Below are 72,089 nucleotides of genomic sequence, written 5' to 3'. Positions count from 1 at the left end.
CACAAATAAGGCTGCAGGATCAGCAAACTAGTCCATCTCTAACATAATTATGTTGTTTTGTTTTGTTTTTCCAAGTGGTAGCTCTCCTTTGTAGCTGTCCTGCAGGCTCTGAATATCACACCTTTCTTATTTTGATGTTTTGCTCCTACTCATTCTGTAAAAACTGGGGCTATATTCCATGCTGAAAAGTAGTTCTAAGTAGCCCTATTGTGTAAATCAACCAGTGACTCTGTAGTAACTGCATTCAACAAGGTACAGGCCAGTACAGGATTTATTCTGATATTTGTCACTGAAATAACTTGCCTAATTTCATTCTGAGTATGCAAAGCTGAAGCAAATAAGGCTAATCGTCTTGGCATGCTAAGGCATCTGGCAGAGAAGCGGCTGCACTAGTTCCATTTTTTCCTAGAAATGAGTGAGAATGAGCAACTGCAAAGGAAAACACCCCCACTCTGCACATACAGAGACACACTGCCGTGTGTGAAGTGTCCACAGTCATTAAAGGGCTATGCAGCAACACTCCTGTGGAAACTGAACAACGGCTCAACAGCAGTTGGGGTTTCCAGACTAAGAGATGCATCTTGTTAGCAGCAGACAAACTTCTCCAAAGTGACAAGCAAAACACTGCTTGAGCAGCCAAACGTTTCCTCCTGCTGCACATCTACCTCTTCCAACCACAGTTCCAGTGAAAACTCAGGCTAGGCAATTTCCACTAGGCAAGGCAAACAGCTTCAGCCTGGTGATCCACGCAGGAACCTCTCTGGGGGAAGGCACATATTATTTACAAGGAATTGCCGGAGAGGTCAGTTTACAGAGCAGTTATTTTATACATCAAAGAGAAAAGAAGGGAAATGTGCCAGCAATCAGCAAACTGATTCATACCACTGAGTTATGTGGTATTCTAATAAGCGGGTCAAAGAACAATTGTGAGAATAGGTCCTCAGCTCACTGCAATGGTTATCCGAACATAATTAAAAAAAACAAACAAAACCCCAACAAAATTAATCAAACCAAAACAACAACAGAACAACAATAAACAAAGTTTTCCAATACAAGAGTATAAGCCAAGCAAGTGGAAATAAGATCTGGTTCAAAATTCAGGAGAAGAGATATTCAAGGGAAAGTAAGAAACCTTGACTGTTAGAATAAACATCAGGTCAGCCGTAGCACAATTAAATAATATCATATACCATCAGGAACGTGTCAGATATGAAAAGTAATTATTTAATTTTTGGAAAAGGAAGTCAGTTAAAAAGTCACAGTGAAACACACCAAGAGAAGAAAGCTGTGATGCTAATGCTTGGAGGAATGATTTAAGTCTATGATTATTTTTTATGAAGAAATACTTATTGAAGCAAGAGAGATAAAATTATGAGACAAGCATTGGCAGATACACAGAATCAGAACCAAGCAGGGTAAACTTACACAAATATTAGTAATTACTCTCATTAGAATAAACCCAAAACTTTATAGGCAATGATGTTACAAAACTTATGCTTTGAAATACTAGCATGGGCTTTCTGTGCATGCTTGTTTTGAAAAAAGTCAGTCCTCAGAGGTAATAAAATGGGCATTAAAACTAATCTAAAACAAGGGAAGAACACAAGAAGCCCCAAAATCGAGGAGAAGCTGGTAAAAGAGTTTTCTTTGTTACCTAGCTGACTCTACAGGATTATAAAATGCTACTCCTCGTTAAGCCAAAGGGAGACTGTATCCACTGGCTCCAGTTGGCTATTATAACAAAAGCTGCCTCAGGTTATGCAATGATTTCAATCAAACACTGTGCAGGCACAAAGGTCTGCTCACAGGGATCTAGCTGTGAGATGGGGCTTGACAAGTAGGGCCTCTGATAGTGGCTGGCAGCATCCCCAGTTAGCCGTTCACCACTTTGCTGGTAAGGTATTACACTCCTGAGCTCTCAGCAAGGATCACTTTCCAGTCTCTAATCTGGGACCCCTCAGACCCCAGGTGTCTGTACATCCTCCCCAGGCTACCATTTCGGTTTTTACAAAATCTCTTACTGAGATTTGGATTCCGAAGTTCAGCTGCCTGCCCACTGTGTTTAGTTCTGTCCAAGCTACTCCAGTCCCTGCCGCTGGTGGAAACAAGCTGTTTTGAAGAATCCCAGAAAACTGAAACCTTCAGGTTCACATGGAAACCCTTGGGCCGACAACGGCAAACCAGCTGATGGTCAGCTTGGTTAGTGTTTCTAGAAACATCATTACTTTCACTTCCAGAAGGAAAGACAAAACCATTAGAAAAAACCCAGAAGTCTTTCAGGGCAGCTTATTTCCTTCCAGCTCACTGGAACCTGAATTCCTTTCTTCTAAGGAGCAGAATTCCCTTCTTTCCACCTAGCCAGAGATGCTAAAAATTGTCAAAGAAAGCAAGTAGTTTGGCTCCTTTTTTTTTTATAACCCTACATTTTACTTCTCTAGAGGTGATTGATACAGGGTCCTTGCAGACCCCTTCCACAATTTTCTGCAAGTAAACAAATTTTCTTCAGAAGCAGTTACCTTTTTTATTTACGGCTTGAATTTAGTGGTAGAGAGCAGGAGTCAGCAGGTCTTTATTGCTAGTCTCATGTCAACAACTATGTGGAGTTCTACTGTAAAATCACAGTGAAAAGGAAAAGCTGTTGAAATGGGATTGGCAATCTGACAGCTACTTCTGTAGTCCCCCACAGGACTCCATATGTTCTACAGAAAGACTCTCAGATCCACCTTAGTCCTCCTCCCAAAATACTGACCTGTACATGGACAGGAAGCTGCCCTTAAACAAATACACAGAGTGTGAACCTGTACCCAATCTCTGCTTTATTTTTACAGCTGCAGTTTACTGTAAAGTAACTGCAGTTACTTTACAGCTGCAAAGTAACTGGTAATTTGCAACATATGCTGTAGTTCTCTTTGTGAAAGCAATGCAGGTCTCTACTGATGCAGGTAAAAGCAAGCATCCTCTCCTGCTTGCAAGCAAGACATGCCAGTGATAATCCTTTTGTTAGTTAGCTAGGTTTTTTTGCCAGTATAGCTACATTTAACTGAGCTGTGTTCAGCAATGGTGGTAATCCATCTTTCCAGGCTTCTTCTCAATCTACATCATTCGTGTCAGCAAAACTTTTTCAGTAATGATCACACATACGTGACATGCAGTCTCATTATGGGGCTGTTTCTATTTCAACTACATTTCTATGTTGAAGCAGTGGCAAGCACTGTGTGTGGTATTCAGTTCGTGGATCCTACATACTTCAACAGTGAAAAAAGATAAGAGCAATAGCTAGCCCACAGTCCTCATAGTACCGTATCCCAAAAAAAGTTGATAGAGGGAGAACATATCGATTGTAACAGTACATCTAAATGCAGATGGCTAGAAAAATTATTAAGCCAAGTGTCCAAGTCTAATCTCTTGTTTGTTTGATATGTTGCTGTTGCAGATCTTACAGGTTTTGTTTATAAGAAAGCCAACAAGCCCACAGCAAACCAAAACAAAAAGCTGTAATGAAGTTATTGCCTTCTTCAAAGTGAGGCTTTTTAATAAGTCTGTAATAAATTACCAGTGAGTACAACTACCATGAAAGCTAAGATGATAAAAAAAGCAAAATCTCACTACATAACATATTAACTAAGGTGCAGCCTCCCCTTAATCATTCATATACACAGGCATACAAAGAACTGAAGGGCCAATATAATAATGAAGATTAATTAAAAGAGACCCCTTCTGCTACATTTTCCCTTCATTTGATAGACTGAGGATAGCTCCAGACAGGGACAGAACACCTGTGCCAAGCACAAAACTTGCTGTTTCAGTTTCCCAATGCCTTTAAAAATGAGACACTCCTACCGAAAATTATTCTTTACAACTTTGGATCATGCAGGCTCTTAATTACTTTGACTTATTTGAAGGTAGTAGAAACCAAGATATTACAGGTGGCTGTATAAGCAGAACAAATGACACTTCCTTTAAACACCTAGAGATGAATCCTAGTGTTCCTCTACTTGTCATTTTCTTCAGATAGCTCCATTTAGCTGATGTTCTTGTAAATATGGATAGTGACAAGAAAATGAGCAAGGAAGGAGAAAGAAGAAACAGAGTGAAAAACAGCAAAGAAAAAGGGGCCAGATTTTGGTATTTGTCATGCTGTCAAATGTGGGGAAAAGTAGGGTCATGATATAACCATGCATTTCTTGGTTAAGGATATTTCAGAAATGCCATTTCAAAGCAATTACAAATGAGTAACTCCATTTCAGCGAGACTGAGCAAAGTTGGAATGTAAGGCAGCCTGTGAGGTGGAGAGGACACTGTCAGGTGTCAGTTCCAGCTCAGTTGTGTGACCTTGGACAATAACTTCTATGCACTTTTCTTCTACCCTATTCTATCTATCTATCTATCTATCTATCTATCTATCTATCTATCTATCTATCTATCTATCTATCTATCTATCTATTTAATCTATCTATCTAGTGATCTCTTCAGGAGAGGCATGTTTCCACACTGGTTTTAGGAAAGGTATCTGTGAAAATGAGACATATTTCTAGCAAAAGGTAGGAAGATTCTAAAGCAATAATGATCATCTATCACACCAGTTTTAATATGTCCAGGGGAAGGACCTAAATCTTGGAACAGAGTGAATCTTCAACATTAAAGGTTAAAAAATAGTGTCTCTTTGGAAAAAGGAAGCTTAAACAAAAAATAAAGGTACCATATATTTCAAACCCAAGTTTTCCAAGGCTTTTAAATATGTTTGCAGTGTCAAATAACATGTACAACCAAGGAAACATACTTAATAATTAATAGTAAACAGCAGGGCTGTCACTGATGTCTCGTGCCTGGTGCTCCATACAACTGATTACAAAAATAAGCCACAGCAGGGTATACATTAAGCAGTTATTGGTGCCTGCGTTCACTGCACTGTTAGGGAGCATGCCAGAGATTGAACATGCATCTAGCCACCTGAGAAAGACTTCCAGAACCCAGAAGTGTGCACCCCCCTGTGTTTTGTTGTAACCAAGGCTTCTGGACTTCACAAGTTACTTTCTGTAACTTTTACCTTGCAATTCTGACATCTGTGAAGGAGGGAGTGTCATGCAGTGTATCTGGCCATGGTTTACTGTTTTGCAGGGCTTTAAAGATGAAGTACTTTTTACTTGAGAAGGTGAAATACACTACAAACCCTTACAAAATTATTATTTCATGTGCTTAGGTTGTATTTTTACATATAGAGCTTTAGTAAGGTTTCCCCCCTCAGATGCAGTGACAGCCCTCACCAGCTTCTGCCCCCAAAGGTTACTATGGTTAAATCTTGTGCTGTGAAACCCAGCTTAGGTGTTGAACTTAGAGGTCTGCCATCCAAATAAAACCTTGTTTTCTCTCTCATTACCTCTTTGTTCAAGGGATATAGACATTCACCTTTGATTGAAAGGAAAAGAGGAGACAGCTGAAAGGCAGCTCAGAAGTCCAGGCTCGTCTATCCTTGAACCAATGTGACTTTTACAGGGATAAGAATGTCTGACTGTGCCTTCAGTGTCATGCAAAAAGCAGCTGCAAATTTTATGTCCTACTACTTTTCACACAGATAACTGAGTTCCAAGAGTTAAATTCACAGCTTCCTTACAGCCTCTGTGAAAGACCTCCACAACTCTACCAGTGTTGGAAACACCCTGAATAACTTCTTTGTGTACACTTCTTGCAGACACCCCTGTCTAGGGTGCTCTGCCTCAAGACTCTGTTGGGACTGGTCCAGCTCCCTTTTGGGAACTTAACAAGAGTTAGACAAAACAATACAAGTAACAATTTGTGATGGCTCTTTCCTTTCCCACTCAAGGCTATGTTTGTGGGAATTAACATGGATGTTTGCTACACAGAAGGTCTGACTTTCCTGAGAAGTCTTCTCAGGGGAGGTGAAGCACAGGCTATTGTGGCATCTTCTCAAAATGAGTCAATTTTCATAGGTACAGAAACAGGCCAGCTACATGTTCAGTCCTGTTCATGTGACATGCTGCAGGTCCCACCGAGTTTAGTAACACTGCTTTAATATATGGAAAGCTGGCTCTGACCCCAAGAGTGTATGGCTTGAAAACATTAACTTTTTAAAACAGATTTTTTGGTGAACATATGTTCACATCACTCTTCAGGAGTTTTAAATGAGTGGGTGGGTAGCAAGAAGTAACTGACTTTAAATGAACAACGAATCCACTCTAGGCTTGTCAGATTTGCCCTGACCTTATCTGTAACTATTCTTTCAAAGCTCCTTCTGAATATATGGGCTCACTGCATTTAAATTTTAGAACACTCACAAGCATGAGCTGAGTGAATGACAGCTGCAAGGAATCTCTTTCTCTCAAAAAGAAAAAAAGAATTAGTATTGAATATGCTTCAAAGTAGTAATTCTGTTAGAAAAGCTTTCAGTAATTTCTTTTATCTTAAGACCTTTGGCTGGGGTTTTTCAAGAGGCATTTTCTCTTACATTATTCCCTTGAAATGTGGCATTTTTGTGTAGATTCAGAATGAATACAGCAGTTACTTGTTAGCCTTTTTTTTTTTTGCCTTTTTTTTTCCTCTACAGTATAGTTAAATTTAGACAAATAGTATTATCCTGTGCTGCAACTCAAACTGTGGAATTTGAAGATATGTTTCCATGCAATTTGTGAAAGCACTTTTGCAGGGTGCGTTTGATGGACCTTGCACAGTGAGTAAAATGGACAGAATGCTTAAAAAAATGACTAGTAGTAGCATCTGTAGCTTAATAGCTTTCCATTTATGTTTTCAACATATACTTTTCATTTTTATTTAACACCAGTAAGCAAGTTTAACAAATCACAGAGGCAGTGGTCTTCTTGACAGCAAAGAACCAAAGACATAACCAGGTGTTCCCTCCTGAACATGAGAAATTAAGGGTAGACCATTTGTCCCTGTGTCTCTTAGCTTACAGCTCTAGGCTACCGTTGCTTTAATCTTCTTTTCCCCATCCCCCAAGTATTTCTTCTCCACTTTACAACAATATAAGCAGAATTTACAGTTAATTAACTTGGTTCTGACACAATGCCCCTTAAAGCCTTCTCAAAAATAGGGAAATTCATCACTACTACAATTGTCCATATCTTACAGAATCATAGAATAGTTAGGGTTGGAAAGGACCTTAAGATCATCCGGTTCCAACTCCCCTGCCATGGGCAGGGATGCTTCACACTGACCCATGTCACCCAAGCCTCTGTCCAACCTGGCCTTAAACACTGCCAGGGATGGAGCATTCACGACTTCCTTGGGCAACCGATTCCAGTGTCTCACCACCCTTAAAGTAAAGAACTTCTTCCTTATATCCAATCTAAACTTCCCCTGTTTAAGTTTGAGTCCTGTTACCCCTTGTCCTGTCCCTACAGTCGCTAATGAATAGTCCTCCCCAGCATCCTTATAGGCCCCCTTCAGATACTGGAAGGCTGCTATGAGGTCCCCACGCAGCCTTCTCTTCTCCAGGCTCAACAGCCCCAACTTCCTCAGCCTGTCTTCATACGGGAGGTGCTCCAGTCCCCTGATCATCCTCGTGGCCTCCTCTGGACTTGTTCCAACAGTTCCATGTCCTTTTCATGTTGAGGGCACCAGAACTGCACACAATGCTCCAGGTGAGGTCTCACAAGAGCAGAGCAGAGGGGCAGGATCACCTCCTTCGACCTGCTGGTCACGCTCCTTTTGATGCAGCCCAGGATACGGTTGGCTTTCTGGGCTGCGAGCGCACACTGAAGCTGGCTCATGTCCATTTTCTCATCGACCAGCACCCCCAAGTCCTTCTCTGCAGGGCTGCTCTGAATCTCTTCTTTGCCCAGTCTGTAGATGTGCCTGGGATTGCTCCAACCCAGGTGCAGAACCTTGCACTTGGCATGGTTGAACTTCATAAGGTTGGCATCAGCCCACCTCACAAGTGTGTCAAGGTCCCTCTGGATGGCATCCCTTCCCTCCAGCGTATCAACTGGACCACACAGCTTGGTGTCATCAGCAAACTTGCTGAGGGCGCACTCAATCCCACTGTCCATGTCAGCGATTAAGATATTGAACAGGATCAGTCCCAACACTGATCCCTGAGGGACACCACTCATTACTGGTCTCCAGCTGGACATTGAGCCATTGACCACAACTCTTTGCATGCAGCCATCCAGGCAGTTCCTTATCCACCGAGTGGTCCATCCATCAAATTGATGTCTCTCCAATTTAGAGACAAGGATGTCACGCAGGACAGTGTCGAATGCTTTGCATAAGTCCAGGTAGATGACATCAGCTGCTCTATGCCTGTCCATCAGTTCTGTAGCCCCATCATAGAAGGCCACCAAATTGGTCAGGCAGGATTTCCCCTTAGTGAAGCCATGCTGGCTGTCACCAAGCACCTTGTTGTTTTTCATGTGCCTTAGCATGCCTTCCAGGAGAATGTGCTCCAAGATTTTGCCAGGCACTGAAGTGAGACTGGTCTGTAATTCCCTGGGTCATCCATTTTCCCCTTCTTGAAAATGGGGGTTATATTTCCCTTTTTCCAGTCGTCGGGAACTTCACCTGACTGCCATGATTTTTCAAATATGATGGCCAGTGGCTTAGCAACTTCATTCGCCAGCTCCTTCAGGACCCGCGGATGGATTCCGTCAGCTCCCACGGACTTGTGCACGTTCAGATTTTTAAGATGGTCTCAAACCAGATCCTCTCCTACAGTGGGCCCAAGGTCTTCATTCTCACAGTCCCTGCGTCTACCTTCTAAGAGCTGGGTGGTGCAGTCAGAGCCTTTGCCAGTGAAGACCAAGGCAAAGAAGTCATTCAGAACCTCAGCCTTCTCCAAATCCTGTGTAGCCAGTTCTCCTGATAGCTTCCGGTGAGGGCCCGTGTTCTCCCTAGTCTGTCTTTTATTTGCAATGTACCTACAGAATCCCTTGCTGTTATCTTGAACATCCCTAGCCAAGTCTAATTCTAACTGGCCCTTAGCTTTTCTAACCTGTTCCCTAGCTTCCTGAACAACATCCCTGTATTCATACCAGGCTGCCTGTCCTTGCTTCCACCTTTTGTAAGCCTCTTTTTTCCTTTGAAGTTTCCTCAGCAGCTCCTTATCCATCCAAGGTCTCCTGGCCCTCCTGCTGCACTTCCTTCTAGTTGGGATGCAGCACTCCTGAGCTTGTAGTTGGTGATCCTGGCATATCAACCAGCATTCTTGGGCCCCCCTGCCCTCTAGGGCTTTATCCCATGGAACCTTACTAAGCAGGTTCCTGAAGAGGCCAAAGTCTGCTCTCTTGAAGTCCAGGGCATGAGCTTGCTGCAAGCTCTTCTCATTGTCCTGGGGATCTTGAATTCGACCACTTCATGATCGCTGCAACCAAGGCTGCCCTGGAGTGTCACATTTCCAACCAGCCCTTCCCTGTTGGTGAGCATGAGGTCGAGCATCGCATCTCTCCTTGTTGGCAGAAGGAAGTTGTCTTCCACACAATCGAGGAACCTCCTGGATTGCTTGTGCTGGGCCGTACTGTCCCTCCAACAGATACCAGGATGGTTGAAGTCCCCTATGAGAACAAAGGGCTGCGAACGTGAGGCTGTTGCTATCTGCCTGTAGAGTGCTTCATCCAGAGTCCTCTTGATCAGGCGGTCTGTAGCAGATCCCCACAATAATGTCTCCCATCGCTGTTCTCCTTTTAACCCTGACCCACAAACTCTCTGTAAACTGCTCACCTGCCCCCAGACAGAGTTCCATACTCTCCAGCCTATCCCTAACATAAAGGGCAACTTCCCTCCCCTGCCTGCCAGGCCTGTCTTTTCTAAACGAGCCTGTAACCTTCCATTCCAACACTCCAGTCATAGGAGCCACCCCACCATGTTTCTGTGATGCCTATTATATCATACCCCAGTAGACATGCACATACCTCTAACTCCTCATGTTTGTTCCCCATGCTATGGGCATTTGTGTAGAGGCATCTGAGCTGAGCTTCCAATGAAGCCGACTCATTGGCTGGAGCAGCTGGAATATCTCTACATTGCTCCAAGCATTTATTATAGGTGCTGGCAACGGACTGGGTATTATTGTCTTGTATTAGACAAGTTCTGAAAACTGTGTTTGAAACTGAGGCAGGTGCATAAATACATTTGAGGATCTAGGCCAGTGTCACTTAAAGACAATTAACTAATTAAAAATGTACGAAAGAAACAAGTCACAAACGTGATGCTAGGCAAGATTAATCCATGTCTGTATGGGAACATGATGGATATAGAAGAATCTTGTACCAAGAAAATTGAAATTGGCAGCTACCTAGCAGAAAAAGTAGGTATGTTTTGAATATTCGGAAAGAAAAGAAGGAACGTGGGTAAGTACACTACAGCTGTAAAATAAAGATGTGTTTCAATATACTAAAGAAATATACTGATGGGGAATTTAGTCCACTAATGAAACTTACTACCAGAAACTCACCTGTAACACTGGAAGAATGTCAAGGAAATTTTTTATGGAGGAAAAAAAGGTGTTGTGTGAGAATAAGACTCCACTATAACAGTTATCAGCTAATTGGCCATCTTGGAAGTTCTATTGTTTCCCTGGCATTTCCAAAACACTCAAATAAATAAACAAATAAAGTTTACCACTGGAGGGTCTTATTATTTCAAGCTGTCACAGAAAGACACCTGGGAGGTGCTAACAGATCTATTATACACTTATGATGTCAAGCTCAACAGGAAGGCATCCAGAGGAGGTAACAAATCTATTACATCCATATGGTGCTGTTGCCATACTGAAACACAGAGGCTTGTCTATGGAAAAGATGTGATCATTTATCCATTATTAGGCACAACAGTGGCCTCAGGTGAAGAAAAAATAGAAACACTTTGATTTATATCTTTGAGAAAAAGAGTACTCGAAAGAAGGAACACAAATCTTAATACAATTTGCAACTTTACTGAACTGAACAGATGCTGCACCAGAAATGTGGATCAGAGAATGCTGAGACGTAAGTACAAGAAATAAGACTCTGTCCTGAAAAGAGGGTGCTTAAAATAGACAATACAGTAAAAAAAAAACAAAACAAAACAAAAAAACCCCCATGTTTCTCTTCAGTCAACAACCATGTCAACTAAGAAACCAAACTATCTCCAACATTCAGAGATTTATTACTATTACCAGAATTATTACATCAGGATATTATCCTTAGTTACCTCCTGACATCAAGTACTGCTCCAGTACAAAGTAAATCACATAGTCAAACCACTTCCATCTGGGGAAAAAATGGGCTACAGGAGTCAGAGGGTTTTGATGTTACTCCGAGGGCTTGGGGGGGTGAGGGGGGGGGCGGGGGGAGAGGGGCTATTTTTAAATAAAAGATGCTCACACCACTCTGTATCCCACTAGGGAATAAATAAATTAAAAAAAAAGGCAGGAATATTTCTTCACCCAAAAGCAGTGTCTGCTTTTCCAACAGACATTCTGCTCAAGAGAAACGCTGACCACCAGCTTCCTTCTAAACAGCGGTTCATCACTTCTTCCTGGCTGTCTTGATATCTCACCTTCTTTCTGCCTCTCACCTACACAGGGTCAGTGGGAAAGCCCACAGCCAAATCACTGTCAGGAACCTATGTGACAAATAGGCCTTGGTTGCACTGACAAGCCTCTCCTAGAGCCTCCACCTACACCCTCTGACTGAGATCTCCATTTTAACCTCATGCCTGGGCCTCATGCCAGTCGCTGCCTGAACTACATCATAGGTGTGCTTGCTGCTAACTCTGTACCTGCATAGTTGTTTGGATTTCCTGGATTCACCTTGGACCAGGAATGTTACCTCCTCTTTCCCTGATGCTCACCAGTGTCGATAGGACCTGCTGCAGTCACCACTCTGCTCTGCTCACCTGCCACTGGTGCCATGGGACTGCAGCCTGCCACCAAGGCCACCACCTGACCTGCCCTATGGCTGCTTGCCTCTCCCCTTCCTTTGGGGAGCAGCCTCCTCTTGCTGCTACCTGAACATCCCATAGAAGAATGTGACTGGGCTTCCTAAGAGAGTCCCACTTGTCCTTACAGCTTCAGCAATAGCTTCTGCCTCTGGAAGACCTCCTTAATAAAAGTGCTTGAATGTTTCTCCCCTCTGTCACATCTGGTAACTTTAAATGGTGGCAGTGAATAACTCACTTCAGTATGATAAACATGCAATGAGAAGCAATGGATAATATTCACTGGACATTTCCAGGCATGTATTATGAATTAGGTTGAGAACATGCCACATACCCCCAAAACAGCCACTAGATTAGTGATGTATTAGTGATGTGTACATACACCCCCAAGAATTCATACCGATTGGATCCCAGGAGAAGGGCAAAAAAAGGGATGAATTAAGATCTTTGTTGCCATACTTACTGGATAGATCATAATGAATTATGTTTTGTTTTTCTCACAGAACAGTCTCAGAACGGTCAGATGCAACAGGAAGTGTTTAGTACTGTCTTAACAGCAATAAAAAATTATTCTCTATGTAGGTGAAAAAACAAGTCCTGCTCTTATCCTGTGCCTGTCTTTTCATGCCTGACCCTCAGCCCTGTGATTCAAATGGCTAACTCTGAGCTTAAACCTGGATTTTTGTTAACATTCTTAGTTTCCTCTGAGCTGCCCAATGGCCAATATTAGCTTTTAAACCAGAATTTATTTACCCCACTTGGGGGGAGGGGGTATGTTCACAACTTTACACATTCTGGCATTTCTATCTAAATGCACAAATACTGATTTTGGAGCATGTGTTTACATCACAAGTTTGCTAGATTTTGCTTCAAAGTTAACTTTAAGCTCTGGTAACAAATAAAACTCTGGTATCAACAGGCACAAAAAAGTGTATTTCAATTTCTGCCATTCCTGAGTATCACACACTACCCCTAACACTCTTTACATCCAAACTGACAAAGCCTTTTAATGTCATCACATGGGTTTTTGCCACACGACGTGACTTGGAAGTCTGCAAAGAATTCCTAGATCTTGGCAGCCCTAGACTAAATTAGTGCAATGCACTCACAGAATCACAGAATCACAGAATCCCAAGGGTTGGAAGGGACCTAAAAAGATCATCTAGTCCAACCCCCCTGCAAGAGCAGGGTAACCTACAGTACATCACACAGGAACTTGTCCAGGCGGGCCTTGAATATCTCCAGTGTAGGCTACAGTTAACAGGTTACGTATGCCATTTCCATCACTGATCATTAGTTCATTCTCTTAGCAATTCCCTGAGGCAGACAAATATTAATTTGCTGCCATTTGTTAACAAATACTGTTTAGGTCTACTGTGGTCTTAGAATGATTCTGCAGTGAAATCAGGAGACAAACCATAACCTTGAATGGTAGCCAAGTCCTAACTACAAGAACATTTTCCTTTTGTGAGAATATTTCTGACTTTAGAGTGAAGCAGCTATAACTAAATTCAATGGTAGTAACCTATTATTGTTTTGACACATTCTCTCACTTATCAGCTGAATGGAAATTTGTCAAGTTTACTTCTCAGGAAAACAAAAAAACATGTAACTGCTCTTGAACCGTGGCCACACAGTGGTATCAGTCTGAATTAAATTTAGCATTCTGGAATGCACAGCTTTCAGTAGCCTAGCAAAACAACTTCTCCCTTTTCTTCACTGTCAGTAAAATTCTGCTAAGATTCTGCACCATTTCTGCAACGCATCAGGCCACTTTGTGAACGACAGGGAATGGTAAATTATGGTATCTACTTGTCACTTCGAGTGATTCACTCAAGGGAATTGGTTTGCTCCGAGAAAATGCCTTGTTCAGTTTCTCTCCAGAAGCAACCAGTAGAACCAAAGCTGCAACTTGCAGCACTGAGCCATAGTGCAGTGGGCAGTCTAGTGCAGAGGCCATACCCGAAATGGAGCTGGCAGCTGTATCTTTGCATGGTAAGTCAGAGAAGGAAGTCCACAGCTGCTCTCTCCAGATGTATGCTCTGCTCCACTGCTGGAGTTCACTACCCCCACTTTGGACAACCGGATTGATCCCCACAAAAAGGTGGAGTTAGAGAAGGTTACTTTTCCTAATCCAGTTTATGAAATGACCTTACAAGTAGTTGGGCCAGAAGGGCTGAAGAGCTGGAAAGTTGCAGTGAATTGACAGGTTTAATCAGGACTGTTACTTCTTGAGCTACAGTTGCTAGTGAAAGCCTTGTGTTACCACCTCAGAGCAAAACCGAATGTCCTAGTCAGCGACTACCTTGTAAGAAAGCTCTATTTCTTTTTCCAGGAAACTAAAAAAACCAAACCCAAAACAAACCACTAAAAAAAAAAATCATACTAGAAGTTATATTGTATTGTATTACCAGAAGCACACCACATCTGACTGTGTACACATAACATGTTACAAAGAACTGAGACATTCTAACAGGAGATTTTACATGGAAGACAATAGCATATCAAATTTCTGAGTAACTAGGAGCTAAATAAAATGGAGAAGAGAATATTTCTCCATAAAATAAAAAGCAATTCAGAAGATGTTTTAGATGCCAATTACTTACTAATGTAAAACAAACAAACAAACAAAACAAAAAAAAAAACCCAACTTAAAACAATATGCTAATGAGCTTGTTCCAATGAGTTAGCACTCATATAGCAATTACTTGATATATCTGGGTGGCAAAAATAAAAAGCAAATGCAACAAAGATGACTAAACTATTGATTTACTATGATAACCATACAATTTGGAAGATAGCCATGAAAACCGACAATTTGAAGTAATTACATGTATTGTTTAGAACGACTTAAACAGTAGATGCTGGAAAAAAGAAAGCTGTATTTTGTTTACTTGTTAACCTGATAAGAAAAAAGCAAAGGTGGTGCTAAATAGCCCACTGAAAAGGTTGAACATCTTTTTTCTCAGACAAATTAATTTCCCTGAGTTTCGTAGTAAGTACAATTTCTGTCTTATGGATGTGTAAACTAAAGCACATAACGGTAGGTAGTCATGCCACATCAGATCCAGTGAAGAAACAGAGAAGTCTGTAACTGAGGGTTCTGCATCTACTTTCACTACTGAAGCAGCATACACAGAATGTTGCATTCCTTGTTACAGCCCATGGGAAATACGTGACTTGAAGGTTACATACTGATTTTATGCAAGCATTAAAAACTGAGTGGGTAAAAAAAGATAAAGCATTTTCAGTGTTGAGAATCTATAAAAAGTTTTACTTTGTTATAAATGGATCAGCAAAATCCCATAAATGGCTTTGTGCGATAAATCTGGTAGAACAAAATTACAAAACAGAAAAACGGGACAGTTTGGGGGTTTTGAGGTTTGGTTTTGGGTTTTGGTTTTTTTCTTTCTTTCTTTTTTTTTTTTTTTTTTAGTGTATGAAAGTATTAGTAACAAGGAAAATAAGAATATTGGTAGGGTATGAATGAGAAAAATCTGGTAGCTGTTAGTTATACCTAGAATAACCTCAAAGAAAACTCATTCCTAATAAAATGCTGTACTGTTGAAGACAGATAAACACACTTGCTTAGAACAGAGCACATGGACTGATTGTGTCGGTTTAATCATATCTGTACGCCGAGTAGGCTAATTATTGTGCAACCAGGCCCTGATCCTATAATTGGATCTGTACATACAGACCTCCGCTCATGCTTGAAGTTCTGTTTAATTAAAAGACACCATATACCTCTTTAAAGCAAACACCACCATCATTCAGCGTATATGCCTTATAAAAGAGGCAGCTGAAATGTAGCGCATCCATTCAACAGAATCAGTCACACACAGTTTATGGACAGCACAATTCCACCAACTTCCCTAAAGTTGCAAGAAACACAAATTTGACATGGATCAGGAAGAACGCAATTTGAAGAAACTGAAACAGGAGAAAAGGGAACAGATAAACCAACCAGGGAAGTAAGCAGAAAATAAAAGAACGAGTAAGACAAGTGGACCAATAAAACCAAAACCAAAACAATCACCCCCATAACAAAACTAACAAAAACACAACCCCCTCCCCACCCCCCTAAGCCAAAGAAAAAAAAAACAGGGCCCAACACTAAAGGCACCACAGGGAAACTAGGAATTGAACTCCGAAACCCCAAGTTTGGCTCCCAGAAGTATTTTCCCTTACATTATCTTTATCTCTTTATCTCTTTCACTCTGCTTTGTTCCTGCCGTCCCAGGAGGGAATGTTTAAATGTTTCTTCCTTTCTGTTGCTCCCTGCATGTGTGAACAACTGGCTCACAGGCTGTATCACAAAGGATTTATTTCCTTTTTCTATTACAACAATCTATCAAATTTTCAATTGGCTTTGTGAACTGCAGTTGGAAATTAAATTAAAAGCATTCTTCAATGCCAGCACAATCTAGATTATGGAGAAACACACTTGTTTCTATTTTTACAGTATACAGACCAATTACAGGAGAACCCTCATAGTGTTTTTAAATTACATTGTATACTTAACTTGTAACAAGAAACATGTGTACCAAGGGATGAAATTGTAAGGTATTTTTAACAATTTGACCTTTAAAGAAACAACTTTTCAAAGGATTCAGAAATTCTTGCCTTTTAAATTTTTTAATTTTTGTAAAAATTTAATTAATATATGATATATTCTAATATACTGGAAATATTCATTATATCCTTGAATGTGTGTATGTACATTCTAATATCATATTAACACATATATTAGAATATATATAAAGCATATAATCATATATATATTCTCTCCTACTTTTCTCATCATAACTTATTGAAATATCATCTATCTTATTATGACTAAAATTTGTTTTTTCAAATGAATCTTGCCCCAGCTTTCAATGTGCTGGATGGGTGTTTTTGATCATGGTGATCTGTCTTGCTCCTGTATTTCATGGGGGAACAGAAAGGCAAATTTTTAAACACTCCTATATTATTAACAAAGTCTACAGTTTTCAGTAACTTGCTTTTGGAAATTGGCTAATTAAATCACACAATACACTCGTAACTTCGTTTCTTTTGCAAGCAATGATAACCATAAACCCGAAACCTGACTTAAGGTGGAAACCGCAGGAAAATACAACTTTCTCACAATTTTCACTTAAGACTGCAACTTTTCCCAGATAAAAGAATTCAGGCTGAGTTTGAATGACATATGAAGTTGTGCTATAAAACCACTAAAACTTGGAGGTACACTAGGGAAATGAAAGTTCCCCCTTTCTACAAGATGCTTTATACAAGATGCTTTTCTTGCTTCCTGCCCTAACAGTCCCCAACTAGAAATACAACATAGAGACACACTTTTTGACCTGGACTAGAGGTCCAACCTGGTTTAAAAACTACCCTGTTCGTTAGAAAAGAAAAAAAAGGAAAAAAAAAAGTATTTTTTTAAGGTCAGGTTAGTTCCCAATACAGGATAGGGGCTAGCCACACTGGCAGCTATAATAGCAGAGATGGGCTGGTATGCTACCATGTTTGGGGGGAAAAAAAGGGGGAGAAAAAGGATGATAGACAGCAGTGTCTTGCAACTATAGAATTCACCACCTTCAGCTGAAAACATGTCATTCTACTTTTAGGTAACAGGACTCTCAACTTACAGCCTCTGATCAAGCCCAGCCACCCGTTTTGATATGTATATTCCATGAACTCTAAAGTGCCCATTTCTGTATGTGCTCCTTGATGAAGGCAAGGATTGGGCCAAGTACTTGGCAAACATGGGACTTTGGAACCAGGTCATCTTTCAGGTCTCTTCAAACCCAAACCTCTGTATGATTCTACGATTCTAAACTGCTACCTAACAGCTTCTTCCCCAGTCACTCCACTCATTTCCTACAGCAGGACTCAAAACTTGTCCCGTCACAATCAAAGCAAACACCTTCCAGCAGGTCATAGGACACAGGTGATGGGAATCATCTGTCAGGAACTGCTTGCAGCTCACTTGCTAAACATATTACATGAAGAGGGGAGAGAGGATTGGGAACTGTAATCATAAAAGGGGGGGGGGGGGGAGGAGAGGGGCGGGGAGGGGGCGGTGGCCGCTCGCTGTCATCCGCGCATCGTGCCTGCCGCGCCGCGCCGCCCCAACCCGGCCCCTGGCTGGCCCCGGTCCCGCTAACCGGGCCATGGCTGGGTCAGTACCTGCCTCTTCCCCCCGCCGCCGGAGCAGCGGCCGCACCGAGCGGCGGGCAGGGGTCCGCGAGCCCCTGGAAGGCTTCACCTGGTGTCTCCTGGGGCGGGGCGAGGCCTCTGGGGGGGGCGGCCCGGACCCGTTCCTTCCTCCCCGGAGCAGCGGGGTGGCCGCGCCGGGGGGGCGGAGAAGGGGGCCGAGGGAAGTTATCCCCCACCCCCGGTGGAGGTAACGCAGCGAGGGGAAAGGTGGGCGTCGGAGGGGGGCCGGGTTTCGGAGGGGCGGGGCTCAGGGTGGGGATATTACCGCGGGCCGTTGCACCTGGTGCTTGTGAACGGAGAGAGTGTGGCTGGAGGATGCCGAGGGACCGGGAGCCTTCGCCGGGAGTTGCGGTATCTGGCGCGTTTGGGTTCCTTTCTTTCCACTTTCTTCTCTCTTTTTCCCCCTGTTTTCTATCCCCTCGTTCTCTTTTTCTTTCTTTCCCAGCGGAGTTGGGGGCGCGTTTCCTCCGTGCCGCTGCTCGCGGCTGGCTTCTCTCCGGTAGCGAGGCCGGCGTCCGGTGCCGCGCTGGAAGCGGAGCGCAGCTGCGGCTCGGGATGCTGCGGGCGCTGCGCCGCGGGGCTCGGTCCGCCGGCTCGCCCATGCCGCCGCGGGGCTACCGGCCGAGGTGGTGCCCTCCGTTCGGGTGCTGCGGCTTGCTGTCGGGCTTTTAGCCTTGTTGTAGGGTTACCTCTCTTAGCGTATTGAAAAGCTCACTGGCGCGCTGCTCTCGTAACGGTGAGCGGGCGTCGCGATGTGCTTTTAGAGATTGCAGTTCCATGTGGTAACTTTAAAGTTTTATGCCTCAAGTACCTCAATGTAGCAGAAGAAAACGCGGAGGTGCTGCTGTCTGCAGCTGGTACCTAATAGAGGTGCATATGTGGAAGTGAACTGATTGACATCCATTCTTCAATGTTAATCAATAATCAGACTGGTTATTCGTATAGTCCTAAATGCATTTTTATAGACCGTGCTGAAGGCCTTAAGTACACGTAAATTGTTACAGTGATAAAAATTCATGTAGTATGTCGTCCTCGGAAGCTAAGAGTATTTCTGGCAAGTCTGAGTCCCGTTGCTGCGGTAGTGTGATGCGCACTGACTTCTGTCGTATGTCTCCGTAAATTTTCTTAACTTGAAAGTAAATAAAAAAGTTCAGTATGTGTACTGCTAACTTCCTTCACTAGTTTTTAAGGGCAAACATGATTTCTGGTATATTTTTCCTTTGCCTGTTGATTTTTCAAAATCCAAAGCCTGGGAAGTTTGACCGCAGTGGGAAGTTCGGCGGACCCAGGAAACTAACTATGCCTAATGTCAGTAAAGTGTATTACTGTTTCTTTCATTTTTTCATCATAACAGTACACATACATGAAAATGGAAATGATCACTGAAGACAGTACTTGTAATTTAATGTAAATATGTAGGTATAAAGTTGGAGTGCATCCTGGTCCTCAGCGACCTATAAAATCTTAAGTGCTCTTGAAATCGCGGACTTCAGAAACAGAAGTTAGGACAACTTTTTATTATCTTTTTTTTTTTTTTTTCCTTCTGACAGATCAGAACAGTACTGCTCAAACTTTTCTAGCATATTTTCACATTGCTGCAGTGGAAACCTTGACAGGGAAGCAGGTTGACAAAGCCAATTTTGTGTAAATGCTGGTTAACGAGAAAAAGCCAATAGTCATAGGAAATATCTTTTCAGAGAACTTTATTAAAAAATGTATCAGCATTTTTTTTTCACATTTGCTGTGAAACTACTTTTTGGAAAAAATCAAAATAAAATTAAGAAGGTTCTTACTGGAGTGAGAATCTGTTTTAATCTGGTAGCTGTGTTTATGAGTTACTTGTAATTTCATTTTAATCTCTCTGAGAATAATTTCTTTTTTTCCTCTTAGGTTGTGGAACACTGCCTAAACTGAGTGTATGGTTCCTGTGGTTTTCCTATTATCTTTCAACTAGTATGACGAGTTTCTTGTGAAAACTTCTTGAAGTTTACAAAGGATTTGTTATTTCATTTGAGAAAGAATGGAAGAAGAGGTATGTATTAGGCAGTGTACTGCCTTGAGATGCTAATACTAAAGATAAGTTGAAGTTGATATTACTTATGTTTCGAGTAGAAATAGTATGAGCAAATGTATGTAGTTCTTTAAATGTACAAATCATGGCAAAATAGTACCTTCCTAATAAACTTGCTTGCCAGAGAGTTAGGCAAAGACAAAGGGCACAGTAAAGGTGAATCAACTGAGTGGAGTTTTTTAAGAAATTTTCTGAAGCAGAGCTTTTTAGGTGTTTCAGTTATAATACAGGTGTCTGATGATAACTGCAGTTTGAGTAAGCTCAGAATTGTTATATGTTGACTGTGACAGTTCAGGAAGCCGTGGTTTTTGGTGATTTGAGGTGTTTTTTTGTTAAAAGATGCTAAGTACTTTCTGAGATTTCAGACTGTTAGCTGAAAATGCCGGCCGTTAAAACTGTGATTGCCCTACCTAAAACTTTTCCTAAACCAGCTTGTGGCTTTTTTTTTTTTTTCCTGAGTGAAAGAAGTAAACTTGCACTTCATTCACTTCATTTACATTAATACAGAAATTAAATACAGGCCTTAATTTATTTCTGTGGGATATTGAGGCTGATTTAAATCCAAACCTTATGTGTAGAAAGGATAACAATACATAGACACAGAGAAACAGTTTTTATTTGGATCAGGAAGATTTTCTAGAAAGCTGTAAAAAGATCCACTGCTTTGTGGCAAAGAATTTGGCTCCTTATTTAAGATTATTGCACTTGGTGGAAAATGTGGTTCAAGTTCATATAATTAAATTCGAAGAAGTGACAATTGGTATGAACTACACTATTTTGTTGACTATTGAAGTCAGCCCATATATATATATATATATATATATTTTTTTTTTTTTAACTGAGGTTAGTAGCTTCCTTGTTGGCTAGTAAGGGGAAAAAACCAAGAATAACAATAAACACAGCAGCAGAATTTGTATCTGCAGGTTAAATTCAGTACCAGATTAAATCTTCCAGTTTAACAGTGTTTCTGAATTTTGGAAGATGATATTCAAGCTCTTAGATACGTCAAACACCTGCACATTGTTATCCTTAGGTTTCTGGCTTGCAAGCCTTTTTTGGACTTATATTCTACATAGAATAAAAGTATCCTGTAGTTGCTTCAGCCCTGTTTTCTAACACACCTGGAGTTAAGTGCTTCTGAAAAATATCTAATATAGACCTAGTATGAATTGAATTGTTTCTCCTTATGAGTTTGCGGTTCACTGAACAAACTTGTTTACTGTTATTATCTGATATAATCTGAAACGGGAATCACCTGTCACAATCGGACACATGAGAATAGCAAAATATGAATCAATCTTGTACTTTCCTTACCACTTGTCAAGCTACTGTTTATTTGATTTGCTATATAGTCAAGAAAATTGATTTGCTTAAGGTACCTGGTGGGGGAGATAAGCAATTAAGTATGCTGGGTTCTACCAGGAAGTATTTATTAAGTTTTATGCTGAACTAATCCTGTGCTAATTGAAGCATTCTGGAGGTATTAGGTGGTACGCACAAGTGTGTTTAGGTTGACTTTGTTTTAAAGGATATCCTGATTAAACATAATATTGTGTTAAAACATGAGGATGGGAGTTAGTTATGTAATAAAAGCGTGCCTACAGCCACTGTTTCAAAGTACAATTATTAATTCTTTTCTTTTGCACTCGTTAACAGTTGCATGGAATTACACTCTTGCTTTTTATCTTTCTCTTCTTTTTCCTTCTTCCCCCCCCCCCCCCCCCCCCTTTCAGCATGTTGATAACACAGCGTATCTTTTCAGGTCCATAAATGTGGCTTATGCTCGAGTAAGAGGCAGCGTTCTGAACCCGATGTTGAAGAGCGGGTAGATGAAGAGGTAAAAGTATTTTGACTGTTGCTGTTGGTATCACTCTTCCCTGCTCGTGCTGTTTCCCTCTTAGCTGAAGTTTTTCAGACTCGGGACTGTGGCTGGAATCCAGACTGTGGCTGGAATCAGACTCGGGACTGTGGTGTGGCAGCACCAACCTCAGCAGTGCATTTGTGCACCCCCTTGTGGTGTAGCAATTGTCGTGTGTGGACTGCGTAGTAAATCATTCTGCTACCATGCTGCCTTGCAGTTCTAAGTCACTGCAGGGAAAGCTGTGAACATACAAAGGTGGGCAATGGCATGATTGCCTCTGCTCACTCCAACTGACTGCGAAACCACACCCAATATTTCCTGAAAGTCGGTGGTATGAATGCTTATATGATTCAATAATCTAACCATTACTTTGCAATGAACTTTCTTAATCGCACTGTACTACAAGTAGTTTAAATTGCTACTATTCTTATTCATTAAATGATATGGGGTATTATAATAGCATTCAAAGTCCAGGAGAAGACTGATCATTCTGTCTCAATATCAAATACCAGAAGCAAAGGAATAGAAACAATGTTTCTGTATGCACACTCTGTGCAAGTATGCATGCGATTATGCATGCTACACATGCCAAGTGTATGGTGGGGTCAGTACGCCCTAGTAGGATCTTACCATTTAAACAAAACTTTACAATCTCTTGGGAGTATGGTTGCATTAATCATGGGAATAAGAATGATCCAAAACCTGTTTGGGAATAGGCAGGATTAGAATCTCTGTCTCCTGGTTTGGGATGAGACCCAATGACACTGAGGACTGGTAACCCTTTTCCTGTCTTTAGGTGGCGTGGTAGCTACATGTTCAGTGGCACATGAGAAGGATGTGAAGTAACTCCCAGGTGTTCGAAAGGCAGGTCACTGCAGATCTGCTCCACTGCACTTTGCAGTGATTTGGTTAAGGGTACCGCTCCAACTTGTGGTTCTTGCTTACTAGGAAATTTCTAGTCTGCAATGCTTGGAAAAGACCTTAGATACTTTTGAACAGAGGATTCAAGCACATTTTTGCGCTTGTCCTGAGTGACAACATAACTTCAGGGGCTGCATTTGAATGTGCAAACTGGGCACAACCATTAGAGGCAGAGATTTCTCTGTCTTAAAGGTCTTTATCAGCCTGAATGATGCCATTATTCTATATGCCTTCACCTTTTAACTGTAAAGTTTTCTAGGCTGGAAACAGTTATAATTCTGTTTGGCAGTCAGCATGAAATAAATGCATATTGCTAAAGTGACCCCAAAGATCCCTGCAAATTAAAGAAGTATAGTATCTGTAACATCTGAGTATTTTACTGACTTATGTTTCTCGGTGTCTTAGTTTAATCCATAAATTACAAGTAATCCTTGGTTTTGTTAGGCCTTCTTTTCCTATCTAGCTGCGCATGGCTTGATCAGGGTCTTTTTTCTGGTTCCATTTCTGTGGTTTTTTTTGTTGTTCATTTTCTCACTTTACTACCCTCTACAGTGCATTCATCTTCATACTCTTTTTTTTATTTGTCAGTTCACCTGTTCTGTTTTCTAGTCTCTAATTCCTCCTTCTTGCTCCATGTTATAGAGACGAGCTACTTGTTCTGATCTTCTGTTACCAGAAAAATTACTCTAGCTTCATGTCTGTTCCTTACCCCTTATTTGGTTACCTGTCCTTTCCTAAAGCAACCAGTTTGAAATCTGTAATGAACTTCTGTAAAGTTATTCTGTGAACATTAAGAGACCTTTGTGGTGGAAGATGTAGTGCAAAACTTAGTTTCTGTGGAGGAAACTTGAACTCAAAAGTAGGTGATCTGTTTTTCATTTGGTTTCTGTCAGTGCTAGCAAACTTGTTTCTATGTAATAACTCTTTGTAGAGGTATAGAAAAGCTTGCTCTCCTTATAAAGCTTGTCAGTTTCTGAAGATGAGTACAAATTGTAGACATCCACAGTCTCTTGCTGTTTGAGAGTTTTAATTTATAATACCTACCCTGCTCTCCTTGCTATTTCTCCACCAGACAACCAAGTATTTATATGTGTTGGGTGCCAAAGTGTGACTGAAAGTACAGGTGGCAAAACTACTTATATTTTCCAGTCTTCTAGGCCAATTTAATGCATGAGCTAAAGTAGTGTTTAAAGGAAAGGTCAATGAGTATCAACATCACTTCCTGATAAAATAATCTGGTATCTATAATTGTATGCATTTCTAGATTATTTTTTTCCCTCAAAAATGAAAAGCAGTGATCTGTTGCTTCAGAAACTGAATTGTCTTAACTTAAATGGCTTGAAAGGCTTACCTGACTCTGTCACTGAAGATGACTTTGTTTATATATAATTCTTTTATTCTGTGAACTACTATTCTGTCCACTACTGTATGCCTTTCAATTTGTTGAAGTAGAGCTTGTGCAAGTACAATGGCTCTTTTAAAAAAAAGAAAAAAGCAGTATTGAATTAAAATGGAGTGCTTTAAAAATGTAACAGTAGCTTGAAAGTAACTTTTCATTGCTAGGTCTTCTCTGTAGCATCCCATAACATAGTTTCTGTAGGGAAATTGGTGTGCTAACGACGCTACTAATGGCAATTTTTGTCTTACCATCAGGTAAGGTAAGTCTCAAGTGTATGTGTGTATATTTGTATGTATATACACTAATGGCACATGATTGTTAACGTAAAGATCGTTCAGTCTGTGCTGTGTTCCCTTACTGCCTCTGCTTTCTGTTGCTTGTTTTTGCTGTGTAATGATTGGCCTTGGTAGGGCTGAGGACTGTACAATAATAACATAAATACTGTTTGTGATGAAGAATCATTGAAGAACAGATGCTGATTCTTTAGGCATTTTTTATTTTTGTGAACCATAGAGTTCACCTCTTCTGTGTGCAAAATCAACATTTTATTGCATGCATGTGGCAAGCATGGCCTAGCGTGTTCTGAGCAATGCTCTCTTGGAAGAGCTGTTTATAGGATATATATATGGTACTAATTGCTGCTTCAGTATGTACCTTGAAAGATAGGAAGAGGGACTTGTAACACATGGCCAGTAAAAAGACAGGTCTCAGCAGGATCCAGAATTCTCAAAAATATGCACTCCAAAGACTAGATTAAAACTCTGTTGTAGACTAGTAAGTATTAATAACTTGATCTTTAGCCAAAGCAGTCTCATTTAAAACTGTAGACTGCCCAAATATGGTAACTGTTATAGTTACCAATACTTCATAAAATACAGAGAATATTAACAGGATGCATGGATTTAAGTATTAATAAAATTCAGGAGCTGTATTTGCTGCATAGGATTTCTTTTCAGAATCATTTTTCTCCTGTAGATGGTTGTATCTTTATTAGCAAAAGGGTATGGTTAAAACTAAAGAAGTCATGCTTAACAGTAAAATGATTTTACTATTACTGTTAAATCAGCTCACAGTATACTTTGACTGGCGAAAATGATAATTTTTGCAGATAACTTGTGCATTCTAGTGAGAATTGGAAGAAACGGAGACTGCTAGACAGTGTATTATTCTGAAGGAAAGCTGAAGGGAAAAGTTCATTTTGTGTGACTGGTGATACTTGGGAGAGGGAATAACAGAGAAGAGCTTGTCCATATATATTGAAAAAAATGGAGCATTCATTTATAGAATCATAGAACAGTTAGGGTTGGAAAGGACCTTAAGATCATCCAGTTCCAACCCCCCTGCCATGGGCAGGGACACCTCACACTAAACCATGTCACCCAAGGCTTTGTCCAACCTGGCTTTGCATACTGTCAGGGATGGAGCATTCACAACTTCCTTGGGCAACCCATTCCAGTGCCTCACCACCCTTACAGTAAAGAACTCCCTCCTTATATCCAATCTAAACTTCCCCTGTTTAAGTTTTAACCCGTTACCCCTTGTTCTGTCACTACAGTCCCTAATGAAGAGTCCATCCCCAGCATCCTTATAGCCCCCCTTCAGCTACTGGAAGGCTGCTATGAGGTCCCCACGCAGCCTTCTCTTCTCCAGGCTGAACAGCCCCAACTTTCTCAGCCTCTTTTCACACGGGAGGTGCTCCAGTCCCCTGATCATCCTCATGGCCCTCCTCTGGACTTGTTCCAACAGTTCCATGTCCTTTTTATGTTGAGGACACCAGAACTGCACACAATACTCCAGGTGAGGTCTCACAAGAGCAGAGTGGAGGGGCAGGATCACCTCCTTCGATCTGCTGGTCACGCTCCTTTTGATGCAGCCCAGGATATGGTTGGCTCTCTGGGCTGCGAGCGCACACTGCCAGCTCATGTAAGTTTCTCATCAACCAACACCCCTAAATCCTTCTCTGCAGGGCTGCTCTGAATCTCTTCTCTGCCCAACCTGTAGCTGTGCCTGGGCTTGCTTCGACCCAGGTGCAGGACCTCGCACTTGGCAAAACACTTTAAATGAAAGGTGTAGGCTTTCTGGATATGCAGGAGTATGGGAAAAAAAAAAACAGGGTTATATTAATGCTATGCAGTCTCGCGAGTCTCCAGACAGTCTGAGATTATGGCTTTGAACTCATTTATATAATTAGTGTATTAATACTGAAGATTTAATCTAAAAGATGATTCTTACAGCAGTAGTTTGTTATTAAATGTTGCAATAGATGAAGCAGAATTGGGCTGAGGAGCAGAGACTGTTGCATGAAAGAGTGTCATGCAGTGAGAAACCAATAAGAAACATTGCTAAGGAAGTGGGGAGGTAGGACAAGAACTGTGTGCCGTAGGTGTGACCATATTTTTCCTGCATACATTTCTACTGTCCTAGAAAACATTGAGTAGTAAATGAAAATTGAGCTTGTGAATAGAAGTATTATACACTGTTGTTGATCTTGATGCGTATCTGTTTCATCTGTTAGGACAAAAGCTTATTCAAATCTTCCTTAATATATGTGATGCATGTGATCATGCAGACTTCCATTACTTTCTAGGCACTTGACATCAAGTGTGCAATTCTTAGAGCTGTTAGTCCTAGAGTTACATAATTGTTTGAAAACATGAATCTTCCTTTTAAACAGTAAGAAATTTCTAGCTTCTGTCGCTCTGAAAAAGGCGTTAAATGTGAAGCTGTAAATTAAATACTCAAAAGACAAGCAAGACAAAACGTGTCTTTAGAGTGTCATGGTTAATTTAAGAATACAAATTTTTTTTTTTTTGGCAATTTTTAAGGCTCTGAAAATTTGTAAGTTAGAAGACGTATTTTCATGCTTTTAAAATGAATGATCAGTTCAGAGTTAAATCTCTTTGCTAGCTCCCTGTGAATTCGTGGTGGCTTTTAGATGCATGGAATGCAAGAATTTTTCTCCCCAGATATTACTTGCTTAAACTAAGTTATGTATATTTAATTCTGCAGAACAACAGAAATCAAAGTTACAAAAGTTATGAAAGTAGGTATCTTTCATAATCCAAGTTAGAGCGGCTGATTGACACCAGAAACATGTTTATGCATCTTTATGTTTTCAGAAGGAACTACGGTTAAAGTTAACAGTAAAACTATGCTTCAAATAGAAATTTTGCAGAAATTTTTGTTGATTGCTGTTGTGATCCTGCCAGTTGTTTTCTTTTTTAAATGTATTGTGCATTGTCAAGCTATTTCATTTTCAAGAGAACAGAAAAAAATCCATAGCTCATCACACTTTTACTTTCGTAGCGATGTTTTTCTTTCTTTAACCTATTTACCTTTGTGATAATTTTCTAGCATCTTCCATTTTCTTTTCATTTTTTATACTTTGTTTTACAGATCTCTTAGCAGTGAGTTTAAAGATAGCAATCTCTTTGTAGCTTTTCACATACACTCATTGCTACTTTTATTATAGCCTTTACTGTTTTGGATTTTTTTGTTGTTGCTTTTCTGAATCTGTATTGATAGTCATAAGCCTCATGGTTTTGTTCTGTTTATCTTAGCTATATTTCTCATTTTTTAACTTAATAATAAAAAATTATAAACCAGATTGTCCAGTTATGAGACTTTTGTACTTTATAAGTACTTTGTACTTGTACTTTATAAGACTACATTAATTTTCTTTTGGCCAAATGCAAAACAGACGGTTTACTGGATGTTTATGTCATGTAAGCATCTTCTGTGCATTATAAAGCATAAAATGGTGCAAAACTATATACAACATGACATCATATAGATACATTTGTGGCTTCGAGCAAAAAAAGTTAAGTTTAATTCAATTGCTTATTAAGAATTAGGTTGAAATTTTTAGGAAAGCTTATTTTGAGAGTCCTATTGTTTTTGGGTTTTTTTATTTTTAATATATTTGAAAGGAATATACTGAAGTAACTTTCTCATGTATTTAAGGGTTTAACTAGGAAATGTTAATCTTTATTGCTGGTAAAGTCTATATTTAAATGATCAGTAAAAAAAAAAAAAACAACAAAAAAAACCCCAAACCAAAATACTATTGGAAAGTTATTGCCCTGTATCAAGCATAAATACAAAGTATATGATGTTATAGTATTCTGACCTGCAGAGTCTAATCATGATGTCTCTTTTGGGCTTTCTGCATCAAACTGCAGATGTGATACACTAGGTAACGGTGTCTTTTATTTTAAATACTCCAGTAGTCAGTCCCAAGTGTGACAGCTAGAATTATAAGGATTTCTGCACATCTGAATGCAGACTTAGCATTACTGATTTTGTTTTTTCTTTAGTAATGAAAGAAATGTAATGATGAAAGTCTGTGAAGTATCGTGTTATTGTTCAGTTTAAGTGAACAACAAACTGTTAGACTGGTACTTCCAATGCAGTTCTATACCATGTCCTCATTAGAATGTAAATGTCTTTGATGCAGAAATGGAGTATTTTGTAATTTTCACTTCTGCTCTCTCATGTTTGTGCACTTAGTGAAGCAGTAGCTGGACTTTATATTCAACTACGCTTATTCAGAGACCCCAATATGTTTAGGAAGAGACGAACGTCTTTGGTATTGGTGATGCTTGTTTAGCAGTTCAGCTAGTGTACAAGCCAGAAACCTTTTTGTTTTGCTGCAAAAACAAAGGTGTTACTATCTCTAAATGGGAATACCCCTCAATAAATTTGAGAAATTAACTTTGAAACTAGTGTTATTTTAGTTGCTATTTTGAAAATGGTGTATTAGTACACTGGGAAAGGAAACAACAGGGACATGCAACACATACATTATTATTCTGACTTTCAGATTAATTACTTTCCAGTTAATCTATTCTGTTTAACTGAAAGCCAAATTAGTGTTCAAAGTGTTACATAAGTAAGTGAGGACAAGGGGTTTTTTTTAATACGCCTGTCCCTCCTGTAGTCTTGTGTGTATTACTTCATTTTCTGAAGTAATATTTGCTAATAAATTATTCTTAAAGGGGAAATGCTGAAATGCATGGAATGCACTTATTTTATTGTATAAATGCAGCTGCTCAGAGAGAGGAGAACAACTTGTATTAAAAACTGATCTGCAGATCACTTGAACAATGTTACTTCAACATGGCTAATTTTGAGTTTCCTTTGATTTGGCTTTAGGTTGCCTGGTTCCCCATATGTTGTCTTATATCCCAAATATATTATCTGATAGTGATGCAAAAGGATCGTAAGTCAGTTCCTAAGACTGTGTGATGCTGTTCTATGACAAGTGCAGATAACAGTTTCTCTTTGCTTGTCCTTCAGACCACCAATAGCTGGAGAACATTGCTGAATTCTACCTACTGCACTAGGAGCAAATTGAGAGTTAAACTGTCCTTAGTTGAATTTATATTTCACACCATTAAGACAATCTTCATATATGAACAGTAGTTTGAATAGCTGTGGGAAATGTCAAAGTGTGTTGTTTTGTTAAAGGCAGGAAAAAGTAAAGTGGAAGTTTAATATTTATCTGTTTCCATGAATATTGTCAGGATCAGGAAGGGAAAGCAATGGTAATGATGTACTCAGCAAGTTGTGCTGATTGATTTTTGTCATGCCTTCATCACGGAAAGACAAATTACTCTACCTTGCAAAAACAAATGAAAAACAGTTATGTGGAATAACCTACCATTGTTGTTTTCCTGCTCCAGCACTCGCACGATTTTTCAGACCTTAAGGGGCAGAGAGTTCAGTGTTTGTGTTCTAATATAAAGCAGAGGTGTGTACTGTATGGTAATTCCAGCTTTAGAACACCTTGCAAGTGGAAATTTCTATTTAAAATGTCAGGGATCTTTGTCCAGGAGCATTAGAGACTTGAATTTCCTTGTGTTGGTAGTCTGCATAGACGTCTCTTTATCTGAGGTCAAGCTAACATGCTGAATCTGTTTTACTTCATAGAGTAGTAACGCAGTTCTCTGAAAAGTATTTATGCAGTTCTCTGAAAACAATTAACTCTTAATGCAGATAAATGCTTTCAGCTGAAATGTTAAATGACTGTTATTTTCCTTTTTACAAAAATGGGAATGATTTTTTCATAATTGAAAATGTTGCTTAATAACTTCTTAGTTTAATTCAACAATACAGTACAAGTCTACATATATGTTTGAAGCCCTTATAAGCAAAGGCGGAGCTAGACCCTTGAATGTGAAATCACTGAGCTTCGCTCTTAAATTTGTACTGTCAACTGCAGTGTAACTTCCCGGAGAAAGGGAGAAAGGATTAACTTGGGGTAACTAAGTAAACCACCACCAACAGTGGAAGGGCAGAATTTGGTTTCTGTATGTAGCCTTCCATTCCATGTTTGAGCTCACCCCAGAATCCAGTAGGTTGTCATGTGGGATATACTAAGCTAGATTTTGAGAAGGCTGAGGTTCTGAATGACTTCTTTGCCTCAGTCTTCACTGGCAAAGGCTCTGACCACACCACCCAAGTCTTGGAAGGCAGATGCAGAGACCGTGAGAATGAAGATCTTGGGCCCACTGTAGGAGAGGATGTGCTTGGAGACCATCTTAAGAACCTGAACACACACAAGTCCATGGGACCTGATCAAAAAAATCTGCAGGTCCTGAAGGAGCTGGTAACTGAAACCGCTAAGCCACTGGCCATCATATTTGAAAAATCACGGCGGTCAGGTGAAGTTCCCAACAACTGGAAAAAGGGAAATATAACCCCCATTTTCAGAAGGGGAAAATGAATGACCCAGGGAATTACAGACTAGACAGTCTCACCTCTGTGCCTGGCAAAATCTTGGAGCACATTCTCCTGGAAGGCATGTTAAGGCACATGAAAAACAACAAGGTGCTTGGTGACAGCCAGCATGGCTTCACTAAGGGGAAATCTCTGCCTGACCAATTTGGTGGCCTTCTATGATTGGGCTACAGAACTGATGGACAGGGGTAGAGCAGTTGATGTCATCTACCTGGACTTGTGCAAAGCATTTGACACTGTCCCACACCACATCCTTCTCTCTAAATTGGAGAGACATTAATTTGATAGGTGGACCACTCGGTGGATAAAGAACTGGCTGGATGGCAGCACGCAAAGTGTTGTGGTCAATTGCTCAATGGCCAGCTGGAGATCAATAAATAGTGGTGTCCCTCAGGGATAGGTGTTGGGACCGGTCTTGTTTAACATCTTAGTTGGTGACATGGACAGCGGGATTGAGTGTGCCCTCAGCAAGTTTGCCGATGACACCAAGCTGTGTGATTCGGTTGATACGCTGGAGGGAAGGGATGGCATCCAGAGGAACCTTGACACGCTTGTAAGGGGGGCTGATGCCAACCTTATGAAGTTCAACCATGCCAAGTGCGAGGTTCTGCACCTGGGTCAGAGCAGTCCCAGGCACAGCTACAGATTGGGCAAAGAAGAGATTCAGAGCAGCCCTGCAGAGAAGGACTTGGGGGTGCTGGTGAATGAGAAAATGTACATGAGCCGGCTTCAGTGTGCGCTCGCAGCCCAGAAAGCCAACCGTATCCTGGGCTGCATCAAAAGGAGCGTGACCAGCAGGTCGAAGGAGGTGATCCTGCCCCTCTACTCTGCTCGTGTGAGACCTCACCTGGAGTATTGTGTGCAGTTCTGGTGTCCTCAACATAAAAAGGACATGGAACTGCTGGAACAAGTCCAGAGGAGGGCCACGAGGACGATCAGGGGACTGGAGCACCTCCCGTATGAAGACAGGCTGAGGAAGTTGGGGCTGTTGAGCCTGGAGAAGAGAAGGGTGCGTGGGGACCTCATAGCAGCCTTCCAGTAGCTGAAGGGGGCCTATAGGGATGCTGGGGATGGACTCTTCATTAGGGACTGTAGTGGTAGGACAAGGGGTAATGGGTTCAAACTTAATCAGGGGAAGTTTAGATTGGATATAAGGAGGGAATTCTTTCCTGTTAGGGTGGTGAGGCACTGGAATGGGTTGCCCAAGGAAGTTGTGAATGCTCCATCCCTGGCAGTGTTCAAGGCCAGGTTGGAGAGAGGCTTGGGTGACATGGTTTAGTGTGAGGTGTTCCTGCCCATGGCAGGGGGGGTTGGAACTGGATGATCATAAGGGCCTTTCCAACTTTCCTGTGCTCAGCAGTAGCAGTCATTTTTTGCCTTCTTTGTAGTTGGTGCAGTGCTGTGTTTTTGACTTTTGACTGGGAACAGTGCTGGTAACACTGATGGCTTTAGTTGCTGCTAAGTCATGTTTACACTGACCAAGGACTTTGTGAGTCTCTTGCTCTGCCAAGGAGGAGGGGAAGCTGAGAGAAAGCAGAGACGGGACATATGACCCAAGCTAGCCAAAGATGTATTCCATACCACAGGATGTCATGCCCAGGATGTGGGGCATGTTACCTGGAAAGGCTGGATCACTGCTTGGTTGGGCTGGGCATTGGACAGAGGGTGGTCAGCAGTTGTTTTTTCCTTCCCTTGTTTTTTCCCTTATCATTATTGGTGGTAGCAGTAGTGATTTGTGTTATACCTTAGTTACTGGACTGTTCTTATCTCAACCCATGGGAGTTACATTCTTTCGATTCTCCTCCCCATCCCTCTGGGAGCGGGGGTGGAGAGGGGAATGGGGGAGAGTGAGACAGAGACTGCACGGTCTGATTTATGGCTGGGCTTAAACCACGACACCAGCCCTAACTTTTCTATGATTTATTCTACATGATCATTGGGAGAGAGGGATGTGAAGTGTCTTTCCTGGGGGTACATTTCTGGCCTCCAGTTTGACAAACTGTCATTTTAATGCATCTAGTAATCAATTTATCTTTTATTGTAATATTGAGCACGTTAAAAGATCATCCATAGATTTAGAATGCTAAACAAAATTTAACTTCTTGGAATTCTGTTCAGGGGGGAGTAGTCATTGATGGTTTGGGATCCTTGAAAATTGACAATGACTTATTTTATTAATGTTTTATTTCCTATTTAAGACATATTTAAATGTTGAAATTATCAAAGAAACATCTCAGTTGATTTATTAGGTAGTCTCAAGTCATTGAAATGTGAGTTTTCATGTCATGTGTTCATATTCACCTGTACTTGCAATGACAGAATATTGCAAGACAGAAGGAATACAGCAGGCAATATTGGTAACAGAGCTACTAACCATTCAAGCCTGCAGGAAAGCAGCTATTTGTGGGAAAACAATATGGTTTTGTAATGACTGCCAATCAGCCTGTTCAGCCAATGTGTTTGTGAGGGATCTTTGCAGCAGAGGAAAGGAGGTTTGCCTGATTGTGATAATTACTTATAATTTCCTTATGTTTCAGCTTATTGAAATGGCACTTTTTCTTTGTAAGGTCACTTTATTTTTGATACATTTTTAATACAAATATATTATTTTGAAGTTACCCTTATTTTATTTATATTTTCTTTGAAATCTTTTTATTTCGGCGTAAGTGGCATTGCATTTTAGATTAAGTCCTCATTTTGGAAGTAGGAGTTGCACCTCTGCAAACATGGTTTGCAGAAGAAAAAAAAAGAATATAACAAATATTTGGAGAGCTTACTGCTGAAGTAGAAGGTAATGGAAATTTTCAGTCTTCTTATGACCCTTAGATTTATTCTTTTTCTACAATCATGTACTATAAAACTTAATAAGGTATGCATTAGAACAGTTAATTTACATTTAACAATTTTTCACTGCTATAGCTTGAAATTGTGATGTTTCAGAGTGTGCCTTTTTTGCAACAGTAATTAGTTTGTTGCCATGTAGAATCTCATAGAAAAATACACAAAACTTTCATTTATATGCAGGAAGAAAAGTGCTTTTGAATAATTATATTCCCATAAAATTGGCCCTCTTTTCTGTTGTTCTAGCTATGTTACAGTAAAAAAAAACCCCATGATCATATTCTTCTGTTGACTTAGAAGTAATAGTCTAGAAAGGCAATTAGTTACATTCTAGGAAAACAAACAATGTATTTCAGATTAAATATGAGATAGTCTCAAGGAAACTTATTGGTAATTGATTAAACTGTACTGAAGAATTTCTGACTATCAAGGAAGAGAGGAGGAAAACACTGCAGTTAAAAGTTGGGTGCAAAAGATGGTCTTAATTACATGCAGCCTTTTTAAAAATGAAAAGGTAGTCTATAGGATTCTCTGATTCCAGAAACAATGCTGAATAAATACCCGTCATAGTTCTCACAAATGGACATGTTCTGAAGAGTACCAAACTATACATGACTTGAAAAGACTTTAGAAACCTAAAGTTGTTGACTTTCAGATATGTTATATCTCTTTGCTATGAGTGCAGTATTGTTTTTACACAGTATTTTGTTTACTTGAATTGCAGAATCACTAACGTATTACTATCACAAATTCAAAATCACAGAAGAGCTTAAGTAGTTTCAGGAAAGTCATCTGTTGCCGTAGTCTGAAATTGTGTAATATGCTTTATTTATTCAGGGAAATTGACCATGGTAGATACAGAAGAATTATTCGTTTCATTAACCTATCATTGAGTACTACCCTTTGTAGAGGCCCCTTACTGGACTGGTTACTGAGCACTATAAATTTTGCCTGTTTTTAAAGAAATGTCCAAAATCAAATTATGCTTTCCAAGCAACTGTTTATAATCCCACAAGCAGTATTATTACTGAATGAAACTATAGTGGTGGGTGGCCTAAAAGAGATGAATACTTCTTGAGAAGGTTACATACATTTTCTTTTTGAATATGCTAGAACTTGATCTGAGAAAGCTAAATTGTATTTCAGATTATGGTTGATTTATAGACTTTCTGTATTATCTGTGATACTGAGTTCTGGTCTGTGCAATTTCTTTTTAAGATCAGTCTGCTTGTCAAGGTGTTCTATTGTAAATCCACGCAGTTAGTTAGTATTTTCTGTTGTATCCTCCAAGAATTTTGCCCAGAAATCAGTATCAAATTTATCAGGTGCGTTTTCATGTTCCAAACCTACAAAGTGATCAGTGCTGTAAATTACTGATGCTGGCAATGAAATTTAAGTTGAAAATGAATTTTTTCTTTGTAAATCATAAATTTCATGACATGTGTGTCTAACAGTTCCTAATTTATGTATTTTTCTCATTTGTAGACTAATAGCTTGACAACTTAGACTAATTTGTAAATATCTTGCACATTTTCCTTCCTTCTGCAAAAACAGTAACTACATGCTTGCCAAGGTAGTAGATTCTGGTTTCTGCACTAAGATACTTATTTGAATCCGGAGTTGAATCAGTTAAGACAGCTTTTAAAAACAGAAGAGGTTAGATATTTTTTTTTTTCCCCCCTTAAGAAGTCTGTTGTGGTTTTGGTTTGGTTTTTTTTTGGTTTGGTTGTTTTTTTTTTTTGTAGTAACCATTTAATTGACAAACTTTAAAGAGATCAGTTTAAAATGTGACCATCCGAAGAAGCATTTCTTGGTATGTATGATATATGGTGTACTCTTTTCTCAGCTGAATAGGCTGCTCTTTATATTAGCCTATATTTTTATTGCAAATGGATTTAACTGGTGGCAACCAGAAAGAATGAGAATTGGAAATTCTTTACAACATATTGTTTATATTCTGTATTTCTTTTCATGTAACAATAGTAACCACGAATACTGTCTGTGCTGCTGCCAGACAAGAATGAACACTGTCATGCTTTCCTCTATCCTACACTAACACTTGTGTTTCTTTATGAGGAGCTAAATATGGCTGAAAAGGTTTTTCACCACCCTAAACTGGTCACAGCCTTCTGTTGTTAATGACCTTCCTTACACTGGAGAAGTGGCCTGAACACATGGTTATGGATGAAAAGAGCCAAACTGCTCCCTTAAGTGCAGACAGCTGATAAACCAGTCTTCTATGAGTGGTACTTCCACAGCCAATACAAGCCAGAATGATGGCTTGCTGCTCCTAAAGGATGCTTTCTTAGTTCTGTCTCCTTCAAGTATCTCTACCTCTTTCTTCACACTTTCTGGCATTTTCCAACCCCTCTTTTAGCTGATTAGCTGACATAACTCAGCATAGAGTGCTGCCAGGTTGGAGGACTGAGTCATCTCATATAAAATCTCTTAGGGACCAGAACCGGTGCAGGATAAACAGCTCATGATCATGAGCTGGTGGGAATACTGGGGCAAGGGTGATGGGAACCTCTCCTTCCACCAAAGTCCTAGGTGGAAGGACTAAGGTCCCACCTATAGGGGACCTTAATCTCAGTTTTTTAATGAAAATGTTCTTACAGAAGAGCGTGGTGAAAGTTTCAGGAACCTTAGCTGCCTTTTAGAGGTGTTGTGGTATTTTGTTTCTTCTTGGCATTTTGGAGGACTTTTAGATGCTCGGCTGGCCATACAGTAGCAGTCTTAGAGAGTAAATAGATTTAACCGGCATCTAGGCACTGATTTTTGAATGAAGAACTTGTAGTTCTCAAACTGTTTTTTGTTAGAGCCTCAAATTGTCATCATTCCTAAAGCATATACTTAGGTATTCAGTATTTTTTAAAAAAGATATGATCCACCATCAAGTTCTTAGGACAAGAATTAGGTTTTAACAAAAGTGCCATAGGTGTATGTAAATGTCTTCAATTAGTTTTGCTCAAGGTCTACTGTGTCCAGTCACAAATGCTGACTTTCTGTGTGGTTGTGTGTTTACTTATATCTAGAAGCAATGTTTTATTGCAGACCCAGAGCTGGCAGCCAGCTCATTTCTTTTCGTAAGCGTTTGCTCTTCTTTTATAAATGTAAACTGTAGTACGGTAAATATTAAGAGGAGTAAGAAGTGTAACACAGCTGAACTTGCTAACTACTTGAGAAGAAAAATTTGTGTGGTTGGCACATTTTCCTGAAAAGTGAGTTCACAGCATTGGCTGATAATGTGTATAGAAAGAGGACATTTTTTTTAAGAATAAATTACAGGAGTTTTTGCACTTTTGTATGAAGCTCTTTCTCTATAACAACTTTCACTAGTAATCTTGCATTTTATTTTTTAGTGTGGACCTGATGAGCCTATTTCTTCTGATGTCAGTAACGGGCCTCCTACCATGAGCAATCCTACTCAAGCTGCAGGTATAGATAAGGAAAGATTTTTATCGCAGTTCACGAACAGTGTGTATTTTTGTCTGTAAATTATTTAATTTTATATTCTTTGGGGGGTGAGGGTGGGGAGAGAGTGTGTGTGTGTTCTTTATGGTCACCATGAGCATCCTCACCAAGCCTGAATTGTAATTTTACTCAAGCAACCTATTGGAGTTTAGCCAACCTCATGAAAATACTGAGGAACTCTGAAATCAGTTGTCCTTTTTTGGCTGACTGCCTGATCTGAAAACTCCTGTAACAATCAGTGAAGACATAAAGAGAAAATGTTGAGCTTGCCACTCAGCTCCATCTCGTTGCCTCTGATAATGAGTCAGAATCCAGAAAGTACTGCTTCTGTAAGAGCCTCTCATCTTAAACTAAAGGCAAAATTCCTGTTAGGTTTTATTTCCTGCTTTCTTTGGTCAAGGAGTCCTTAACATAGTAAAGTCAAGGATATCTTGTCCTTTTGAACCTGAAAAGTAGATTTAATAAGACAGCAGGATGGGTTGTATGGGTTGTAGGGCTTTAACGGTATTATACCCTGTTGTGTCTTGGTACTGATATGAGTTTAATATGGTTTTGTTTGTCTTAAAGTCTCAGCCCCAACAAGAATGCCACATGTGCATTCTGAAAAATATAAACATGATGCCATTTAGAATTTCTTGCTGGAAAAATCAGTGCGTATCAGACTTTTCTGTTTGCCGGGTGGGGGAATTACTTAACTTGGCTTCTGAGTGTGGCATGGTTGAGGCTAGTAAAAATGTCCTCTCTAAAGGTCCGTATACAGAATGACTTCTGTGAACTGTTTCTCAGCCTTAGACTGTACTCAAAACCTACAGAAAATTTGAAATTACTTACTAAGCTTAAACAGGTATTCTTTCTTAATCTTTTCTGATTCTCCTTGGAAGGCTAAATGTAGCACATGAAGTGTTAAGGCTGTCTCTTGAGGGAGTGAAGCTGTTTGTGGCACATAAGTGAGGAAAAAAAAAGCAAACAATAATGTTTCTTCCTTTAACTTAAGTAGTATGCAGTTAGACTTGAGTACAATTTCTGTTAAATAGACTGTCTTTAAATCACTTTAGAATTTTTTTTCATCAAGTGTCATAAGCCTCTGTAGCTTGCTATAGGACGATATCTTACTGGGATCTGTAGCTTGGCTAATGAATTTAATTTTTACTACTTCTAAGTTATTACTCCATTGTGATAGCATTGAGAGCTATATGCCTGTTCTAGATGTGGTGTTTTGCTTAAAAGTGCTCTCAAGAACTGCAAGTCATCTCCCTGAAATGTAACCAATGGTCACTTACCTCCTAGAGGATGCAAATAGGCATATTAAAAAAAAAAAAGAAAAGAAAAGAAAGAAAAAAGGCATTTCACCAAAGTGGAAGTGTTTAGAATCTGCATGGGTTTCATGCCTTACTGCTGTCTATCCTTCCCAAAGACTTCTTAAAATTTGCAATCATGTGGGACAGCAGGCTTTTTTTAATAAGAAAAAATGAAAAATAATTCAGTTAACAGCTGAATCCACACCATGCAGGAGGATCAGTTAGTAATAACTTAAAAAAACCCCACAAAACCTCCCAATTACTATTTTCCCCTCTTCCGTGTAACTAACAATTTGTAAATATGTTACACGGGCATTTGGGAAGAAGTTACTAGCCTCTCTACCCATAAGACTTGAAAAAACCCACCAAAAACCCAACCCAAAAACCTCTCCTCAGCCCCTAAGAAAACAAACAACCAAAAACTAAACCAAAGCAAAACAAACCTACCACATGCTCCACTTGTAGTGAAGGTTTGAACAGATAAAAGGAGTCTTCTTAAACTGTCCTTTGGTTATACGTGAACTTTCTTAGGATTCAGAGAGCTATCAGTAAGCTAACATCAGTGCTGAGGCAGCAGTTAATCTTTTTTTAGGTTTTGGTACCTTGTGTAATAAGTTTGCCTTGTTTGCTTGTCCATTCCCGCCCCCTAAAATATTTTAGATGATGAGAATGACAAGAAGAAATTTAAAGCAGACGGACCACAATGCTCCCCTTCACGTGTCCTTCATATTCGTCAAATTCCAACTGATGCTACTGAAGCAGAAGTCATTTCATTAGTCACCCCTTTTGGCAAGGTAACGAACTTCTTGAGGCTAAAACGAAAATGTCAGGTATGTAATTTTCAGTATTTCTATTATAAGAGCAAGGCTGGAGATGTAGTTCATGTTATGACCCTTTTGATACTGCATTTGGCTGCAATGATTGCAACAATATCTAGACATTTCATTGATAGCTCAAGATTCTAATAATTTTCAAATATGAAAAAATGTACTGATACTTATATTAATTTTTAATACAGTCAGATTAAATAATGATCTAGTAACTTGTTAGCAATATTGCTAAACATGATATCCACCTTCTGTAAGTATATATAGATGATAAAGAACTACGCTGCTACTACTGAAGTTGACAAAAGTCTTGAAATAACCCACCTGATTAAATAACTAACATGCATGTTAACTTTTTAATCTGAAATAAATTGCTTAGGGTTTTTTATTTTGTTTTTTCCTCTTAGATACGATAGGGTAGTTCACATTATGAATAAACACTGAAATGCTAAAATAATAGGCACTAATAAAAAATTTGCAGCAGTGAGCTGGATTAATATGCACAAACTGATGTTTAGTGTCTTGTTCCTACTTTTTCAATCAGTATGTGTATCTGCTGCTTAGGTAGCAGTGCTCGCATTCAGGAATCTAATAAATACATTAACAGTGTGGTATTTTTAGCTGCAATGCTTCCCATATGTCATACTTCTCTTTAACAACTTACAATGTAAAACCTTTTAAGAAAACCCACAGATCAAATATCCCCTTAAACATGCATTTTAATGCTGAACAAATCAATACTGTGTATTCACATGATCATTTTCTAGTGAGAGTAAAATTGGGAATATGGTACTTTGATGCTTTGTTCTCTCCTGTAAACAATACAACACTGAAAAGTGCTATGTATTGGTTGCAGGCATTATTGGAAATGGATTCTGAAGAAGCTGCTGCTGCTCTGGTGAACCACTGTAGTCATTCTATACCTCATCTCCACAGTCAGCCTGTTTATATTCAGTATTCCAAGCACAGAGAACTTAAGATTGAAAATCCACCGTACCAGGCTGTAAGTATAGTATTTCCATTTACCAGGATAGAATTGCATGTGAGTTGTATACTGGTTTTGGCTAGGATAGTTAATTTTCTTCATAGTAGCTTGTGATGCTTACATAATATCAAGGCCTTTTCTGCTTCTCACACTGCCCTGCCAGCAAATGCACAAGAAGTTGGAATCTTTATCGGTGGATAAAGAACTGGCTGGACGGCCACACACAAAGAGTTGTAGACAATGGCTCGATCTCCGGCTGGAGGCCGGTAACGAGTGGTGTCCCTCAGGGATCAGTGTTGGGACCAGTCTTGTTTAACATCTTCGTCGCTGACATGGACAGTGGGATTGAGTGCGCCCTCAGCAAGTTTGCCGATGACACCAAGCTGTGCGGTGTGGTTGATATGCTGGAGGGAAGGGATGCCATCCAGAGGGACCTTGACACGCTTGTGAGGTGGGCTGATGCCAACCTTATGAAGTTCAACCACGGCAAGTGCAAGGTCCTACACCTGGGTCGGAGCAATCCCAGGCACAGCTACAGACTGGGCAAAGAAGAGATTCAGAGCAGCCCTGCAGAGAAGGACTTGGGGGTGCTGGTCAATGAGAAAATGAACATGAGCCAGCTTCAGTGTGCGCTCGCAGCCCAGAAAGCCAACCGTATCCTGGGCTGCATCAAAAGGAGCATGACCAGCAGGTCGAAGGAGGTGATCCTGCACCTCTACTCTGCTCTTGTGAGACCTCACCTGGAGTATTGTGTGCAGTTCTGGTGTCCTCAACATAAAAAGGACATGGAACTGCTGGAACAAGTCCAGAGGAGGGCCACGAGGATGATCAGGGGACTGGAGCACCTCCCGTATGAAGACAGGCTGAGGAAGTTGGGGCTGTTGAGCCTGGAGAAGAGAAGGCTGCGTGGGGACCTCATAGCAGCCTTCCAGTATCTGAAGGGGGCCTATAGGGATGCTGGGGAGGGACTCTTCGTCAGGGACTGTAGCGACAGGACAAGGGGTAACGGGTTAAAACTTGAACAGGGGAAGTTTAAATTGGCTATAAGGAGGAAATCCTTTCCTGTTAGGGTGGTGAGACACTGGAATCGGTTGCCCAGGGAAGTTGTGAATGCTCCATCCCTGGCGGTGTTCAAGGCCAGGTTGGATGAAGCCTTGTGTGGGATGGTTTAGTGTGAGGTGTCCCTGCCCATGGCAGGGGGGTTGGAACTAGATGATCTTGATGTCCTTTCCAACCCTAACTATTCTATGATTCTATGATTCTAAGTTGGGTTGGCCCCCACAGCTGACCCCAGCTGACCCGAGGAATATTCTGTACCGTATGACATTGTGCTCAGCAATGAAAGCTGGGGGAAGGAGGAGGAAGTTGGGAAGTTTGGAGTTACAGTGTTTTTCTTACCAAGTAAATGTTACGCATGATATCCTACTTTGCAGGAAATGTCTAAACACCTGCCTGCCAGTGGTAAGTAGTAAAGGAATTCCTTATTTTGCCTTGCTTGCACATGCAGCTTTTGCTTTACCTATTGAATTGTCCTTATGTCAATCCATGAATTTTCTCAGTTCTACCCTTTCTGTTCTCTCCCCACACTGCTGGGGTGAAGTGACCAAGCAGCTATGTGGTACTTAGCTGCCTATCAATGTTAAACCACAACTTTTAGTAAATAAACCGAACACTTTCCACACTTTCCAGCAGTTAAATTCTAATAGATATTATTTCTGTCTCTTGTTATCCAAGCAACAACTGTTTTCAGACAGGGAGTTCTCTGTCTCTGAAATTACTGTGGAGGTGCTCAAGCTCAAGCATTGTTCATCGTGATGTGGAGAAAATCAAGTGAAGGTGGCAGGAGGACTGCTTGTATGAACAAGGAGCTCCTGACTGAACTTGGCATAAAAGAGGCAGATAGAATCATGGGCAGGTGATTGCATTTGTCCATACAATACAGAGGACATTATATTGTCCTCTGGAGGAGTAATATAGAGAGCATTATCTGAATATGTAGGGATGTGGTTAGGAAAGCCTAAGATTACAAGGAGTTGGCTCCGAGAGAAATGTGAATGCAGCAAGAATGGCCCCTCAAAGTGAACCAGCAGCAGGTGGAAGATTTAGGGAATGTGGAGCCTGCTGCTGAATGGAGGAAGGGACCCTGCTTACAAAGTAAATGAAAAAGGCTGAAGTACTGGATGCTTTCTTCTCAGACTTTAGTGGTTACAACTTGCCCTACAGAACACCAAGCCACTGAGGACAGTGTGAAGGTCTTCATGATGGAAGTAGAGAAGAATCTTGCGAGGGAGCATTTAAGCAAACTGGCTAAACGAAAGTCTGTGGCCCCGATGAGATGCACTTACGAGTACTGAGGGAGCTGGCTGATGTCATCGCAAGGCCACTCTTACAGTCTTGGAAAGGTCATAGCAATTGTAGAAGGCTCCTGAGGACTAGAAGAAAGCAAATCTCTTTCCTATCTTAAAGAAGGACAAGGAGGATCCAGGGAGCCATTGGCTGATCAGCCTTACCTAGATGCCTGGAAGGAGAATGGAGCAACTAATCCTGGAAACCTTTTTCGCACATTCTAAGAACAAGAAGGTGGTTGAGAAAAGTCAGCACAGGTTTTTGAAAAGGAAGTAATGCCTGATCAATGTGATAGGCTTCTACAGTGAGATGGCTGGTTTGGAGGATGAGAGGAGAGGAGTGGATGTTGTTTAACTGGACTTTGGCAAAACTCTAAACATTATTTCTGATAATACCCCAGTAGACAAACAGATTAAATACAGTCTAGATAAGTAGACTGTGAAGTGGTCTGAAAGGCTAAAATGGTTGTGGTCAGTGGCATGAAGTCCAGCAGAGGACTGGTCACTAACGGGGTACCCTAGGAGTTGATCCTGTGTTTAGTACTGTTTAATAACTTCATTAATATCCTGGATGATGAGATGGGGAATATCCTTAGCAAGTTTGCTGACAACACAGAACTGGGAGGGCTAGTTGACATCCCAGATGGTTGTGCTGTAATTCAGAAGAACCTTGAAAAGCTGGAGAGATCGACTGACAGGAGGAACCTCAGTAAGTTCAACAAAGGGAAATGCCAACTTCTGCACCTGAGGAGTAACTTCGGGTACTGTTGTACACTGGGGTCAATCAGCTGGAAAGCAGCACGGCAGAGAAGGACGTGAGGTTCCTGGTGGACAACACATATGCCGTTGAAGAAAAGGTGGCCAGCAGCAGCATGCGAGGCTGCAGAAGACGGAGTGTTGCTGCCAGGCTGAGGGTGGTAACCTTCCCTCTACTCAACACTGATGAGACACATCGCAAATTCTGTGTCCGGTCCTGGGCTCCTCAGTACAGGAGAAACATGGACAGTGGAGCTAATCCAGCAAAAGGCCATGAAGATGGCTACAGACTGTTCAGCCTGGAGAAGGCTTTGGCGTATCTTAACCAGTGTCTGCAAATGGAAACACTTTCCAGTGGTACCCAATGACAGGACAAGAGGCAATGTGCATTATTTCAAATACAGAAAAATCCACTTAAGAAACTTTCTTACTTTCATAGTGGTCAAACATTGGAATGGGTTGCTCTGAGACATTGTGTAATCTCCATCCTCAAATATGTTTAAAACCTTGTGGGAAACAGTTCTAAGCAGCCTGCTGTAGGTGAGCCTGCTATTGTATTCTACACTACTTAGAAATACTTGCTTACTTTATGTTTGAAAGAACTTTTGCTGTTCCTGACTTTTAACAGGTAACAGCTTTCAGTAGCTTCAGAACATGAAGAAAACATTGTCTTTTCCAGTAAACCTTTTCTCTGAATAATTAGTCCTGATTCTTTCCCCGTGTCCACAATATAGTAGCAGGAATACCACAAAAACCTATGTTTCTGTTTTCTTAAAATTTATTGCTAATTATGTGGTCTGTAGATGCTATCTGAAGAACACAAAGAAGAACAAACCCAGCTGATACATGATGAGCCACTTTCTGCCCCCAAAGCTGCTCTTTTGGAGCTTTTCACTTTGTCAGATATCGATGTTACTGTGACCGGTCGTGTAACTTATTTTTGAAAGATTCATGACGTTGTCACTGTTCCAAGACCTTGCAAACTCGGGAAAATCATAGTCTTTAAATTGTTCAAATTTAAAAAAGATTACATTACTAAAATTAATGCTGATTGTTTATTCTAAGAAAAACCCTAGATCCAATCAAATGGGTATTTTCACTGATAAATATCAGTTTTATGTGTAACTTCATGCCAAACTATACAATTAACTTCTTCCTTGCATTTTTTAAGTACTAAAAATTGATTTAGTAAGAATATGAATTAAACATCGCAGGTGGCGGTTTAAATCCTAATCTGTAAACACAAAAGTGTTCTTTGCACAATAATATCAAAGGATACAAACCACCATACTGCAGTGGAAATCTATTTGGGTTTTTGGATTCCTGGATGAATTGCAATTTACCTCCCATTTAGATACATAAATTATATACCGTGATGTGTGTATCATGATTTTGTTTTATGCAAGAATGTTGCAAGTAGTGATTGGGGCAAAAATAAATGCATATTTTTAATTTGTGCTGACACAAGTCCCTGAAAACTTGCAAGCTTGCCAATCTAATAAATGTTATTTGTATCTTTCTTTATTCAAGATTGCTGGATTGGTTTGTTATCTGCAAAAACAAATACATAAAATAACAAGAGGGTTTTTTTTTTTTAAGTATGTAACTGCCTCAGGAAAACTGTACTCATATTTGCAAATAAGGCTGCTTGTAGCTGTTTCTCAGACTATTTTCAGCTCAGTGCATGACACTTGCTTTCTCCTCTAAAAACAACATTGCCTACTTTTATTTTACATCCTGCCCCCCCCCCCCCCTTTTACATTTGAGTTCTATTTAAATTTTGGAGGCACTAGCAGAGTGGCTGAACTGACTTGGTGTCTAGGCTCAGGCCTAAAGTACAGATTATTTTGCAGGGGTTTCTAAAACTGGCTAACATCTCTTTGTGTGCCATGTTTAGTCCATCTTCCAAGGAAACAAGTGTTACTGAGACATGACTTAACGTCACAGCACTACATTTGAGAAGGAACACCTATCCATAGTTCTCTGAGGTAGTCTGAAGACCTTTCAGAGGAAAGCCCATGAAAAACAAGCACAGAGACTTTGAAAGTTCCAATGAGGCTGTTTGATGAGTGAGATTTCAGGGTGATTTTTGTGTTGATAGTTTGGCTCAGAAGGAAGAGCAGGCTATGCACCTTTAAGCTTAATCCCCAGCAAAACTTAGTTCCTGAAAAGAATGCAATCCTAGTAAAGCTGAGCGAATAATTTTTGGTATGCTGACCGTTAGTCTATTACAGTATTGTCATCAAACTGATTTGCTTGAAAATCTCTAGAGTAACAAAAGCTTACTGAATCAAAGCAAAATTGTGTCTATATGGCATTATAAAGTAGGAACAGTTTAACGAAACAAGAGTCATAATTATGTGAAATTATGATCTGACTTCTTTTAGGGCTGGGGAAGGGAAGGAAGTGTATGATTTTCCTATATCATGGAATTTGAACTGGTAATAGATAAAGGGAATATGGTTTTTTCAAAGTTGCATTTTGAATGCATTATACATGATTTTCTTTGTATGAGAACTTTGTTTAGAAACTAATAATTTGCATGTGAGTAACTGTGGTGTCTGCTGTATCATGATTTCAGAGAGCCCAGACTGCATTGGAAGCTGAGAATGCTACGAAGCATGGAAGCCAGGCTGTTCCAAGTACTGATGTTGCTGAAGGTGGGCACCACCCATATCAAGGCTCAGTTCTTCGAATCATTGTTGAAAATCTTCATTACCCTGTCACTATAGAAATGTTGTATCAGGTAATGATCTAAATCCTAAAAAAAAATTAATTTAAAATCTGTTCCATTGTTGCTATTGTAAATTAATTATTTTTTTTTTTCTTTAAGTATCTGTGCATCCTTAATTGTTTGAATGAGGTCTGTAATTTTAAAATTATTTATTGCAGTATGGTGATCTAGGCTTAAATCAGTTTTGCACAAAAAAAGATCATAGTAAACAGGGCTTCTGTTTACAGCTTTGCATGTTGTCTTTCATTTCATTTAGTTCCTTGGTTTCTGTGGAAGAAGCCACAAACTTGAGGTGTAACTTCTAGTTTATGCCCACATGACAAGCTAGTAAAATAATGATTGTTATGAACTTGTGGACCCATATTCTTTCTATTGAGTAACTTTTGTAGTTTTCATTATATTTTAAACTTTTATATTGACTTTAATAATTTGAGGCAAGTGATGTAACATAAAAGTATAGTTGCTTGGACAAATATTTTTGATTGCTCATCAACTGTTAGAATGCCATCTACTTTACCTCTGAAAGCCTGGCACAGAGGTGGTCTATAGCTATGAAAAACATTACCGTAACTCCTGCTAGGTGGTTATGCTATCCTAACGCACTGTTGTCATCTGTTGAGAGCTGTAAGTTTAAAAACAGTAACTTTACAAGATTATGTCTTTGTGCCTGAAGAATTTGTTACTTTTTTCAGATATTGCAAAGGGTTTAATACTTGAAGCTTTCGTAATTACTAGTAAATGTGTGTAGTAAAAAGAAAAATGCCCCAAATCCGAGTTTCTTAAATTAATGTAATTTAAAACAATTGGTGTATTTTTACAAAAACCTGCAGTTTTGGAAGACTTTTGCTGCTTTACTAGCATCTCAAACAGTTGTTGATTGTTATCAACATTTTATTTTTCCTTTTACCTCTTAATAGTTCCTTTCTCAGTATTTCTCCTCCATGATACTAACTAGTATGCTAGTTGTCACTTTGATGTAGCAATTAGTCCTATCTAAACTCTTGTTTGTATCTCTGAGTGTTCTTTACTAATTATTGAGCCTGTGCAAATACTGTCAACTGTTTAGGATCATTAGTGCACTCAATGCATGAACAAACTCCTGTGGTTATGGGAGCTGTACTAGATTAATAGTGCAGTAACAATTCCTGGATCTAATCTCGTATGGGGTTTTGTTTAGTTGTGGGGTTTTTGTTTGCTTATTCGGTTTTGTGGTTTTGTTTTGTTTTACTAAGCATGTGGTAGAATGGGGATTCATGTTAATTTACTTTAATTTGATTAATGTTTACTTTAGTGCAGGAGAATGATGTTTTTAGTCTTTGAATTGCCCAGTGGCCCTCACTCAACTACTTTTGCAATAGGTCTAGAAAATTAAGCAATATTTGAAAAGGGAGCTTATCTGGAGTTCTAAACAGGGGGCAGTGCCCTCTCATTAAAGCAGCACTTTGTGCCTGATAGCAACAGTGTCACATCACTTTATAAGTTTGTAAACATTAATGGAAATGAAAATTTTCACTGATAAGTACAGAGGGGCCTCCAATAGGCAAGCTGTCATCCAAAACTTCGATTGTATTTTTTAAGTTACAATTGCTTGTCAAGAAACTAAGACTTTTTTTTTAACCAGAATTCACCTTACAATATTTATTATAAGGAACAGAATATTTAGTGTCATCTTTGCAGAAACAAAATTGATATGCAGTGAGTTTTAGGTTTAAAACCAAACAGGACTAAATGGAATTTCATTATTTTAAAAGTGTATTTAGTTTCATGGATATACACAGAAAAACCTATGTTCAGAAGCTGTATTTAGGCCTTTCTTAAGGGAAACTGCTTTATGAACAGGAACTCAGTGGCTAATTTTAAACTGCTATGAAAATCTTCTTGTTCTGTCTTCTATTACAAAATGATGGCTGCAGCATAAAACCCTTGTTTCTGAGATTCTGAAAAACTGGAAACTGGGCTCAGTGTGTCTCATATCCATGATTCTAGGCCTAATAAACTGGCAAGAGATGCTTGTCCTTATCTCATAGAATCAACTAGGTTGGAAAAGACCTTTAAGATCATCAAGTCCAACCATTATCCCAGAACTGCCAAGACCACTGTTAAATCATATCACTGAGGGCCTCGTTTGCTTGTTTTTTAACGCTTACCGGGGCGGTGATTCCACCACTGCCCTCGGCAGCCTGTTCCAATGCCTGAGCACACTTTCAGTGAAGAAATTTTTCCTAATATCCAATCTAAACCTTCCCTGCTGCTGCTCGAGGCCATTTCCTCTTGTCCTATCACTTGTTACTTGAGAGGAGAGACTGACCCCCACCTCACTACCTCCTTTCAAGTAGTTGTAAGCAGCAATAAGGTCTCCCCTGAGCCTTCTTTTCCCCAGACTAAACACCTCCAGCTCCCTCAGCCATTCCTCATAAGACTTGTGCTCCAGACCGTTCACCAGTTTTGTTGCCCTTCTCTGGACCAGCTCCAGCACCTCAAAGTCTTCCTTGTAGTGAGAGGCCCAGAACTGAACACAGGATTTGAGATGCGGCTTCACCAGTGCCCAGTACAGGGGGATGATCACTGCCCTGGCCCTGCTGGCCACACTGTAGCTGGTACAGGCCAGGATGCTGCTGGCCTTCTTGGCTGCCTGGGCACAAGCTGGCTCATGTTCAGCAGACATCAGTCAGCATCCCCAGGTCCTTTTCCATGAGTAGCTTTCCAGCCACTCTTCCCAAGCCTAGGGCACTGCATGGGGTTGTTTTGGCCCAGATGCAGGACCCAGCACTTTGCCTTGTTAAGCCACATACAACTGGCCACAGATCATCAATGCAGCCTGTCCAGATCCCTCTGCAGAGCCTTCCTATCATCTAGCAGATCAGCACTCCCAGCCAACTTGGTGTCATCTGCAAATTTACTGAGCATACACTCAATCCCCTCATCCAGATCATCAGTGAAGACATTAAACAACACTGGCCCTAACACTGAGCCCTGAGGGACACCATTAGGGACCAGCTGCCAACTAGATGTGACGCCGTTTACTTCCACTTTTTGGACTCGGCCATCTGGCGAGTTTACAACCCAGCGAAGAATCCACCTATCCAGGCTGCGAGCAGGCAGTTTCTCCAGGAGAATGCTGTGGGAGAAAGTTTAAAATGCTTTACTTAAGTCCAAATAGACAATGTCTACACCCTTCCCTTATCAGCCAGGTGGGTCACCTTGCCATAGAAGATCAGGCAGGTCAAGCAGGAGCTGCCCTTCATGAACCCATGCTGACTGGGCCTGATCCCTCCATTTTCCTGTATGTGCTTTTTGATCTCACTAGAATCATTTGCTCCATGACCTACCCCAGCAGTGAGGTCAGGTCCCCCAGTCATTCCTAGGGTCATCCTTCCTGCCCTTTTTTTTTCTGTTCCAGGCTTAGTATTTTCTGGGGATGGGGGAGGGGGTGGGAGAGTTCTGCTTTCCCGACTTGCATTGATTCTGACAATTTGCTCTAAAACTGTTAGTACTTTCCAAACTCACCTTTCCTCTTCCACTGATGATCTGGACATAGCTTTTCTGCACTTACATGATGTGCCCTAGATATACTTTTGCCCTCATTCTTTGCGGCTTTGCTTTTGTACAGACACCTTCATGTAGTTCACACTCTCATTTTGAATGTATGTATATTGATTTCAGACTTCTATTTTTTTTTTCTGCAATGCTTGCATTTGCAAAAAATTAAATGCTATTCAATTGTAAATTAGAGGGGTTGGTCCCAAACCTGGTCTTTGTCTTGCTTCTTTCCTTCTTTGTCTTCTAGTTTGGACAGTGGTTATGCGTAATTAATCTGTAGACACATCAACTATTTAAAATATATTTTGGTCACCAAATTTGCAGAACTTGTTTGAAATACAAAATGTAAAGGTGGATGCCTTGAGAAACAGATTGCAGTTCCTGTCTCAAATGACTTGTGAAAGTCCTCAACTTTGATTATCCACAGCTTCTCTGCAGGCATTGGACAAGTGCCTGTTTGGGCTGGCCTTCCCCACTCTGACTGTTGAACAGCCATTGCTAAATCTTTTAGGAAATTTCACCCTTTTTCATTATCTTTTATAGCCTCTTTAGTTTTTTTTTTTTTATATGAAAAAAACTCTAAGTTCATTCAATTTCTCCTCAGCTCTCACAAAAGAAATAATTTTCAGCAATCTCTGTGGTGTATTAAAGGCTAGATTTTAGTGTGCATAAGTTATTCATTGTTTCTGAAAGCTCATTTTTTCTTTCTCAAGATCTTCTCTAGGTTTGGATCTGTCTTGAGGATTGTTATCTTCATTAGGAACAATCAATTCCAAGCTTTGCTCCAGTATGCTGATCCAACACATGCGTATTTTGCCAAAATGGTAAGTGTAGTGTATTCAGCTTGATTGTTCTGCCGGTCCCCTTCCTACCCTCCCAGGAAAATGGGGAACATTAGGGATAGCTAGGCCTGAGACACTTTGTACTTCTCTTTAACTTGTGTGGCCACTTCAATATTAGTAAACAAATAAAATCAATTTGAAAATTGCCATATAAGGTATATAGAAGAACAGATTCTTCTAAGTATTAAGTGGTATTTAGAATTAGGGTTTGTTGTTTTTTTTTTAAATTATAGGAAGGTTAGAGTGAATGGAACTTCAACTTCAGTAACAGAAGTAAGGTTAACTTTTTATTCTCAGCCTCAAAATCAAAGGCACAGAACATTTATCTATTGCTGCTTGGAAGTTAGTCCAGTAAGTAAATTCACTATGTGTTTTAGTGAATAAGTGTATATTGGAAACTAGTAAAGGTAAGTGGTATTATAGCCTGTTTGTTAACAATACCATCTTTTCTTAAGGAACAGTATTAAGAATAATATATACCTTGTTAAAGATTTCACAGACATCATTATAATTCCAGTCTATATTACATTAAATAATTATAACAAACTGGTATCTTTTGATTGTGTTTTACCCCCCACCATCCATCATGATTCTTTTATGACTGATTTAAGCAGAAAACACTACTTTAATGATCTTTCTGAGCCTAGCTACTCTTAAAGAGATGGATTTGATAGAATCAGTTAGGTTGGAAAAGACCCTTGAAGTCATTGAGTCCAACCGTAAACTAAACACTGCCAAGTCCACCACTAAACCACTTCTCCAGGTCTTTTAAATACCTCCAGGGATGATGACTCAACCACTTCCCTGGGCAGTCTGCTCCAGTGCTTGACAACCCTTTCGGTGAAAAAATTTTTCCTTATACCCAATCTAAACCTTCCCTAGTGCAACTTGAGGCTGATTCCTCTTGTCATATCACTTGGGAGCAGAGACCAACCACAACCTTGCTCCATCCTCCTTTCAGATAATTGTAAAGAGTGATAAGATCCCACCCTGAGCCTTCTCCAGGTTAAACAATTTCAGTTTCTTCAGCCACTCCTCATAAGACTTGCGCTCTTGGCCCTTTACCAGCTTATGTAAGGGACAATTCCATGCAATAAAAGCTCCAAATTAGTATTGCTACTAGCATCTGAGATCGTGTATTGAGTGGGAGACAAGTAAGATTAGAAGCACAGCAAGAAAGACAAGTCATGTTTAAAGCTGTTTTGTCCATCGGCATGAGGCAACATAATACAAATTAGTGGACTGCACTAGTACTCTACACAGGATGTTTAGGTAAGGATGGTGGCAGTGTGTAAAAGCAGCACCTTAGAAACAAGATGCCTTTCTGTATGGATAAAACTGTGGAGTGAAAACAAACTTACAGTGGTGGCTGCCACCGTGTGATTTGTCTCTGAAAACAAATTCTAACAAAAATAACAAATTGCTATTTTTCTTCAGAATCTGAACGGCCATAATATATACTCTATGTGCTGCACCCTGCATATTGAGTTCTCTAAGTTATGTAGCCTTGAGGTGAAGTACAACAATGAGAGAAGCAGAGATTTCACTCGCCTTGATCTTCCTTTTGGTGATGGCCTACATCCTCTGGAGCTACCCATGTCTCCTGCCTATGGTAAGAAACCTTCATTTTTAGTGATACACAATAAGGTTGCTATGCTTTTCATGTTGCACTTATGCTCTAGATTCACATCAAGTTCATAGAAAGGTACATTTTGTTTACATTTGTTTGTTGGGTCAAATAATGTTTGTATGGAAACCAGAAAGTACTACTCAAGATATGTGAGTATCTGAAGCTATAACATGAGGAATGCACTTGGGCAAATTCAAAGTGGTGTGAAAAAGCTGCATTTGTAAAATGCTGTGAAATTATATCATTGGTACAGGTAGTACAATAAATGTTGCATATCAGAATGGCCAATGGCTGTCATTCAAAGCTGACACTATTTGCCTAAAGCTGCTTGAAAATGAGTGTTTGAAGAGTGTTAACTCTTATTCGTTGTTATTTTAGGATAACTGCCTCCTGTAACAAAAAAATCACACTAAACTTTGAAATACTACACCTATGTATATTAATAGATATACATAGATACATATATGTATGTTTTGTTGTCACCTTCTAAAAGATAATGTTTTAGAAATATTTGTGAATTTTATAAGTAATTTCCAAGATGTAGAGGATACAATGTCTGCTTGAAGCTACACTGGAAAAGCCTTTATGGCATAAATAGCTCAGGTATCCTCATTTAATCAGCTTCGGTAATAATGGAGATCACCAAATGGATTAATATGATGATCTGGCAGAAGTACTCACAATGCAATTTGAGTGATTTCAGCTATTTTTCTTTCTCTCTAATGACAACCATTAGCACTAAGACACAGCTAAGAACTGCCTCAGCATGCTGAATAGGTTGGGGAAGGGCTGGGGAAGAATTCCCATTTTTCCTTTAGTTTTCTGTGATAGCTAGGGCAGATACTGGGTTTGGCATGGGTTTTTTGGATAGCTGGCTTTGGTAGATTAGATTAGAGTACGAAAGTGAGTTGCACCCACTACTTTCTGGATTGTTTTTGCTGGTTCCCTTAAAGGCATGCTTTGGATCTTAATGTAATGTGCAACCATCTTTTTAATGTTTTTGAGGATTTGCTGTAGATCATCATGGAAACATGCTGTTATAGATCTGATGTTCTCATTAGACTTGCACAATTTGAAATACCAATGAAAGGGGAAAGTAAAATTAGAGTAGATGAAGGACAAACTTGTTCATAGACCAGAGGTAACATTGTATGCACGTTTTTGGGGAATAACACATGAACGCATCTCCATTTTCTTTGCCCTTAGCCTTGTCATTGCTAGTAGTCCTGTTTTCAGTCTGAACATTTACTGTAACAGTTAAGAATGGCAGAGCTGCTGATGTAAAGAAGATTCTGATATCTTCATCAAAATTTGTTAGCAGTGCAGTCACAGTGAAGCAGCTGCATAGATATTTTTTAAAGAAAAGCAGCTGTAGACTAGAAGAAGCATGCTTCTAGCCTTTCAGTCAGTGGTGACAACACACATACTTTGCTGCAGGCAAAACTGATAGTGCTCAGTTGCATGACATGAGGAAAAGATACTGGGAGTCATGTTAGCACTTACACTTCCAGTGTTGCTACTAGTGGGTATTTTTTTGATGGAGAGCTAGAAGATAAACCAGGTAACTACCAGAATAATACATGCTTTTTTTTCTGTAGACTTGAAGTTATCCTACTATGAAAACTAAACTGCTCTTGAAACTTGGTTTTCAATTTTCCTTTTTTAAAAATTTTCTTTTTTTTAATTTTTTTTTTCCTTATGGTGAGAAGATGCTGCACTATAAATAAGCAGGTTTTGTGAATCTTCTGCATTTAAAGAGTTCCCTAACCCAGTGAGCATAAGCAGAGATACATGAATTAGCTTGCTTTGGAAGCTAGTCATGAAACAAATTATTTTACACATAAAAACTGCAACAAAGAATTCCAGATCTTTCTGCATTACCTCTGTTTGACAATTTTTGTATGCCTGATTTTTGGTATCAGTGTGCAACATGCAGGTCTTATTTAGCAGAATAAAAGCGCCTTCTCTGTTTCTTCATTAACGTTTCCATTACCATTCCTGGATTGTGAATAAGTGATAAATATCTATATTGCCAGGACTTGTCAATATAATGCACCAGTGTGTATATTTCAAGAACACAATGACTTCCTTCGGTGTGATAAATGGATTCAGTTGTTTGTATGAAAGACACTTTCTTGCTACAGATAAGAGGAGGTGTAATGTGATGCAGCATTCATGAATACCTGATCTGTGATGTCTGTTTCATTTGCTGGTTTTGTAATCATAACAGATACTTCTTATACTATTGTATCATCCTGGTCAATGACCATCTGTTAGTGAATGTAGCTATTTTAGTCAATGGTGGAGGTTTGAGTAGTAAACCAGACATATTGCCAGGTGTGTAGGATGTATTTCCTAAATACATATACCCCATCAAAAAAAGTCGAGTGTGCCAACACATGAAAGAAAGCACAACTCGAGTTTGTATATAACTATGTCTTAGAATACAAGTTAGCGTGCTGCCCTGGGTAACACATACTAACTCCACATACTAACATGAAAGTCACTGAGCTATCTTTGATGCTGGCATTCTCCATATGTCAATATTCCAAATCTGTTCAACGCTTTTGATTGCCAGGAGAATCATTAAAAGCCCCTGGTTATTTATGAAATAACATAACCTGATAAAGTAGATCTCCTTAAAAAGCAAAATATACTTTTATGTATCTCAGTAACTAGTAAAATTCAGAACTTCAGTCTCATTGTAGTTGTTCGTATTATTTAGCCTGTACTGGTTTTAGAAATATCTAGGGAATAGTTGTATCTCATCATTGCAAAATGTTTTTGAGTATACTTACTTCATGGAAATGTTTAGAATACATTTCCATTGTGTGAATAGAAACTATGGAACATTGCATCACAGGTATCTTAATATATCTTAACGCTGGATTGTACTCTATGCTGTGCTTTACTATTCAAACTTGTCTATAATACATCTTGCTATGGCTTCATTTTAGAAAGGACAGTTGAGGCTAAGTAGAATATTTGTCTTCAAATGTGGCTGAAATTTGTCTTTGTAAAACATTTAATCTTGGATTTTAACGACAGTTTTTAACACAAACATTCTATAAAAGACATGATCACAGACTGAGATCAGAACACTAGAAGCTGATTCTTACTGCTGAAGTCTCTTCCATTTTCTCAACATTTTAAAATCTTAATTTTAAAATTAGATGTGTCTGCTCTCTCTAGGCACCCAAAATTACATCATCCCGTCATATACAGGGGCTCCTGGGTTTGCCCCAGCCATGGCCTTTACTCCAGTTGCAAGTAAGCTTCCGTTTTCTATAAATGCAGTGTATGTATATGTGCCTAGTGCTCTATTTGAATATACTGGCTCACAAAAAATTGTTTTCAAACATTGCAGTTGGAACACAGTGCTCATTTGAGTCACTCTGGTTCTCTTTCTCATGTTATTCAGCAAAACTAATTTCTGAATAAAAAAAACAGATACTGAAGTATTTTATCATTTAATAAATACGATAAATTAAATGCCATGATAAAGATTACCTGCAGTTGAAGAAACTAAGCATATGTTTTAGTAAGAATCATAAGACTTCAGTGACATTCAAAGCTAAAGAAGGAGATCTCCCCTTTTCTGGCTATAAAATGAGAAATAGTCTTCTAGACTCAGTGATCTTTTCCTTTCTGTGCTAAATTATTTTTCTTCTTTCTTGGGCTTGTCCCCTTTGTTTGTGTCTGTTGGTACAGCTGAATACTTCTTCATTTCTGGAGGGAGGAGGTGCTTTCTGCTTTATTGGTCAAATACTAGTAATAACTAAATTCCTTAGAAGCATTTTTTAAATTGAGTATTGATTTTTTTTTTGCCAAATATAACCTGCTTTTGTCTTCTAAAATGTCTTTTCTTCTTTGAGATGTGAAGTCATGCTATTAATACTCTTTCATGTTACTCCTTTCCAGTTGTTCCTGCACCACTTGGTCCTCTTGCTCCGACACCAGCAATGCCTGCCCCAGCAGCGCCTGCCCCAGCAGCGCCTGTGCCAGCACTGCCTGCCCCAGCAGCGCCTGTGCCAGCACTGCCTGCCCCAGCAGCGCCTGTGCCAGCACTGCCTGCTCCAGCACTGCCTGTGCCAGCACTGCCTGCCCCAGCAGCGCCTGTGCCAGCACTGCCTGCCCCAGCAGCGCCTGTGCCAGCACTGCCTGCCCCAGCAGCGCCTGTGCCAGCACTGCCTGCTCCAGCACTGCCTGTGCCAGCACTGCCTGCTCCAGCAGCGCCTGTGCCAGCACTGCCTGCCCCAGCAGCGCCTGTGCCAGCACTGCCTGCTCCAGCACTGCCTGTGCCAGCACTGCCTGCTCCAGCACTGCCTGCTCCAGCACTGCCTGTGCCAGCACTGCCTGCGCCAGCAGCGCCTGTGCCAGCACTGCCTGCTCCAGCACTGCCTGTGCCAGCACTGCCTGCGCCAGCAGCGCCTGCTCCAGCAGCGCCTACACCAGCAGCGCCTGCTCCAGCAGCGCCTACACCAGCAGCGCGTGCACCAGCAGCGCGTGCACCAGCAGCGCGTGCACCAGCAGCGCGTGCACCAGCAGCGCGTGCACCAGCAGCGCGTGCACCAGCAGCGCGTGCACCAGCAGCGCGTGCACCAGCAGCGCGTGCACCAGTGGCTCTTCCTGCAGCTACTTCTGTTCCGGCCAATTCTGTTTTACTAGTCAGCAACCTCAACCCTGAAGTAAGTTTGTTTGGTGAAACTGATGCAAGTATCAACTTGTACCAACTGCCAGAATTCTCCTTGCAAATTGACATTAGCTAAAGAAGTAAGAGAGGAAATATCAATGCTGATAATGCAAAAAAAAAAAAAAAAAAAGGCAGCTCTATTCTTGTTTGGGATAATCTGCAAAATTGACAATGCCTAAAAACATCAGTCAGCAGCGAAAAGCTTTCCAACACAAGTTACTTTAAAAACCTTTGTTAGCAGGGTAGCTGGTAATTATAGAAAAGTCCATGGTCAGATGTGAGAAATCCTTGAGGAGATAAACAACATACAACTAAACTTAATGATGCCTCTGTTAATATGACTCCTGTGTGAGCTACTTTGTCATTAGAGAAGCCAAATACTTTTACTTGTTACAAAGCATGAGGAGTTAGAGAAACAGGAGGGAAGAGAAAAGAAGATAAAAGCATTCCAAAGCAAGATCTTTAATTTTTTGCAGCTTATCCCAGGTTGCAGAGGAAGATCACAGGTGCATTTTGCTATTAACATCACTGTAAATCCATTTTAAAAAGTTAATAAATACACATGTTCACGTCATAATACACACAGATTTTATAATTTTATATATATATATGTGTATATATATATATATATGCTGGCAGTAAAATTGCCAAGGACAGCTTGCATAGTTATTTTTATAGTGAAAATTATATAGTAACTCCTGTTACTCAAATACTACACATCACTTTTAATAAAGCATAGAGCAATGTGCATCTCTTAAAAAAACCATAAAAAATAAAAAAATCAAGCTTTACAGAAGCTGCGACTAAAACCACAATTCTGCTTGACTATGGATAAGCACTTCTACTACAGCAACTGTTTATTTTACACACACATTAGACTTGCTTAACCAAAAAACTGATAAAATTAGGAGTTATTGACAAAATGGAAGTTATTTTTGTGTTACTGAAGTTCAAAAATCTAATGACAGTTTGTTTCTTTAAGTAATTGCTGTATTTCTGGTTTTGTTCTGAGAGCTGAACTTAACAATAAGCATCAAAAGAAACAGCTGCAGATTAGGACTATTAAGACAAGTCAACTTTCCTTTAATTTGTCAATATATCTGATCAGTAAGTTTCTGATGGTTGCTGTGGATACACAATCCACAAGCAATCTGAGTCTTAAAATAGCGTGTTTTTTAACACTAAGGATGTGTGAAGCAAGGTCAAAGCTATTTTTTGGACATTGCTGCTTTACTTAATACTAACCATATATAAGAAGCTGTCACATGGAACCTTGTGCTGGAATACACGATACAACATAAATGCGTTAAATAATACTCAGCTTCTTAAAAGAAATAATGTACAACAGTGCTTATTGTTGGAAATACATATTGTTTTAAGTCTATTTCTTGGCAACTGTGTAACACTTGCTCTTCAGTAGTGGTTGTCTGAGCCTTTCACTTTTTCTGTGTATAGAAAATCTGGTTGACCTTATTTCAACTTATATTTCTCCCATATTGCAGGGTTTCAGTGTGCATTTCAGCATTCCCTCATGACTTTTAAATTAACTGGTTTTGTCTTCCAGAAAGTGGGTTGTTTTTTTTTTTTGTATAAGTCTTGCAGTCTCCTTTGGTTACAAAATTTCTTCGAATAAACTCTGTGCTGCATTAAAATATTTGGGCCCAAACTCTTAGAAGCATTTAAATTTTATATTGATAGTAATTGTTCCTTATTTAGTAATAATGCTGATGATAAAAGGGTATGGAGTTACACTTAAACTGCACTATCTGATGTTTTTAAATAATTTAGATATGTTTGGTACGCATTTCAAATGTTGTGAGTTGAGAATGAGTAAGACTAAAGAGTGTGAGTAGTGCTTCTGATACCCAGGTATTTTTAGTACTCAGCACTGGCAAAACCTTTGCCTCAGCTGAATCAAATTTGCCCTAATTAGGGTGTAAACTTCTCTTTGGTGCTTGGAAAGCTTGGAACACAAAGATGTAATTAAAAATCACTGAAAAAAAGCTATTTCATTCAATATTTATCTTTCTGTTCTCAACCTCTAGTTGAATGCAATTTAAATACTGCTATCTGGTTCATATATAAACATGGTATGTGTATCCATTTGAACATTTTTAAGCAACTGCTTTTAGTTTTAAGGTGTTGTCTGCTGTTTAGAAAATACAAAAGGGTTCTTGAATGCTCTTTTCTGTTTCTAGTTTAGCAAATGTCTTTTGTTTTTCAGAGACTGAACTGCTAGCTTGGAAAGAATGAGCTCAAATAATTAAGCCACTTGAAATATTAATAACTTCTTCAGCATGACAGAATGAGTCTCTACTGATGAAAATGCATGAGCTATAGTGTTAGTGTTTAAATATTTTATATGTGCATAGCAAATATATATTAACAAGAATGCTATACACTGTATTTATTGTAGTTAGGGAATGGCTTTTGAAGAGACAGATTCATGTATTAGTGTACAGTATCTCTTCCATTCTTTTTGTTTACCATGCAGTTATGGAATAGATTTCTTTATTTGTGTGGCTTTAAAAATAATATCCTCATTTTATCATTTAAACAGGCCATCACACCACATGGACTTTTCATCCTATTTGGTAAGATACGTCAAATACACCTTTAGGGCTAACATTCCTCTTTTAGCTGATATATGCTTGCAAATGCAAGATCCATTTCTCTGTCTTTGCTCAGACAATGCACAAGAGAATGTGCTAGTTTTAAAATTGCAGTCGGTTGAGTCAGTAGTTGTAGGCAACAGGTACCAAAATGGCACAAGGTTTACAGCATTAGAAGAATTTCAGTGTGTGGTCCAATTTGTTTACCACCAAGTATTAGGAAAGCAAAGTGAAATGAAAAAAACAAACACCAGATCAGAGGAAATGGAGTAGAGAATTGCCACGTATGTTAGTTGCAGAGGACAATGTTTGTTGGCATAGTAATATTTAATACGCCTCTATTAAGAAGACTTTAACACTGTTGCACTATTTAACAGCTGAATACAAATATGATATATTATAGAATCATAGAACCATAGAATAGTTACGGTTGGAAAGGACCTTATGATCATCCAGTTCCAACCCCCCCTGCCACAGGCAGGGCCACCTCACACTAAACCATGTCACCCAAGGCTCTGTCCAACCTGGCCTTGAACACTGCCAGGGATGGAGCATTCACAGCTTCCCTGGGCAGCCCATTTCAGTGCCTCACCACCCTCACAGTGAAGAACTTCTTCCTTATATCCAATTTAAACTTCCCCTGTTTAAGTTTAGCCCATTACCCCTTGTCCTATACCTGCAGTCCCTAATGAATAGTCCCTCCCCAGCACCCCTATATCCCCCCTTCAGATACTGAAAGGCTGCTATGAGGTCTCCACACAGGAGACTAAAATCCTGTTGGACTTCCCCCATTTCTGAGCCTCAGAAAATAATACACAAAATTTAAAGCTCTCCTTCATACTATTATTCTAACCAACCTGTTTAATGAGGTGATTATTCTTTGTAACCATAACGTCAGTCAAAAACCCCAGATTTGCCCTTGTGCTCTTTGTAGTAACGCTCTGGACAAATTTTCTTTCTGGATTTTCACAGGTATGTATGGTGATGTACATCGTGTGAAGATCATGTTTAAGAAGAAAAGCAATGCATTGGTTCAGATGGCAGATGCAACCCAGGCTCAGTTAGGTATGGACTTTTAAGGCACAGTTATGCTTTAAACTAGATTGAGTGCAATAAAGATCAGGAATTTGCCATCTGTGAGTGACAAAAGCATAAACAAATGAAATCCATCATTGTGATGCTTTACTGCATACAAGCTTGTCTTTTTTAATGTTATAATGTTTGCTTCATGTAAAAAAAAAAAAATATATATTTTCCTGTAGTGGTTAAAAAAGAAATCCTGTGAATCTCAATCTAGTCAATGATAGAATTAAAACATTATACGATGTTCTTGTAGCTTATCTTACTAATGCATCATACAATTTTATTGTAGTTTATCCTATATCTAGCTATTTAAGGATAATCATCTGCTCTTTATTGAAATACTGGTTTGAATTTTGTTGCTTTTTAAACTGGAGGATATCTTACATTCTTATACTTGTTTTAAATATAATGTTATGACATAGCCCACCTGGTAAACATGGAAGTTGAAGTTTAAATTTAGAATAAGAAATCTGACACTAAATAGATGGCAAAGAATCCTTTTTTCTTCCTTTCCCTTCATTCCTGTTCTAATTGTATTTTCACTGGTTAGCTATGGGTCACTTGAATGGAAAGAAGCTTTATGGAAGGGTCATCCATGCTACTCTTTCAAGACATCAAATAATTCAACTTCCTCCTGAGGGACAAAAGGGCAATGGTCTGACAAAGGACTATAGCAATAGCCCGCTACATCGCTTTAGGAAGTCTGGCTCCAAGAACTTCCAAAACATCTTTCCTCCATCTGACACCCTGCATCTCTCCAACATCCCGTGAGTATCTACATGTGTGATCCTCCTGCAAAGATGTTTTCTAGGTTATGTTCTTAAGTTACATAATCTGATATAAACTTTACACTGCCTTGGCCTTTTACAGTTTCCTAAGAATTTGGATCATTCTGCTGTGTAATTAGCAATAAGTGAATCCTTTAACTGTCACTTTTTATTCTTAGCAAAGAATAGAACTGATTGAATGCTCTTCTCTGCATTTCAGTACAGTTTACATTTGCTTGAGAATATGCTTTTGCTTTACAAATATTAAGTCCTGTGTTTATAAATATTTGTGAATATTAAATTCATGGTTTTTGAGGTAATGTAAGGAGTTACATTACATCAGATTTGTGACTGGCATCATTGTTTAATGTAGATGCAGTTTTTAACCATTCTAACACTTTTTAAAGAATTGTTTCTACAGAATTCAGGCATCTTACATAGAGGGGAAGTTGTTATAAAGAAGTATCAAGGAGCATGTTCTTTAAAACTGGACCAACCCTTTTTCCTATCTAGAATGTTGTCAACAATGTGAGGAGTGAAAGCCATCTTTTGTTCAACAAGCTATGCAGGGAGGGAAAAGGGAAAACTATGGAATTTTGTCCCAGTTAAAACAAACAAACAAACAAAACCCCAACACATAACAAAAAAAAACAAAAAACCAAAACCACTAAAAAATGGCTTTCTGAGTAAAATAGTAAGCTTTCAAAATTGAAAATATGTGAAGCACACTTGCAGCAGTTATATTTCTGAAGATACTGGTGAAGATCTGAAGTGATTTTTATTCAATCTTAATTTAATTAAGAGAGGAACATGGTAGGATGAAAAGCTGTAGAGTGTATCTGAAATATATCTGTAGCACACTGTGGTGCTAAATCTTAATGTCAAAGCCAAGATGTTTGAGCTAAAGTCGACATGGCTTTAGTTGGTGGAGATTGTTTTTGCTGTTCAAATTTAATTTAGAAGCCAGAACTGAGATTTTGATACTATTACAGAACTCTGTATTCTTTTACAAGTTGAGGGGGGTTTGTTTCAGTTTTTTGTTCTTTATTTTAAACAGGCCTTTTGTTACTGTTAAGGATATGGAAAACCTGTTTGAAAATACAGGATCTACTGTGAAAGCCTTCAGATTCATCCAGTAAGTACTCTTATAAAAATGCTGAGCAAATTTTCACCCTGGAAGAGGGCTAATTGTTTTTTTTTTTTTTTTTTGAGAAATAAATATATATAAATAAAATAATAAATAAATAAAAGTATAGGCAACATTCTACGTGTTTAAATCTATAGTCAAAAGCTGCACAGCTATGGCAATTTTTGATAATCCAAATCTTAAAATTTTTAATGGTAAACTATGTTAGCATAATTAAATGAAAAATATTCAGCCTTTTGATGAATTCCACATGTGTTCAAAATACAGTAAGTTCAAGTAAAGTAAATACTCTTTTCTTTAAAAAGAATTACTGGCTGTGAATATGTAAAATGTCATATAAAAGAAGACAATGAACCTGCCCTAACATTCATTAAAGTTGCTGGGCAGCATTATTTTAGCATGATCATACCAGTTAAATAATCCCACGTACATGGACATTACAAGCGTTTCTTAGAGGTTTTCAAGCCTTATTTTGACCCTGTTTTTCGAAGCATGGTATAATGGAAGAAAGGCGTGGCTGTAGGCCATTGATCTGCAATATTTCTACATCTCCTCATTTTAGCATGTGCATAACTAGCTCTGATTCCCTGTACAAGTGTGTTCAGTGTGTATGATGTGGCTGAAAAAATACTTGTGCCACTTTTCTATGTTGGCTAGTGCAATGAAAATTTTTTCAGGATTAATAATGGTTTTTATTGTACTTCAGGAAAAATTGCAGAATGGCTCTCATAAAGCTGGGCTCTGTGGAAGAAGCATTTCATGCTCTCATTGCACTTCACAATCGTGACCTTGGAGAAAAGCATCACCTCCGAATTTCCTTCTCGAAACGTACAATCTGACTTTTCTGTGAACTTTCCTTTTAAGGCTGTATCACACATTAAATAAGATCTTCAAATAGAGACTGAAACAGCTGTAACCAGCTCTGTCTCTTAAAAGAAAAAGCTCATTAGTACACGAAGTATTAGGTGATTATCTTTTCTGATTTAGCTGCCAGTATGTGACCAAAGATTTTAATATTCATCCATGGAAAAATACCTCTATGAAAGTGCTTTAGCAACAATATTTATTTCCAAGTTTTCTACCTAAGTTATATTTTGAGAACATCCCTTTAGGTTTTGTTTAAAATCGGCCTTACAAAACACACCAAAGATTTTTACAATATACCAAACAGAAAGTACTTCTAACAAAAATAACAGTAAATCTACACTACACAGATTAAACACTAATTTGAATGTGAAATAATGCTTGGGTTTCTTGAAGAAAAGCAAGCACTGGCTGTGAGTGTCCTCTAAATAGTATTTATGTCACCATGGTATGTGTTCATAGTTTGGCAAAACTTTACAAATAACTTCTTTTAAAAGCAAACTGTGCTGTTCATATGGGTTAAATTACTAGAGAACAGGCAGTGCCTTCTCATTGTAGCATAAGAGATATCTGACAAGTTTCTTCAAATCATGGTATCAGACACCCAGCTTGACTTAGCCCTGGTATTAATTTCTTTTCACTATGAAGTGATGTATGATAGTGCTTTAGAGAAAATGAGAAAATATTCCTGATACCAGTGAATTTTTTTTACGTTTCTTTAAAGAATAAAAAGTTTACAAACTTATAGAGGATATTCAGGTCTTTGATGGTTTGATAACTTTTTAAGAAGTTATTTTTGTCAAGGTCATCTTTGGAGCAGAAAAATTGAACCTCAAGAGTTTTTTGTACTACTATAATGTCTAATACTTAAATTCCTATGTATTTACTTAATTTCTTATTATGTGCCTTACTATATTCTTGTGATACAATAGCTTAGAGTTTTCTCTGAAGTGTCTTGAAAAATATATCATGCGCTTTCTCTTTGTGGTCTTCTTAGAAATGTTTCCCTTGATAACTTTGTGGGAACAGAAGTATCTGAATTCCAGTCTTTTGTGCTTTGATACAGAGATTGGATAGAAGTGGGAAAGACCTTAATGAGTTTAAGTGAGAATGAGTTTAAACTCTTGTGTATTTGTGAGGGGATTCTTCAAATTTGCCTGGTTGCAGTTACTTGATGCCAGTACTTGGCTGAAAAAAATGCACTAAAATATATCCTGTATAGAAAGACTACACAGCAAATTTCATCCCAGTTTCTGCACTTCATCTAACATTTTAAGAGACATCTGAGTTGCTGCATTTTTCTCCCAGTATTAATCTTTAATAAAAAGCTGTCATTCTTTCCCTTGTAAGCAGGAATATTTGATAGTGAGTGCATATTTCTCTTTGGAGAATATGCTGAGACAGAGTTAGCCTTGGTGTTTAAGGTACACGTAAACTTTTGTCTTTTATTTCCAAAAAATCAAATTTCATTATTAAAATATTTCTTTCTTTTGTTAACTACCTTTTTCAAATTTTCTCTGTATTATTTCTCAAAATCCTGCTGATTTTGAGGAAAAACTAGCTTGCCTTCTTTTAATATATGCCTTCTTTTAATGTAGGTAAATCAATTGCAGCAGCCAATCACAGTAAAGATGGTGCCAGACTGCAACAAATTGTGCTTTGACAGTAGATAAAATGCTGACTAAATACATATGCAGTGATAATAAGTGCCGTACAACACAAAGAAGTATTCAGAATATACTATTTACTGAAAAGTCAAATTGGCTTAGGAATAACACAGAATGTTACTATTGGAATTTAAGGTAGTCATTCTATTTTCGTCTTCCAGAAATAGCCAATTCAGTTTTGTGAAGTTTGAACGCAATTTAAAAAAAAAAAAAAAAAAAGAAATTCTGGGGTGCCAGAGCATGATACAAGATTACACATTTACGATTTTAGCCAAGTGCAGTTGTAAGAAGGCTTGCTCGTTTGCACAGACTCTTTTTCATCAGGATACTTAATTCTAATTCATGTCTATGTTTTACCTTGTTAGCAGTCATACTGATATCAGTTAGAGAATCTTGCTGTACTGGGAACGTTCCTTGCTTATTTCACATAAATTGCTTTGATAATACTGCACCATTATCCATAAAATATGGTTTGTCACTTTTCTCAAGAATTACAGCTACAGCAGAGAGGAATTGTATTAGATATGAATGTAACTCTAAAGCAGGAGAAATGGACCCTTAAGTTTGAGATCTAATACTGACATATGCAGTGTCAGGAGTGGTACAGGTATACTGATAATATGTGTATACAAACATGTGAATCATGCATTTTAATTGACTGACAGCAAAAGATGGAAAAGCTTAATCAAGCATAAAGGGATGAGGGCCTCTGACTTTCTCTCAAAAAGAGAATATTAATTTCTCTTTTAACTTGGTGTTAGAACATAGCTAATATCAGCTCTGGACTCTTTGCTGTTTGAAATGTAGACACCTGTAGTTTAGAAGACATTTATGGTTTTTTAGTGTTAAATAACTCTGAGTGTGTTTAAAATTAAAAAACAATAAAGGTTTTCTGTTTTTGTTACATATTTATCGTGTGTCTTGTTTTCATTCTCCTTTGTTGTACTTCTGTAGTTGAGCTATTTCTGTCAATTTTAGATTTGTGTGTATTTTACAGATGCTGCTTCTTAGGGAGATTTGCTTTTACAGGAAGTGCAGACAAGCTTCAAAACTAACAGTGCATCTCAGTGTTTGGTTTGCAGAACGAAGGCACTAGTTAAGGTTAGTTTATCTCAATCAGTAGTCTGCCTTAAATAATTTAAAGCAAACCCATAACCCCTTGTTTATCATAATGAATTGCTAGTGAAGGATCAAGATGAAAGGAGTAATTCTCAGACTTTGTGTTTCGCTCTTTAGTACCTGGCTGTTAAAGCACAGTTGCATCTCATTTCTTGGTTCTCTGAAGCATATATGAGCAGTGATAAATGTGGGGGAAAAGAAAAAAAAGGCAAGATATGGGAAAGAATGGGATTATTCTACAGATTCTTAACGATGTAGGTTGGAAAGGATCCTCTGGAGGCCTTAATACTGACTCAAAGTTGGATTAGCGCCAACTTTGAGCAGTTGCTCAAGGAATTGTCCAGTTAAGTTTTCAGTATTTCCAAGAATTGAGATTTTACAAATTCCTTATTCTCCTCACTGTTCCAGTGCTGGACTGCCCTCATTTGACTGCCTCATTTTTTATCTAATATGCAAATAGGCTTTAAACATACTGCATCCTATGACTGTTGCCTTTTGTCTTGTAGCTGTGCAAACTTCATGTGTAACAAGAAGATTCTGGCTCCATTTTCTTTATACAGTGGCCTTAAGTTGTTGAAGATAGGTTCATAATTTCTTTAATATAAGTTCTCAATTTCTGCTTAAATTATTTGTGAATCATAGTGTAACCCGGAACTTATACTCTAAGCCACTAGTGGTTGTATCCTCACTACAGTTACTGTAATGGTTGAGGGCAGAGTTCTCTGCCTATGTATGTATTAAATCCACAAATCAGCTTTGGGTTACCTCTAGCTTTTTTTTTTTTTTTTTTGCAAATTCACCCTCAGTTCAAAGTGTACAATAGCCTTTTTAACAACCTAGGACCAGCTTAGTGCCTTTTCAAATGACCTGTGATTCGTTGCATAATGTTAGAACTTTTGGTTCTTTTAATTTCTTCAAAGGTCTTTGAACATCAGAAGAATTTCTGAAACTTTGGTTTGTGATTTGACTTGGTTGCCTTGTCTGCTGGTCCTGTCAGCTGCACTTATTTTTTGCACACTGATTTTATGCCCAAGATATTCCACATACTTGAGACAATTTCCCGACATATGACACTTTATGATTACAGATGGCAAACTTGTCTGCATGCTGAGAAGACCGTTCACCTCTCTGATAATACTGCCAGTGTGGTTTGTGTAATCAAATATCTTGCCATCCTGATTCACATCAGTAGGAAAGTGATGAGGTTTTTTTCTTGTAAGGGATATGGACCTACTTCTTGTCATTGTATACTGTTCAGTCATACTGCTGTTTTTCAAATGAGAGGTCAACTGCTTACAAAATAAATTGTTTTCCCTTCACCTTTTGTCCTGCATGTTGTTAACTACAGCAGAACTACCTTTCCTTTGTATTAACTCTATCTTCTGTCTTCTGAAGGTCTGTTTGCTATATGCAAGATGGTTTGCTGCTCTTTTCAAAGCAAATCTGAACAGTTAGGGACTGTGAATTATTTCAAGAAAGAATGAAGAATTTCACAGAATCACAGAATCACAGAATCCCAAGGGTTGGAAGGGACCTAAAAAGATCATCTAGTCCAACCCCCCTGCAAGAGCAGGGTAACCTACAGTACATCACACAGGAACTTGTCCAGGCGGGCCTTGAATATCTCCAGTGTAGGAGACTCCACAACCCCCCTGGGCAACCTGTTCCAGTGCTCTGTCACTCTTACAGTAAAGAAGTTCTTCCTGATGTTAACGTGGAACTTCCTATGTTCCAGTTTACACCCATTGCCCCTTGTCCTATCACTGGATATCACTGAAAAAAGCCTAGCTCCATCATCCTGACACCTACCCTTCACATATTTGTAAACATTGATGAGGTCACCCCTCAGTCTCCTCTTCTCCAAGCTAAAGAGACCCAGCTCCCTCAGCCTCTCCTCATAAGGGAGATGTTCCACTCCCTTAATCATCTTTGTGGCTCTGCGCTGGACTCCTTCAAGCAATTCCCTGTCCTTCTTGAACAGAGGGGCCCAGAACTGGACGCAATATTCCAGATGCGGCCTCACCAAGGCTGAGTAGAGGGGGAGGAGAACCTCTCTTGACCTACTAACCACTCCCTTTCTAATGCACCCTAAGATGCCATTTGCCTTCTTGGCCGCAAGAGCACACTGCTGGCTCATGGTCATCCTCCTATCCACCAGGACCCCCAGGTCCCTTTCCCCTTCGCTACTTTCCAGCAGGTCAACCCCCAACCTGTACTGGTACATGGGGTTGTTCTTCCCCAGATGCAAGACTCTACACTTGCCCTTGTTAAATTTCATCAAGTTTCTCCCCGCCCAACTCTCCAGCCTGTCCAGGTCTCGCTGAATGGCAGCACAGTCCTCTGGTGTGTCAGCCACTCCTCCCAGTTTTGTGTCATCAGCAAACTTGCTGAGGGTGCACTCAGTTCCCTCATCCAGGTCGTTGATGAAAATATTAAACAGCACCGGTCCCAGCACCGACCCCTGAGGGACTCCACTAGTCACAGACCTCCAGCTAGATTCTGCGCCATTGACCACAACTCTCTGCCTTCTTCCTTTCAACCAGTTCTCGATCCACCTCACTACTTGATCGTCAAGCCCACACTTCCTTAGCTTATCTATGAGGATGCTGTGGGAGACAGTATCAAATGCCTTACTGAAATCAAGAAAAACTACATCTACTGCTCTACCATCATCCCTCCACCTAGTCACTTCCTCATAGAAGGCTATAAGGTTGGTCATACATGACTTCCCCCTCATAAAACCATGTTGGCTGTTCTTAATGACCCCCTCATCCTTGATATGCCTAGTGATGGAGTCAAGAATAAGTTGTTCCATCATCTTTCCAGGGATGGAGGTAAGGCTGACCGGTCTATAATTACCCGGGTCCTCCTTCTTGCCCTTCTTATAGATTGGTGTGACCTTTGCCATCCGCCAATCCTCAGGCACCTCGCCCATTTCCCACGACTTACCAAAGATGATGGAAAGTGGCCTAGCAATAACCTCCGCCAGCTCCCTCAGCACCCGTGGGTGCATTCCATCCGGACCCATCGATTTACAGATGTCCAGTTTGCATAGCTGATCCCTAACCCAATCCTCATCTACCAAAGCAAACTCCTCCTTTGTCCTGACTCCTTCTGGGGCTATAGAAATCCGGGGCCCTCGGGGAGAGTCTGCAGGAGTAAAGACAGAGGCAAAGAAGGCATTTAGCACCTCTGCCTTCTTTATATCCTCTGTCTCCAGGGTACCCACTTCGTTTAGCAGTGGGCCTATATTGCCTCTTGTTTTAGTTTTATTTGCTATGTATTTGAAGAAGCCCTTTCTATTGTCTTTAACCCGACTAGCAAGATTGAGTTCCAAGGAGGCCTTAGCTGTCCTAATTGCCTCCCTACATCCTCTAACAACTGTCCGATATTCCTCCCAAGCGGCCAGCCCCTCCTTCCATAATCCATAGATTCTCCTTTTCCACTTGAGTTTGCCCAGCAGCTCCTTGTTTAACCACGCCGGTCTCCTAGATCCCTTACTTGACTTCCTACTCATTGGGACGCTCCGATCCTGAGCTTGGAAGAAGCGGTCCTTGAATGCTAACCAACTATCTTGAGCCCCTTTACTGCCTAGTACACTTTCCCATGAGACTTCCCTTAGCAGTTGACTGAAGAGGCCAAAGTTGGCCCTTCGGAAATCCAGAACTGTGGCTTTGCTAGGTATTCTATTCCTCCCACACAGGATCCTAAACTCCACCATCTCATGGTCACTGCAGCCAAGGCTGCCATTGACCGTCACCACTTCGACCAAACCCTCCTTGTTGGCGAGTACTAAATCTAGCAGCGCTGCTCCCCTAGTTGGTACGTCCACCATTTGCATTAAGAAATTATCATCAATGCACTCGAGGAACCTCCTAGACTGTGAATGACTGGCTGTGTGAGTCTTCCAGCAAATATCGGGGTAGTTAAAGTCCCCCACGACGACTAAGGCATGTAGTCGCGAGGCTACTTCCAGTTGCCTGTAGAAAGCCTCATCAACTCCTTCGTCCTGATCAGGAGGTCTGTAATAGACCCCCACAACTGTATCACCCATGCCAGTCAGCCCCTTGATTTGTACCCACAGACATTCCACTTGCTCCTCATCCGACCCCGGACAGAACTCAATACATTCTAGTTGCTCTCTCACGTAAAGAGCAACTCCACCACCTCGCTTTGCTGACCTATCTTTCCTAAAAAGGACATAGCCATCCATGACCACATTCCAGTCATGTGAACTGTCCCACCATGTCTCTGTAATCGCCACTAGATCATAACCTTTAGCCCGCACACAGACTTCTAACTCCTCCTGTTTATTCCCCATGCTGCGTGCATTGGTGTACAGGCATTTCAGGGAGCCAGTCCTAGTACCCTTTTTCCCCTGCGGGACAGGGTCTAAAAAGCTATCCTTTCCCACAAGTGAAACAAGAGATTGATAGTCCTCCTTAGCCCGCCATCCTTCAATCCCTAGCATGTTCCTCTTGGGCTTGTCCCCAACAGGCCCAGTTAAATCCCCTCCCCCCTTCATAACTAGTTTAAAGCCCTGTCAATAAGCCCTGCTAACTCCTGCCCCAAAACCCTTTTTCTTCTCTGGGACTGGTGTATCCCGCCTGTCACCAGCAAACCAGGTGTCCCATACAGCAGCCCGTGACTGAAAAACCCAAACCCCTGCCTTTGGCACCAGTCACGTAGCCATACATTAACCTGCAGAGTCTTCTTATATATCCCTTCACCCTCGCTTGTAACAGGTATGGAGGCAAACACCACTTGCGCTCCAGACCCTTTAACCAGCCGTCCCAGGGCCCTGTAGTCTCTCTTCATTGCCCTTATGTTCCTCGTAATAATTTCGTCACTGCCAACCTGAAAAACCAGCAGTGGGTAGTAGTCAGACGGCTGCACCAGTTCAGAGAGCTTCTTTTTAACATCTCTAATCCGAGCCCCAGGCAGGCAGCAGACCTCCCTGTGGGGTGGATCCGGTCGACAAATGGGCCCTTCTGTTCCCCTCAGAAGGGAGTCACCCACCACAATTACTCTTCTTTTCTTCTTGGTTGGGGAAGTTCTGAGGCATGTGGGTGAGTGACTAGCCCTGGGTGACTCACTAGATAGATTTGCCTCACCATCTCCATTCACCTGGCCCTGAATTTCCAAGACCTCGTACCTGTTATTCAAGGGCAACTGGGAGGGAGGAAGGGATTGTGAGGGTTTTCGCCTACCTCTCCGAGGAGGAACCTCCCTCCATCCATCCTTGTCCATTAAGCTCTCTCCTTCTGTCTGATGGTAGGAGGGAAGGGGATCCATAGCTTGTTGAACCACTTCCCTCTGCCCTTGCCTTAGGGTGTGGTTCCACCAATCTATTTCACTTTCACACTCTCTAACGGCTCTCAACCTTTCTACCTCCTCCCTCAGTTCAGCCACCTGCCTGAGCAGGTCATTTATTTGCTCACAGCGAACACAAGCAGTATCACTGGCTCCCTCCAATACAAGTGCCAGGCTCAGGCATTCGCTGCAGCCAGAGACCTGCACAGCTGCATGTCTGCAGGAAGGCTCAGTCTGGATACCCACATTAGTACTCACTACAGCTTTCGATCGTGTTGTAACCATGATCTATCTGGTCAATCAATCCGTCTACGTCTCTCAGCACTCCTTCCCCTCCTGTACTCCAGGCGAGTCCTCTCGATGAGGCGGTTGGAACGCTTCCCTGCTCGCTCCCCTGCCCGCTCGAACTGCCGCGCAAACTGCCTCGACCCTCTGCCTCGACGCTCTCTGTTTGCCGGCTCTG

General features: G+C 39.9%; 1 protein-coding gene across 1 annotated transcript; it reads left to right on the top strand.

The window, feature by feature from the left end:
* Positions 1–18,369: 18,369 nt before the first annotated feature.
* PTBP3 (polypyrimidine tract binding protein 3) lies at positions 18,370–66,106 on the top strand. Its single transcript, XM_065662583.1, has 17 exons — positions 18,370–18,447; positions 19,987–20,128; positions 21,930–22,004; positions 37,293–37,368; positions 39,363–39,532; positions 40,386–40,532; positions 46,197–46,361; positions 50,603–50,713; positions 52,169–52,343; positions 55,554–55,631; positions 56,268–56,328; positions 56,974–57,049; positions 59,615–59,648; positions 60,639–60,731; positions 61,300–61,516; positions 62,574–62,651; positions 63,370–66,106. Exons 2-17 carry the CDS (start codon positions 20,117–20,119, stop codon positions 63,500–63,502), a joined length of 1,701 nt encoding a protein of 566 aa, XP_065518655.1. The 5' UTR covers positions 18,370–18,447; positions 19,987–20,116; the 3' UTR covers positions 63,503–66,106.
* The last annotated feature ends 5,983 nt before the right edge of the window (positions 66,107–72,089 follow it).

Source organism: Lathamus discolor, chromosome Z, assembly GCF_037157495.1.
Source record: "Lathamus discolor isolate bLatDis1 chromosome Z, bLatDis1.hap1, whole genome shotgun sequence".
Classification (NCBI taxonomy): domain Eukaryota; kingdom Metazoa; phylum Chordata; class Aves; order Psittaciformes; family Psittacidae; genus Lathamus; species Lathamus discolor.
This window is presented reverse-complemented; position numbering and strand designations above follow the sequence as displayed.

Bases quoted from the DNA above. Each gene is read 5' to 3' on its own strand.
- PTBP3 (XM_065662583.1), top strand. The intron at 57,050-59,614 runs GTAAGTTTGTTT...TCATTTAAACAG, and splicing joins TCAGCAACCTCAACCCTGAA to GCCATCACACCACATGGACT. The intron at 61,517-62,573 runs GTGAGTATCTAC...TATTTTAAACAG, and splicing joins CTGCATCTCTCCAACATCCC to GCCTTTTGTTACTGTTAAGG.